The sequence below is a fragment of the Triturus cristatus genome, chromosome 1_2 (genome assembly GCF_964204655.1).
Source record: "Triturus cristatus chromosome 1_2, aTriCri1.1, whole genome shotgun sequence".
Lineage (NCBI taxonomy): Eukaryota > Metazoa > Chordata > Amphibia > Caudata > Salamandridae > Triturus > Triturus cristatus.
Window position 1 is genome coordinate 465,539,526 of NC_140580.1, and position 72,089 is coordinate 465,611,614.

Below are 72,089 nucleotides of genomic sequence, written 5' to 3' on the forward strand. Positions count from 1 at the left end.
AGTAACAATACAGTGTATCTATTTGTAAAACGGAACACCACACCAATATAAACTTTCACGGTGACTGACTGTACACTCAGGAAGGATAGGAGCGAGCAAAAATAACAACAACATACAGTGAAACTGTTTGCTTTATGTGCATCACGTGACATCACTCACTTGTGATGTGGCACTTAGGGAGGTGCAGCTGACAAATGACAATGACAGGAATAATCCCTAGACAATGAATGCTGTTGTGCACCTTTAGCATATAAGGAGAGGGGAGAGGAGGATATGGCTAGGTTTGTCCTCCTAGGTACTAATAACGCAAAAAAATATCCGACATCAGGGATCAGAGAATCTAGCTAGATGGGAAGGTAGGGGTCTACTTAGTGAGTAAGACGCACCTCAAATAGAGAAAAGAAAATACTTTTCTTGAGTCCCCTCACTCACCAAAGGTTTCCCCTAGGTGACATGCTTCATCATTGGGGCCATCCCAAGCATCTACTGCTTGGGACGTGCTGCGACTTGTGGCAGTTGCGTAGGAGCACTATTTAGTGAAGACTATGTGTAGTGCAATGAGAGGGGAGTGGTGTGGGTTTAAATTAAAAATGACCTAGCTAGTGAGCGTAAATGAGTTTATTCGTGCTCCTAGTTGGTAAACGGTTAAAAAGGGGGGTTAATAAAAGAGAGGAATTAGGTAATAATGTGCTAATAGTCCCTAATATTGAAAGCCAACATGTTTCGAGGTTATCCCCTAAACCTCTTCTTCAGGACCGCATGGGGACCAGCCCCATGTGTACCACTCCGTGCAAAGACCTATAATAAGGTGATAAAGTAAAAAGGAATAATAAACGTGCACATTAGTGTCAGCGTAAATCAATTACATACGGTCAGATTGAACGCGTAGCATTTAGTAGTTAATCAAAATTTGCCTCATGGTCTGACATGGACACTGACGTGAACAAATGAAAAGCAGCGGGTGGGCTGTATGCCCACAAAGTATATACAGTATGGTTCGGAAAGATAGCACAAGCCTAGGCTAGACCTAAAAATGAGGACCTGATACTGTAGTAGGAAAGGTTCATACATCTGAGGACTTACAGTAAGTGTAGCTGCACCCACCTCAGGCCAAGCTAATCAACAACACATTCAGGAGACTTGAATGTGCACTTGATCTGCACATTACCCTCCGTAGGGTTAAAATCACAAACATCAGAGTCTACTGCAACTAAAATCTAAAGAATGCCAAAGAGTAAACCGAGGTAGAATGCTTATATCAATGAAATAATATCAAAAGAATAAAGTACATCAGAGGCAATGGCACAAGTCTTGGTAGGAGAAGATGTGCTCCATCCACTGCTGTAATTTGGATTGTCGTTCCAATCCACTTAACATTGAGGAACGGCATTTTGTTTGAAAGGCAGAATTCACAAAAAACAATCTCTAATTATTATTCATTATTTTGACAGCAACATTAAACAAGAATGTTCACAACTGGACTTCTCCAGTTCTCAATTTAGTAGATTTCTTCAAATATGAAAGTTGTTATTACAGACAACAAAAGTGAGCTAGAGTCCGCAAATTCATAAAACATGAAAAAACGCAAAGTGCCGATAAAAAATTAGCCGCAGCAAGTTAGCAAATAATCAAATAATAATATTGCATGTAAGAGGGAGAAATAAAGCAAAATGTCTACTGCAAAAACAGAATCAAAATGAGCAATGCCTCTTTAAAATAACAAGCAAAGCTTTTAAATGTGCAATTCTGCAATACAAAAATGTTCAAAGTAAAATGTGTTTTCCAAATCAAAAATTATAAATTAAAAAGACTAAATGTCTGCATATTCTTTCCAGTGTTTTAGAGAACGAAAGCACACAATGTCATGGCATGAGATTATGTAAAACAGTGGCACTAAAGTGATACTTGCACAGCAAGCCAACCAGACTATTAGTTTCCAAACCACCAATGAGCAAACAATTTTAATTCGGCAAAAACATGAGAAGTGCAACTTAATACAATGAACTGTTCCGTTTATAAAATAAAATAAAGATGCGGCACATCCGGCACCACTCTGTTTCAAATACATCCCTTCGTTTGAGTAAGCTATTAAAATTATACTTTTGCACATACAGAAACAGAACTTGGTTGCAGTTGAATTTCAATGATTTTCTGAAAAGCAAATGAAAAGAAATGCTTGTGCACATCATTAAAACATACACTTTTAAAAATGTTGCCTAGTGAGGCTTGGCTATGCTCACTGAACCTAACCTATATTTATTTGCAAGTTCTGTTTATTGAATATATAACAGACGTCAAAAATCAAACAAACTGAGGACATATATCCCTGTAGGAAGTGTGTTGTGATGTAACTTACCTTCGTTATGTTGTTCTGTTCATACCTTACCTCGTGAGGGAGCGTTCATGCTTCAATGTTCTTAGAATGTGAGGCTGACGGCACTCGGTCTTTGCCAGTTGCTGCTGGATCGTCGAGGTGGTCGGATGCAAGGCTGCGTTCCTGAATAACTCTTCTAACATTGCAACTTGTCTGTGAAGATTCCTTGCACGAAGCAACTCAACAAAGGACAACAAATTAAGGCCTTTATCCACATTACATAGTATGGCATTGTGACAAGAGCATACATGGTAGAATCAATCCCATCTAATACATTCTCAGATCAGTCTCTTAGAGCTATGCTAGGGTAGAAAGGGACAGATTGTAGTATCAGCCCTATCACAAATTATCTTGAGAAGATTTACATTCCAGGGATAGACTAAAAACACTGAGAGGAAACTCACAATATCTCAAGCAATATATAGGGTCTACTGTTGGTAAGTCGATGGAAACTTTAGCATCTAGCCATGTGGGACATTTCAATATATACATTCTGTCCTCTGTTCATGGGGCCCTTTAAACTATTGAGGCAGCACGGAACTGTCATCGGTTTCATGCAAATAAAACATGGGAAAGAGAATAAAAAACCTCTCTTAAGAAAGAAGGAAGAAAGGAGAGGATGTGCTGAGGGGGTCTAATCTCCGTGAGGAGAATGTAGGAATCGTCAGGAGGGAAGAGAGTAAGTCCTCCGACCCAAGTGGACCTTTCCGGGGACTCCGGTTTCCGGCCCCTGGAGTATGGTTCGAGTGAGTCATCAAACAGTTGTAGAGCGTGTAGTCAGGGTGGAACTAGTCTGGAGTGTCTGGTCATGGTGAAATAGTGTATGAGTGGCTGCCAGGTCCGAATAAATCTGGCATCTGTGTGGTTAATGTGAGCAGTAAGTAATTCAAGGGCTAAAACGTTCCACAAATGGAGGAACCAAGTGGCTATGGGGGGGGGGGGGTGCGGTTTCTTCTAGAATAAGGCGATGGACAGCCTAGCCGCCCCCAACAAATTTAAAATCAAGACCAGTCCATCTGTGTCATCGCAGTTAGTGCCAAAGGGTAACTATCGGTGCAGAAGGAATAGGAAACCCCACTATCTACTTGATGTGACCGGGGACCTCCTTCCAGACCATTGTGAGGTTCGGGCATGACCACCATATATGAATAAAGTCTCTTCTATCTCCCTGGCACCTCCAGCACATCGGGGGGAAGTTTGGAAACATTTGATGCAAGCGGATTGGGGTATATAACCATCTCGTCACTTCCTTGTACGGTGATTCGCCTTGCAGCGTACTCTGGTATACTTTTGGGATATCCCGGCATAGTCGGTCCCAACCCTCTGGCGGTATATTCTCTTTCAAATCTGAAGCCCAATGTCTTTGATATCCATGGGGTATGGGTCTCTGGGAATGTTGTAGTACGGAATATGTGTAGGAAATCAGACCCTTTTAGCCCTCAAATTTGAGAACCAGGGATTCGAAAGCAGTAAGTTGTCTGGCAGCCCCTTGGGTGACGGTCTGGGAGTTGAGCCAATGACAAATCTGGTAATATTGCATTTGTGCCCCTCCCGTGAGGTGAAAAGCCTGTCTGCATTGATTAAATGTAAGGAACTTGTTGCCCTGAAAAAGGTTCTGAATAACTCGACATTCACCATCCGTCCATGCAAGAAATGCCTGTGGTTACATGGCAGGAGGAAACATAGGGTTACGATCTATAGGCGTATTGGGGGAGGGGAATGTAGTCAGACCACGGGGTATCGCTAGCTTCTCCCAGATCTTCAGGACTGTCTTTGTGAATGTAGCTATATATGTACTGTGGGGTCAAGCCCCACACAAGAGCCAAGCCAAGTCCCATAAAGGTCTAAAGGATACAGCACGCTCCAAGTGAAACCAGTATTTTTCCCTCTCGCGAACCATCCATTCCGATATGTACCGGAGATGAGAAGCCCAGTAGTATTCCACAAGATTAGGACAGGCTAGTCCCCCCCCCCCCCCCGGCCGCGCAGCAGCATCAACATCTTATTAGAGAAGCGTGGTCTGGAATTCCCACATATAAATTTGGTGAAATCCCGTTGTACAGCCAGGATCTCAGACTGTGGTATTGCAGTGGGGAGGGACTGAGAGAGGCATAATATTTTGGGGAGAAGAGACATTTTAATAGTGTTAATGCATCCAAGCCATGTAAGAGGAAAGCCCTTCCATCTATGCAGTTCCTCCCGGATAGCGCGTCTAAATCTAGGCCAGTTGCACGAAGTCCACGTCGAGAGCATGGGAGTTAGATCTAGGCCTGGGTACCGAATCAATTCACCAGTCCACTGTACCGGGGTCACTTCCCTCAGGCCCTGGACCTCTTCAGTCTGAAGAGTAAGGTTAAGGGCATGGGACTTGGCTAGGTTAATCCGGTATCCCAACACCTATTTCAAAGAAAGAAAGAGAGTAGCTACCGCTGGGAGGGAGGAAAAAGCGAGAGGAGACAAAACCTACATTAAGCATTATTTTCTAATAGAAAAGTCATACCTGCCAAGTTGTCATATTGCCTATGTTTGACATTTCTATGGTTTCAGTCCAGGTATGAGTGACATTCTACTGTTAAATGCGTGACACTTCAAATGACACTTTCTTGTGAGTAAATCAAGCAATGGCCAGTACTGAGTGTCTCTCTATGAGTTTTCAGTCACTGCATCCAGACATATCACTCAGTAATGGACATACTCCTAAAGCAAGCCAGACCTAATAGCGTCACTAAGGTTTATAAGCTAAATTATATCATCAACAATTTTGTTAACAATAAACATTTTAAACGTTTCAACTATGAAAATATTAGTGTGAATTGAACAGCCCTAGGTCTGTGGAAGGGGTTGTGCGATGTGAACTGTCTCAATCACCCCTGTTCCCCCTTAACACCATTTCTTTTGCAATTTCTCTTTTAACCTCTTAATGGTGTTCAGACAATGCTGATTGCAGGCAAGATTAGCTTGTGCTTGCCCATGAAGAAGCCTGCTATTGGACTTAACATCTGGTCTCACCACGACAGTATCACAAGACTGCTCCACCATAAGGCCAACTCTGCCTGACTGCCTAGCTGTTAGCTGCTGGTGGAGTCGTTACACTGATAGACTGGTAGGTAGGCTCTTCTCTCTTCATCTCTCTCAGCCTCAAGTCCATCAGAAGGGAAGAGGCTGGCTACTTTAATTGGTGTGCGCTGCTCAGCCGCTGCCGATAAGATTGGCCACACTGTGTCCCTGGGCTGCCCCACCAAACATGCATGACCAGAGGACAGGTGAGGAGTTACCTTCAAAAGTAGTCATTCATGTCACAAATGTATCTAGCCTCAGTGGCTGAAATTATGTCTAAAGGGGCTGTCGAGGCAGATGGCAGGACAAGACTCAAGACAGGACTCACTCAAGCCAGAACAAATCAACATCCTTCCAATATGACCTCCTTCATAGCAAAGAGCACTGTGAGGGCTGCGGGCAGGCGAGAAATTACACAGAAAAAAATAAAGCTACCCCGCCGCCCCAGGTCAGTTATCTACTGCATGGGGGTCTGGTTGCCTTGCTGGAAATCAAAAGAATACAAGGCACCACCGATTTTACCCACTTGAGGCAGCAGTTTCATCCCCCCCCCTCCTGATCCGGGCAGCTGTAGTTGCCTAATTATTCAGTACCAAGTGGCCCACTAAGAGAGACTGAGGCAGGCTGAGCTTTATTGTAAGTCTCAGTAGAAGACCAGTCTTTTGTCTATTACTGTATTAAAAAAGTAGGAGAGTGCTCACTACCCCTCCCTGCCCAGCTCATAGTGCCAAAGAGACACTTAATGTGCTCTTTGCAGGCTACAGCGGCAGCACAGGCACTGCCAGCCAGCCAATTTAAAGTGTGCTAGCTGCTTTTGCTATGCAGCCTAGTTTGTGCCTTGTAAAGGGTCCAGGAGCTATAATGAATGACAAATAGATTTTGGTGCAGTGATGTGAACATTAGCACTAAAATGCGTTAGTCTAACCCCCGATGCGTGGTAGATTGCAGAGCTGCATGTGGAGCTACCATGCTACTTCCAAGCAGTCGACATTCTCAGAAGATTATTAGTTTAGGACCAGAATAAACAACAGAAAATGCAACACATTTATCATGAAATGCTAAAGTATTATGGATAAAGTTTTGTATTTTTCGGTAACTGACATACCAAACTCCAGATAGACTTAAAGGTGCTTTACAATATACAGTTTATTCCAGCACTCACATGATTCTCTACAGTGCAGTAGTAAATCACTAGTCACGAGATGACATTCTCCAACACACGACGAGGCCAAGATGTAATTATTGTAAACATGAACAACTTCACTGCATCAAAGAATGAAAACATGAAAGTGAACAATTTATAGAATTTCTTTATCAATTCGTTTTTGACTTGATGGTGATTCATGTAGACTCATACATACAACTAATTTCTTCTCATTCTGCCTGGATTTTCAGGTAACAAAAGTGCCAGAGGCTTTCTTTAGGTGCATCTGAATTTATAATGTTCAAGCGTCCCCCTTTGAATCACCTTTGCAATACAGAAAAGAATTCCAATCCCGCTGCGCAAAACACATCCTGTACTGGAAAAAATAAAGAAAATGAAAAAATGAGTGAGATGAGTACTTTTTATGTTGTTGCTTTATGATGGGTGATGACTTTGGATATTTTTGTTAACTTGTTTAATGTGTGTGGGTTCTCCATTAGACTTCTGATTGCTGCTGTAGCACTACTCTGATATATATTGTATGCATGTCATCTCTATCAATGTGTGGGCACCCGCTTTATCTTTATTCAGAAGCTGTGCCATGCGTTCCTAAGCAAGATGTGTGTTCGAAGATTGTCATGTATGATTTTGGGCTTTGCAAATCATATGGGCAACTTAATGATTACATCTTTATTGTGTAGTAGGCAACTTGGAATGCAGAAATGGAAATGAAAGGTTTTCCAGGCGAGTGAGATGATGGTAGGCGGCATGTTGTCATTTGAACTTTTTAAACCCATATTCCATCACACATCATTACCAGAAAGAAACCTGTGTGAAATGAAGTGGTAATTAAAGTGAATGTGGTGGGAAACAAATGGGATTAAACTGTAGGAAAACATGGTGTCATTTGCGACATAGGATAAAGGAGAAGATACTACAAGCTAAAGAAACCTGCTTGGGGAAAAGGCAGTGTTTTCCAGTGGACCGTGACCTCGCACCTATTTAGGGGAGCGCATTGACTACCATGGACATCTGAAATAAAGACAGTTTGTTAGGCATGTAAACTTATAGGCACAATGCTGGTGGTGTGTCTTACTACTCTAATTGCTGTTTTGTCTATGACGTACATGCACAATATTTTTCCCATCAGTAACTCAAGTGCTGCACTGTTAGTTACCAATAAAAATCAATTGTGAATTAATTGAATTTTGTGATAACAATATGAAGTTTTAACTGATTATTTCACATCTGCTCCCATATAGGCAAAAACAACGAAGATGTGGAAGTACATAGCACAATCAACGCAGCTGCAGAAGACACCTTATGAGGAAGCACCTCTGCAGATTTACAAAGCGGCAGCCACAATCTGGGGTTCACATTCTGATGTTTTCTCAATGGTGCATGTCTGCGGATTGCTTTCCCTCTATTGTATCAGTTTTATTTTTGCATTTTTTGCAAGCTTTTTGAGACAATATTTTCCCATTTTTGGGGGATTATTATTTTTGACTACTTGGATGCAGAGGAAGATCTGCAGCTACAAAATAATATGTTTTATTTATTTCATTACTTTTGGGTGCGAAGTGTGATATTTTTGTTGTTTGTGTAAATATCATGTGATTGTTATTTAGAACTGTGTGGTTTCTGTGTTGCAATAAATTTATGTGATGGATTAAGATTGTTTTTTAGTTTCTTCGCTGGTGACAATTACAATTTTTGTTCAAATAATTGATATATAATTTTATGATTTCAGTCTTCATTAACATTGGACTTTTATTACATTTTTGGACTGATGTAATAAAATATGATTTTAGTATTTATAGAAAAAAATTATTTTTCATGGTGGTTTATAGTTTGTTATAGTTTTTTGGGGCTTCGGTAGGTTACTATTTCTTTTATGATATGCTTTTGGATATCATTTCTAAGTAATCTACTCCTTTGTTATTTATGAGTTTGACTTTATATTGTAGCATGTTATCCATTCTTTTGATTTGTTTTCTAAGTTTAGGGGCAATTTGGCTAGCCGATTGCTTCATTCATAGTTGTTGGTAGTCTTGTTCTTTTTGTAATGCTTCTATACATTTATAGAATGTAGGTTGGATTCTGCCTAGTGTGGATTGGAAGGCATTGTTCCATCCTTCTCCTGCGTTGTCAGCTTTGGCTTCCTGTACCAAGGTGCTGTCATAGACATTCCACTATGCCATTTGGAAATTGGGATGGTTCTTTGTCCAGAGTGATTTAGTCTGCCATCCAAAGTGTCTTTAAAATAATCCATTGGGGGGCTTAGTTTGTCTTCATTTTGTTAGTAGAAAGGACTTTCAAATAGTAAGTTGTAGTGGTTAGCTATCTCAGTTACAAGGACATAGGGTAGTACTTTCATTTTTTTAAATTTCTAAGGCTAATTATCTGTTTGTAGAATATTCTACACCTACGGGCTTATTATGATACAGGCCAGAAAGGCTACGACCATTGATTGGAGCCTTTCCAGGCCGCATCTTGGTTTAGTTTCTGACCGCGCATTACAATGCTGGCTGTCTGAAATTAAACCGGCCGATCATTACTGCTGGTTCCAACGGGCTCAAGGAGCCCGTCAGCCAGTCAGAGGCTGGCCCGTAACCCGAAGGGGATTACGATACACGGTTTCCAGCGGGCTTTCCTTGTCGGGCTTTTCGACATGGAAAGCTTGTCAAAGAGTAAGTATGGGATCCCTAGCAGGGCTTCCTTCCCTCTGTGACCTCCAGTTGGGGGCCAAGGGTGCCCCTATGGTGACCCTCGTTCATCCCTGTACCGTGTGGCAGGCACCCTGAGGTGCCTTCCCCACGGTGCAGGGATGAACACAGACTCCCATTCCTCTATGGGAGCTTGGGTTATGGCTGGTTTATGGCCGTAACACGAACTACCATAGGGGAATGGGAGTTTGCTGTCGAACAGTGTTTGGTCATATTGTGATTAGGCGGTCTGGACTGCTGACCTGAGGACAGTCGGTCCTGTTTCTGCATCAGAGTCAGGCGGACGTAAGTCATCGTAATCACCCCCTTAGTGTAGATTATTGGAGATGTCTCCATATGTTTTGGTTGAAATTATAGCAAAAGACTTATATGGCTGCGTGGGGTTACATTTTTAAAATGGTTTGAGTCATGGCTTGCTCAAAGTCTATGATTATTTTTTGGGGGTAGTAGTTATTTGATTTATGTTTAAAGTTGTTTAAGAGGTCATAGTAGGTGCTGCTTTGTTTATTTGTTAGTAGGACATATATAAAAGGGAGATTTTTGCTTTGATACTTACCATGTATTGTGTATATCTGAGTGAATGGTTTGGGACACATTTTGAAGGGTCCATCCATCATCCAGGTCTGACGATGGCTTAGTTTTAGTAAGTAATTTCCTGTAGAGAATATTAGGATTTGTTTCCCATTGTATGGGTTCTCATGCAAAAGGAAAGGGTTCCTATTATGTGTCAATGTTAGCTGTTAATATATTTGTATGAGATGGTAAATTCTAGGGGCAGAAGGAGTATCGCTGGTGGGTTTTCAGTTCATGTAACTAAACATTTTAAAGTGGGTATAAGTGGTAGTTTGCCTGTGATGTGTCCGGGACTTAGGAAGTATATCTTTAAGGATTTTATTTGTGGGTTCCTGGGAACAAGTGCTTGCCTCGCTGATATCCTGCAATACCTCCCTTGCTTAGTTTCTTGGCTGTAAGTGTAGTCCATGTGATTTAGTAACTGCTGTGCTTTCTGTGATGTTATGTATTTTGCTGCCTTCGTCATTGTATCTGAAAGTAGTGTAATAGTATAAACATATACAATATCTTAAAGCTTGTATGTTTCTCATTTACATGTAAAATTATGCAACTACTTCTATTTTGTATACTTACATGTATGTTCTGTGTAGATCTTTCAAACTGTTTTGCAGCTTTGCTGTTGGGGTTGTTTTAATGTGAAGCAGGTGCTTTCACTTCTGTTGGATTAAAAAAATACTATAGTTTCAATTTAAATTTGCTGGTGGTTTGTAGACGTTGAGGTTGGTAGTTTGATTTTTACTCGCTATTTGGGTGAGTTTACAGCTTTTTATTAATTTATGTACTTTCATATATCTTTTTGCTGGTTTGTGATAGTTGTTTTTTTCTTGTCTTTTCAAGTCATAGTTTTTTCTTTTAGGAAGTCAATGTAAAGAGATAGAAATTGGAGAGTTTTTTTTAAGGTATTTGCTATTTTAAATTTTTAAGTTTTTTAACAAATAGTTTAAATATATGTTTTACTTATTTGGTTAGGTAGTCGTTGAGAAATATATATGTATTATCTAATTGTCTGGTCCGACAATCCGGCTGAGTTTCCTCATCTAGCAGCGCTTGCAGTTGTTGGAATATTTAGTTGTTTGAATTAGTGTGCCTTTTATACTGTTGATTTATTCATTTGCCTGATTTTATTGGTTAAAGTTGTTTATACTTTTATGTTATTGTTTGGATTAGTTTTATTTGAATCTTTTTGTCACTTATGTTCTTCTATGGCAAAGGCCAATTTTGGTTTTAATTATAATGTATGATATAGTTTGATAGTTTTGAATATAAATTCATATATATATATATATATATATATATATATATATATATATATGATCAAGGCAGAAAGCTGTCGAAACGCGTCATGGCGAAGCTATTTTCTAAGCAATAAACAAAAAATAGCACTTACTTTGGGTCCACTCTCGTTTTGTTGAAGAGCGAGATTTCTTCATATATATATATATATATGTATATATATATATATATATATATATATATATATATATATATATATATATATATATATATATATATATATATATATATATATATATATATATATTATCTACTGGCGGTCGCCCGTAGATAGTTATAGTTAGGACTGTGTTTCCATAGGAAATCCGCAACATTCTATTTGGAATAACTTTGGCGCCGGTTGACGAATCCTCGCGAAATATTAAAAATAGGTGGGGCGCTCTGCTCCTACCCTGAAAGTCTCGGGGGGATTCGTCAAGCGGGGGCTGAGAAAAAAGGGGGGGGTCCCAAAATGCATTTTCCCCATGCAATTTTCCATAGGGACCTTTAGTCCAAGGTACAGCCCGAACGGCTGAACAGAATTACTTGAAATTTGGCAGAGAGGTAGTCCTCAGGTCAGGGATGTGCCTTTTGCAGGTCTGGTGTCAATCTGTTCAGTAGTTCCTGAGAAAATCAAAAGCAAAATCATATATATATGTGGGCGGAGCCTAACCACACATCTCATCCTGAGATCTGATCGGCTGTCAGCACTTCATCCAAGAAGTGTTGGCAGCCATCTTGGGACCAATATACATGACAGCACCTCATTAAAAAGCATTGCAGTTAATAGAAGGTTTTAAGACTTTAGTTACATTATAAATCATTTGTGAAAAAGCCTTCTGCTGGGATATCATGATTGAGAGAAAAATATTTTCTCATGCTTTTCCCTCAGAGGTTTGGAAGGGATCTATAAGCTAAACTGAGAGCTTATTTTCTGTAAATTCACATTATCTTTCTCAGTCATGTGAGAATGAAGTCTGACATTCTCAGTAAAACATGTATATCCAACAAGGGCAGAGACTGTCAGTTGATTCCTTTGTGTTCTACTGCAGCTTCCCAGAGTGTTCCAAAGAACAAATAGAGCGCTAACAGTCCTACTTATGATAAACGTATGGCACACCTGAAGCCATCTTGCTTGGATTAAAGTGGTGACTCTTAAAACATTTAATTTAAAAAGGAACAAAATGAGGGGGTTAATTTTTCCATAAAAAGTATGATGAGTGCTGCAGAAAGAAAAATTAGGGCACATTTTGAGTGACTTCTCAAATCCTCTTCTATTTCATTAAAAAATTCTGACATGCAGACTGAAACATGCACTTTCAATACCAGCAGCAGTTTTCCCTGGTGAGCAGTAGCTTTACTACAGTGATCTAATGAGCAAAAAGAGTGCTAACATTCTGAATTTATGGCAAATGTGTGACACATCTGAATGCCTTCTTGATGGAATCAAAGTAAAAAACTGAAAGTATTTCCTACTGAGGAGACTGCAGTAAATGAGGAAATTAGGAAACTTCATAACAAATAAGTCTCCCAAGAGGGCCACCAGAGACAAAAGAGCCCAAATGTAGCCCAAATATCACCCAGATGTAGCCCAAGTATAGCCCAATGACAGAATGTCCCAGAGTGTTCTTAAAAACAACTAGAGCGCTTACTGTCTTCATTATGACAAAAGTATGGCACACCTGAAGCCATCTTGATTGGAATAAACTGGTAACACTTAAAACATTTAATTTAAAAAGGAACACAATGAGGGGGTTCATTTTGCCATAGAAATTATGATTAATGCTGAAGAAAGAAAATGAGGGCACATTTTGAGTGACTTCTCAAATCCTCTTCTATTTCATTTAAAAATTCTGACATGCAGACTGAAACATGCACTTTTAATACCAGGAGCAGACTTCCATGGTGAACAGTAGTTTTACTACAGTGATCTAATGAGCAACTAGAGTGCTAACATTCAGAATTTATGGCAAATGTGTGACATATCTGAATACCTTCATGATGGAATCAAAGTAAAAAACTGAAAGCATTTCCTACTGAGGAGACTGCAGTACATGAGGAAATTAGGAAACTTCATAACAAATAAATCTCCCAAGATGGCCACCGGAGACAAAAGAGCCCAAATGTAGCCCAAAATCACCCAGATGTAACCCAAATATAGCCCAATGACAGAAATGTGCAAAACACTTATTATTTTGTGTTTTTGCAGTGTTATATAGTGCAGACTTGTCAGGTATTGGAGTGCTTTACATGAGCATTGGTTACATCACACAAGAACAAATTCATTTTGGTTGTAGACATGGGGAGACTAAGTGATTTGACAAGAATCACAGAATGTCGAGCTGAAGCAGAAACTCCAACCTAGTGGTTCCCCAGTTGCAAAGTCTGCAGTTCTGGAAGTAACACCACATCATCTCCCCTAAGTGCAACATTTAATCAAGTGGTCAACTGGATAAAAAAACATAAAGGTAACAAATAATTTAAAAGTGCTTTGTCGCTATTTGAAAACTCAAAAAATATGTCCTTATTTTAGTCTTTTAGAGCACTAACCATAATTTTGATGCCAATAAGACCCTCTCATATATGTAATTTCTAAAGGAAATGCTCTAGGTATTACAGTTTTGATTACATCAAGATGACGTCAGGCGTTCCACACTTTTGTAATAAATATAGAATGTTAGCAATCTAGTTGTTCATTAGGATACTGCTGAGAGGCAGAGGCCAGGGGCACGGACTCTGAAAATTGAAGGCAGGTAGGAGGGTGCAAAGGCAACAATTTAACCACACTGAGCAGGCAGGAAGGGCCGTGGCAGCACAACAGACTATGGAGGGCAGTGGAAAGGGGGGCAGGGGCAACAAACCAACAATACAGGACTTGCAAGAGAGGCTGTGGCAATGTAATAGACCATTGTGGGCAGAAGGAAGAGGCAATGGTAGTTTAACCATACATGCCAACAGACCCGATTCAGCCAGGAAACGTCCAATGTTTTTAAGCTCAAATGGGCTTTATTTGATCTGTCTCCTGTCTACAATCTCCTCTTTTTCAATGTAACTCAAAGGGGAAAATCAATACCCCAGTTTTTTTTCAAAATTTCCCTCTTACCAAGTTCAAAATGTTCGCAAGTATGGTACATTGGATCATGGAAGGAAATGGGGTAGGGACATGGACTTGGATAACAGAGGACAGGAGGGACATGGAGAGGTGCACCAAACTGACCCTGCAGGGCAGGCATCAGGGTTTGCAGCAGCACAATACACCACACAGGGCATGCGGGACGGGAGTGCAGCACAACAATCCATAGAAAGCAAGAGGGAGGGGACAGGACCATGCACATGGACAACAGAGAACAGAAGGGCAAGAGGCAATGGTAGCTAGCTGACCATAATGGACAGACAGGAGAGAAAGCTGCAGCACAACAGACCATAAAGGGCAGGAGGGACGGATCAGGGGCATTACAATGGAACAGACAAACCAGGAGGGAGGGAGTAGGGGTCTGCACATGTAAACAGAGGGCTGGGGCAAGGGGGCAGGGCAGGAGCAGCAAGATAGCCATGGAGGTCAGGCAGGATGGGCACTAGAAGCAAGACACACCATGAAGAGCAACAGTGAGACTGTGATGGCATACACACAGACCATGGAGGGAAGGTGGGAGGGGTTCAGGGGCAGCTAACTGACCGCACAGGGAAGGTGGGAGGGGCCATGGCAGCACAGAAGACCATGCATGGCAAGTGGGAGGGTTAGTGGCAGCACAATGGCTATGATGGGCAAGAAGGAGGGTGCAGGGGCATGCACAAAGGACGATGGAGGATAGAAGGGAGGGTCAGGACCTGTGCACAGACAAGAAAGTTCAGGGGAAGGGGCATCACAACAGACCGCACGGGGCAGGCAGGAGGAGCAGTTGCAGCACAACAGACCAGGGAGGGCAGAAGGGTGTGGCAGTACAATGGACCATGTAGGACAGGAGGAAGAGGATAGGGGCATGGCATGTGGACAGGCAGGGTGGAGGTGGCAGGGACAGGTTACAGTCATCTGACAATGCTAGGCAGGTGGGAGGGGAGTGGCAGCTCAACAGAACACTCAGAGTAGATAGGAGTGGCAGGTCCATGGAACATGGTGGGCAAAAAGGATGGAGCAGGGGCATGCACAAAGACATCGGAGGGCAGGGGGAAGGAGAATAGGGGCAGCAAGCTAAGCACAGAGTTTAAGCATGAGGTCAATGATGGGGCATAGAATTCGGCAATGGAGGGCAGGAGGAGTGGACTGGTACATCATACTAAATTGAGGGCAGTGGCAGCACATCAGACCTTGCATGGCAGGAGGAAGGAGGCTAGTCCATGGATTCACACAACAGAGGATAGGGAGGAGGGGGATGGGGCAGCAAGCTAACTGTTCAGAGATGGCGAGTATTAGGAACTTTATTGTTTTTAAAACATGTGTCTGTGCGAACTACTTAAAATATGAACAAGTATGCAGCATAATCTCACTTTTATTCAGGAAGAAGAGGACGTTTGTGACTGTGACTCCGGGCTCACTTGGCAGAAACACCCCCTGACCCTCCACCCCCTATCGCAAAATGTAATGCCCGTGAAAAGGGTAGGTGAACACAGTGTTATATAGAACATAGTCCTGAGAGCACGATTGAAAATGAAAACTAGATATAGTGTATGATATAAACTATGCACCAAAAAGTGTGATATGCGATGAACCGGGCGTGAAATATAATATGCAATACATTGTGCGCAATGACAGATTCATTGGAGAGCGCGAGATAGCACAGGCACTAGCGCGTGCTATGCGATATGCGCCTTGGAGTGTAATATGCACAGGGCAGCGTTGTGTAACCTAACTAGTCTCTAAAGTTGTAATATAAAATATGTGCTGTGGAGTGTAACGTTGCATATGCACTGTGACAAAGATATGGATCCCAGATTGTAATATGTATGGCATAGCACTGTGCGTTATAACATAGGCATCAAGGAAGGCACGTTAGATGGGGCAATATAACCCGTGCGAAGACAAGTGTGGCATGACATATTCACGGGGTGGTGTTACAGTGCACATGGGCTAGAGAGTGTCATAGCATATGCACTAGCTAGTGGAATACAACACAGAGGTGTGGGGCACTCAGCAGGCAATGGTGGGTGTAACACAGCATTGGGCTCTGCCAGGAGCGCGCTGTGACTCTCAAGTGATATTCGTCCCCTTTCCAGAGAGTAAAATAAAAAGTATTACACATCCGGCAGTGGATGTGTGTTTTATTAACCGTGAGGGGGGTTTCTTGCATAGTTTTGGTCGAATTTTTGTCGAATCCCCTTTGAATGGCTTGGTGTGCATGTGTATTAAATGTGCCCGTCAATAGCTACCCAAGTTTGTATAAATAAACGACAAGGGTGTCTATCGGGATTAGGCACGGTAGGGCATCAGACATGTCAGAGCTTCACTAGTGGTGCAAATACATTCCACGTGGATTCATTGTATGCATAGTCACCTTTTAATGAATATCACGCAAATCGTCATGGTGATAGGTACGTACGGTTTGTCCAGCATGTACTAGGTGTGTCTATAAATATATATTTTTTAAAAATAATAAAAAACAGTGGCCGGCCCTGGGGATTGGGGTCAAAAAAATATAATTAGGAGACAAGCCCTGGGGGATGGGGTCATCAGGGCCAATAAATTAGAATAAGAAGGGGAACCACACAGCCCCCCTTCTTAAAAAATAAAAATAAATAAAAGACTGGCATTGTGCCGGAGGCCACGCCCCCTCCTTGCAGCACTCTGCAAACGCACCCCTGGCGAGTTGTAAGTTGGGGAATTAATTCCTCTTCAATACTGAGGGTCCCTGAGGGCCAACTAGCCCAGCAGGCATCTCCAGTATGCGCCAGGGAGCTGCGCTGCAGACAGGTGTTCTGAGGCCAAGCCCCTTTTTACACCTCTCTGCAACGCAGCTCTGTGGCGCTTACTGGAGGTACCTAGTGGTCTAGTTTGACCCTAGGGACCCTTAGGATTCAAGGGGACTTATTCTCTCAACTCAGAACGCCCACAGGCCCTGTGGCGCGTTTTTAAGTTGGGGAAATAATTCCCTTTCAATCCTGAGGGACCCTGGGGTCCAACTAGCCCACCAATTGCTTCCAGTAAGCACCACTGCTCTGCGTTGCAGAGAGGTGGTGCAGGCCGTGCCACTTTTTACACCTCTCTGCAACGCAGCTCTGTGGCGCTTACTGGAGGTACCTAGTGGTCTAGTTGGACCCTAGGGACCCTCAGGATTCAAGGAGACTTAATCTCCCAACTTAAAACAGCTACATTGCGTGTTTACACAGTGGGGAAGGGAGGGGACGGGGCATGGGGTGACGTGTTCAAACACGCCCTGTGGTGCGTTTTAAGAGGTTGTTTTAATCCCCTGCCCTATTATGTACTAGGGGCTTACAGAGGAGGTCATGCTAATCACAGGGGGACCCCAACACATAGTGTGCCCTAGTGTATGTAGGTGTTTTCACTGTATTCTGAGTGTCTTTTAACATAGCACTGGCTCTAGGACTGGTTAGTCATACTCAGTTACCACCAGTATCCGTCTGAAAAAGTTGAGGGTACAGGATGATTTTGCAACAAGGCTTGTTTCTGCTCTTCTGTTTGTTCTTTCTGCACGTTATACTTCTTCCTGCACTTTTCTTCGTCTTTGAGGACTTCTGTTGCTTCTTTCTGCATTTCTTTTTTTTCTTTCTGTGCGTTTTTCCTTCTTTCTTCACATGTCCTATCTCTGTAGGCATAGCTAGAAATTAGCATTTAAAAAACCTTTGAAATTCACTGAAAAAAACATAGGTTTCAGGCACGTTATAGCTAGGAATTAGCATTTAAAAAACCTTAGAAATTCACTGAAAAAACCATAGGTTTCAGGGGCGTTATAGTTAGCTGGACTTTTCACTCATACGAAACCATAGAAATTCCCCCGTTATAGTTAGTTCAGCTAACTATAACTCGCGCGCCCGCAATGCACTGCTGATGACGTCACATATTACATCACTCATGACATGGTCAGTGACATCACTCGTGACATCACTGATGACATCACTGATGACATCATCCTTGTGATAGAGTGGCAGGCATCCTCTCCCCCTAATATAACCTTTGATACACACATTCAAAAATAGAAATTAAAATTTTCAAAACAATGGACATACCAATACCAGCAACCTATTCAGTAATTGGAAGATCCACATCCACATCCACTCATTCACCAACAGTCCTATACAGTCACTCATACATGTACTCACTCATCATATGTACTCATACACCTATACATCCTGTTACACAATGCGACTCATCCATAAAGTTACTCACACACATAGTCACTCATGCTAATAAAGAATCAAACATCCGTTTACCTGCATATACAGTTATACACACACCACCACACTTACTTCTACAGAAACTTACACATACTTAGTCTTTTTAACAATCACTTATAGAAACACATACTTATTCATACAGGAACTCTTTCAATCTCTCACTCTCACATATACTCACTTATATACACCAATAGTCACATATACTATTTTAAAACATATTTAGTTACTCATAGAGACACTATTGAGACAGTCATTCACTCACTAACACACCCATGCACACACTCATCCACCCATACAGTCCTGCACACATGCTGTCTTCAACACATACAAACAGTGAGTCACTCATTCATGCACCTATGCACTACGTAATACCCCCCACCAAACCATACAGACATCAGACACTTATACTGATACTCAAAAACCAACTAATAACCTATATAGACACTCATGTAGCTACTCACCAACCCATGCAGCCACTTATACACAAAGTGAGAGACTGATACAGATATTTACATATTTAAACATTACTCACTAAGCCATGTATTCACTAAGATACACTTAATCAGTCAGTTATACAATCAATTTTTAAAAAACAAATCATCCATTTAGACACTTATATAGCCATTTATTCTTCCATCGACCTTGAGATATACATATATAAAACATATGTAATTTTCAGAAAAACACTCATTCACTGGATAATGTCATCAGTGATGTCATCAGTGATGTCATTTGAGATGTCATCAGTGATGTCATGAGTGATGTCACTGACCATGTCATGAGTGATGTAATATGTGACGTCATCAGCAGTGCATTGCGGGCGCGCGATTTATAGTTAGCTGAACTAACTATAACGGGGGAATTGCTATGGTTTTGTATGAGTGAAAAGTCCAGCTAACTATACCGCCCCTGAAACCTATGGTTTTTTCAGTGAATTTCTAAGGTTTTTTAAATGCTAATTCCTAGCTATAACGTGCCTGAAACCTATGCTTTTTCAGTGAATATATATATATATATATATATATATATATATATATATAGATTATCTACTGGCGGTCGCCAGTAGATAGTTATAGTTAGGACCGTGTTTCCATAGGAAATCTGAAAATTCTATTTTGAATAACTTTGGCGCCGGTTGACGAACCCTCGCAAATTTTTTAAAATAGGTGGGGCGCTCCACTCCGCTCCTACCCTGAAAGTCTCGGGGTTATTAGTCAAGTGGGGGCTGAGAAAAAAGGAGGGTCCCAAAATGCATTTTCCCCATGCATTTTTCCATAGGGACCTTTAGTCCAAGGTACAGCCCGAACGGCTGAACACAATTATTTGAAATTTGGCAGAGAGGTAGTCCTCAGGTCAGGAATGTGCCTTTTGAATATCTGAAGTAAATCTGTTCTGTAGTTCCTGAGAATATTTCAGTTAAAAGTAAATATATATCTATAAGCGTGCACCGGGCGCGTACGGTAAGCATACCGTACGCGCACGCTGCCGTGCGCGAGCGTAATTCTGATTGGTGGTTACATGACAGTAAACATTCCAGTCGGTCGAAATCAGGAAGTGTTGGCCGCCATTTTGTGTGTCTCACACTAAAAAACAAAGGTGGAGAACGTGAAAAGGGGGCAAGGTAGAGAGTTGCAGACCCCGTAGCCTTTGTCAGGGGGTCCAAAAAGGCCCCAAAAGTGTGAAAAATACATTTTAATTTTTTATTTTTTTTAAATCGCGGGGTACGCGTACAGTGCGCGTACGGTAAGCATACGGTAGAAAAATAAAAAATAAAAAATAGAAGCACCCTAACGTGCGCGAGCGTAATTCTGATTGGTGGTTACATGTTAGTCAACGTTCGAATCGGTCAAAATCAGGAAGTGTCGGCCGCCATTTTGTTTGTTTTCAGTGCGAGAGTGAAAAAGGAAGGTGGCGAACGTGAAAAGGGGGCAGGGTAGAGAGTTCCTGACCCCCTAGCCTTTGTCAGGGGGTCCCTGAAGGACCCCGAAGGCAGAAAAAAAAATTGTAATTGTTTTTTTAAATAATCGCGGGGGTGCGGGCACCGTGCGCGCACGGTGAAAAAATTAAAAAAAAAAAAAAAAATTTAATACGTAGTTTATTGTAAAAAATTATATAAAAAACATAATAATACATACATAACTTAGCATTTAAAAAATCGTACAAATTCACTGAAAAAACCATAGGTTTCACACACGTTATAGTTAAGAATTAGCATTTAAAAAACCTTGCAAATTCACTTAAAAAACCATAGGTTTCACACATGTTATAGTTAGGTGGATATTTCACTCATAAAAAACCAATGAAATTCCCCCGTTATAGTTAGTTCAGATAACTATAACTCGCGCGCCCGCAATCCTGCTCATGACGTCACATATTACATCACTCATGACATGGTCAGTGGCATCACTCATGACATCACTGATGACATCATCCTTGTGATAGAGTGGCGGTCGCGCGAGTTATAGTTATCTGAACTAACTATAACGGGGTAATTTCATTGGTTTTTTATGAGTGAAATATCCACCTAACTATAACATGTGTGAAACCTATGGTTTTTTAAGTGAATATATATATATATATATATATTCCCAAAGAATTGCTTCAGCAATTAAGGCCGCACTCCGTTGAAGGTAAGATAACATCTTTCTTTATTCATAACAGACAGCTTCCCCTCCCGTATCTATGTCCTGCTGGCCTTACACGTTTCAATGAATTCCTTTCATCTTCTTCAGAGGCCACCGTGAGCACTTGCCAGATATAGTGCATAATCAGCAGCCCCTGCATGCTCATTAATTCTGTTCAATTGGCCTCCGGTGTGCCCATAATTTCATTTAACATTTCCAGTGCATGCTGGGCTAAGAAGTTTTTTGTGCACCAATTTAACCCTCCAGTAGGTTCAAATGTTCACGTTACATCAAGGACAAATTATTCAGCCCCCATTGAGCCCCGGAGGAGATTCTCTCTGTTAAAATCACGCCACCTATACATAATTTGTCCTTGATGTATCGTGAACATTTGAACCCACTGGAGGGTTAAATTGGTGCACAAAAAACTTCTTATTGATTGATATATATATATATATATATATATATATTATTTCGATTGTTGTCTAAATGTTTGTCTTAATGGTAATATTTTATTTGGGTTGTATTGTTATGATTTTAGTTATTCAATTTATTGGGGTGAATAGTAAATATTTTGGTGTTGTAATATATTCATATTTAATTTAAACATGCGTATATATTTTTCCGGTTCATTTGAAATAAAAGATTTATGTAAAAAGTGATTTTTTAAATGTAATCATGCCAATTTAATTATTTTGTCAATATTATTGGAGCTGATATTGTGTGAATCGATATTTGTACATATTATATGTTTATTTAAAGGGTATGATATTTTTGTTTCTGATATTTGGTTTTTTCTATGTAAGTAAACATATTTTTAACAGTTATATTTTTGTTCTCAATACTTTTGGCTTTACTAGTTAAGTATAGGAAGTCAATATTTTTGTTATCGATATTAATTTTTCGAAATGTTTGTGTTTTGATACTGTATGCATCGATATTATGACAGTGATACCAAGACTATAGAGACAATATGCACCTCTATTGAAACCCAAAAATGTCAGCATGATTTAATGCAGGGATTGATTGTGGAATGTTGGCAAAGAAACACTCATGATGTGTGTTCAATATCATTGTCTTTAAGATGTATGTTGACAGGGACTCAGTGCCTAGCACCTGTTCTGTGCCCTTCAACACGGTGCTCACATTGTCACCTGATTCCTATAACTGCGATACCAGTAAAAAACCGAAAGTAGTAACACTTAACAGAGTATTGTATCTGGTGTCCAAGTTGTGGGCGTTCTACTAAATTATTATGCACATTACAGAGATTTAATTGCACTTTATTACAATTGTTGCACTTTATTTGATGTTTGTTTTTTAATTTGTTTGTAAAAGAAAATGGTCTGCTCAAAAACAAACTTTTTATTAAAAACTTTTCTTAACTATATACGCTGCTAAGAATGCTAATTAAATGCCACAAATGCAAGGAGTCAATATAATGTATATTTCTGTAAAGGGAAAGTTACCTTTACGCAGGAAGGTTTGATCAGGCGAAGCTATATGTATAATTTTATAAATGAAAAGAGAATGACAGAATTTTTCTATCAGTCTGTTAAATTCCTCTGTACCTGCCATGGATTTTAATACTGAGTGCCAGTACCAACAATATCAAGATAGAAGAATACAGACGACAGAATATGAAGATATAAAATAATAGAAGGTTAATGCATATAGGGACATTTATAGTTACAATTCCTATCTCCACATCTACGTACCATGAACACATACGTCCTATGTAGGCACATATATGGATAGTTAGATATAGAAAAACTGGACCTACTCAACTATTGATAATTTTTTTAGATTTTGTCCTTGCTATTCTGTCCCCCCGATTTTGTGGTATTGATTTTCAGGGTGCCAACATCTCCCTTGTATCCTTTGTTTACTTGCAGTTTCACTCTATCATCACCTTCTTCAGTATCTTTGGCCTGTGGTGCTTCCATTAAGAGAGGCAAATTGCACCTCATTGCTACATTGTACAACATACAGAAAAATATGAAGATGCAACAGACCATTTCTGGTGCCTACTAAAGGCTCCCATCTGACAAATTCAAACTTCGAAGTTTATGTTTGAGAAGTCCTATCAATGGCATCCTTAGTTGTTTATGAACTTTGTTATAATTCTTACCTGCATTGTTGAATGGTGTATAGGGGTCAAATGCCATGTCTCCAATTGGTGGGCACTAGGCGCTACCTGCTCAATGAACATATCCACTCTGCTTCTAAAAATATGTTCCTTCCCCCTCTGTGGTAGTGCTGGTTCAGGCTTCTTTGACAAGTTGATTAGCCCTGTTTCTTCCCAAGTGGTAAAACATTGCTGCCATTGTTCCTACATCATCAATTTGAGAAATTGGGTGGTTAGTTGACTGGGGTGTGAGCCCTCATTAAGTAGCAACTATAATCCTTGTCACAGTGAGGCCCAACCCTAAATTAACCTGTTCTCATTCTTCTGGTAGGATGGCAATGAGCAGTCAGGCTTAATTCAGAGGCAATGTGTAAAGTATTTGTGCCACACTTCAATTACAGTAACACAGTGAAAACACCACAAAAAGAGCTAATACCAGTTTAGCAAAATAGAGAATATTTATCTGAGTAAAACAAGACCAAATTACAAAAATTTCAATCAGTAAAATTCAAGATATGCATTCGTAAATATTAAATCCCAAAACAGTGCTCAGAAGTCAATAGCGCTAAAACATTATTTGAGGTTGCGCAAGACTAGGGTAAATCCAAAGTTGAGGCTGACCGCGATGGAGGGCAGGCCGGCTACAGGACACACACAGGGCAAATAGAGCCAAAAAGTGCAAAGCACCAACTGTGAATATCTGGTCCCATTGGACCGAGACATAGTCACAAGTTCAGGCTGACCACGATGGAGCGCTGGCCAGCTACAGGGATCCAGTTAAGTCCAACGAACAAGAGTACCTTAAATCTTGTTTTGCGTAGCATTGTGAGGTCCTGCACCAAAAATGCATCAGCGTTGAGAATTCCGACGAGGAGGGGTTTTGGTTTGAAGTCTGGCATCAAGTTTGCATCATGCAGTCGAGGCAGTGCATCAGTTCCAAAGAGGTGTGAAGCTTTGATGCAAGAGCCTGTGTCTTTCTCAAGGCTGATGTCTATGAGGGATTTGAAATGCGAGGGCCTGCGTCCAGAAAACATTTTACGGTCGGTGGTTCCGATGCAGGCTCCGGGGTAGATGCAGGGTCCTTGCTTCAGGAGAACCCCCGCAGTAGAGGCGATGCGTCAGATCCAAAGGCAATGCATCAAACAGAAAAGGTGATGAACTTGTTCTGCTGGAGATGTGCCACGCTATGGAGGTGATGCATCTTCAGCAGGATCCATAGGTGGGCTGGCAGAGCACCTTAAGGCCCACTTCCAAGGGTCGTGGTTTGAGTTGGCACCACTTTGCAGGGTAGGAATCACAGATGGCAGAGTCCAGGAGATGGGTTTAAGATTGTTGGAGCCCTTTGTCATTGAGGTTGTAGTCAGAGGACCATCCAACTAACCCTTGGAGTCACATTTGGTTCATGGGTTTAACATATGAAGGTCCAGTCCTTCTGACTCAGGTGAGAGGGGCAGCAGACAGAAGCCAGCACAGCAGGGCAGCAGTCCTTCAGAGCAGTCCCGCAGAGGGACAGTTCTTTTAGCGGCAAAGCAGTCTATCTTCCAGGAAAAGTATCCACAGGTCCAGAAGAGTACTGAAGAGTTGGTGTCTAGGGTCCAATATTTATACATGGACCTTCCTTTGAAGTTTGAGAAACTTCTAAAGGTTTCCCTATAAAGTCCCCACACATCCATCTTTGACTCTCTTGGCTTTAGACTAACTACAGGGGGCGTGCAGTCCTTTGTGGTGAGGCAGGAAACAGCCTATTCAAGTGTAAGTAGGGCTGTACCCCGCTAAACCCTTCTATCCTGCCAGTAGCTGCTAATCCAGGCACACCTAAACTGTCGATTGCGTGTGGCTGTCTAGGAGGAATATACAAAGCCCAACTGCAAACTACACCCAATCATGTGACCCAGAGACAGGTTGCAGGCAGTAAATAGCTAAGCCAACTTTCTAAAAGTGGTATTTTCAGAATTGTCACCAAAAAATCCAACTTCACGATTAGACAAGATTTTTCATTACAATTTCAAAGACACCAACCTTAAACTGAATACCTTTTCCTATTTGGAAAATGCAGCCAATTAAAGTTACTAAGGTAACTCCAAACGTATCCTTTGGGAGAAGAAGGCCTTGCAATAGTGAAAAACGATTGCAAGAGCTTTTTACTGCCAGGAAAAGTGAAACTTAAAAGTGCATGTCCTCATTTTTAAATACATTGCACCATTCCCTGTGGGCCTATCATGGTGGTGATTTACATGTTGTAAAAAGGAAGGATTAGGCCTAGCAAAAGGTTTATTTTCCCATGTCAAAATAGCAGTTTAAAACTGCACACGCAGGCTGCAATGACAGGCTTGAGGCATGCTAAAAATGCTACTTAACTGGGTGTGACAACGAGTGCTGCAGTCCCATTTTTAGCATTTAATTTGCAGGCCGTAGGCACAGGCAATGCCACTTTACTAGAGACGTACCAGTAAATTAAATATGCCAATTGATATAAGCTAATGCTACCATGTTTTAAGGAGTGATCACAAGTGCTTTAGCACTGGAGAGCAGTATCAAATCCAGCAAAACAATGTCCGCATTCAGGAGGGTTGAAGGCAAAAAGGCAGGAGGATAGCCACACCAAGGATGCCTGGTTTAACAACAAGTAATTGTAGATCATACCTTGATTTGTTTTCAGCACTGAAATACAGTGGTGGAGGACTGTGTTCTGTCACTGCTCATCTTTAAAAAAAGTTGGTTTGTAAACAGTGTTTCCCCCAGAAAAGTTGTGGTCTAGCTATAAAAACTCTACCACGCGGACAATTTTGTGTGTTGCCTGGCAAGTTTGATCTGGTACCAGGAGGTTTAGAATCAGTGCTGAACCTACATTTGGACTGGGACAATATATTATTTTTGTACTGACTGTTGGTACAAATATCACTGAAAATTGCCTTGCGTGAGGGCAAAAATGCCCAGAACAAGTACAACAGCCATGATATGGCTCATTATCTTAATTCAGGTAAAATAAATTATGAGTACTGGAGTTGTCATCCCAGTTTTTTGACTTAGTCACCCCAACTTTTGATTCATCACGTATTTTCACTTTCCAGACCTTGTAGCCCTGCTAATTATAGCCTAAAATTGCCTAGCAATCAGACATTTTAATGCCTGGTGTAATGCACTAATTTACCAGCACCGAAAGCGAAACTCTCCAGGATGATCTCAAGTACACTCAAAGAGTGTTGTATCCCTTTGACACATCAAGCAGCCATATTACTAACATATTGTTCAGTCATAAATGAAATACTCATCATCAACATACTTTATTTTGCATTACTTCAATGCATAAAAGTACAACTATATATATAAGCAGATTAAAACCTTAAGTACAACCTATAAAACATACATCATATACAATATAAAATCATCCAATAGGTCCACAATTTCATCATTACCAGATAAAATGATTAGTTAAACAGCTGTAAGGATAAACGTCTTCATCCAGCCGCTGCCCATAAATAGGAGGCAAGGGAATAACACACATAGGAACCTGAAAGCTGTTGTATAAAGTGCAGAGCAGGCTTACATCGAACAAATTTATATTTCCGTAGCATTGGAACTAACAAAGCTTTCCTTTGGGGCCGTAAAATTTGCAGAAAAATAAAACATGTAACATTGTTTGCGATGATCTCCCATGACATGAGCATGGTGGTCAATCATTCATCAAGTTTATGTTAGCAGGAAACCAAACATTAAAGGAATATAATTCATCCTAAATCAAATCAAAATGTATCTGTACTGAAGATTCCATGCAAATGAAAGGTATGAATGTAGTATATCATTAACTGGGGGAAGAAGACTATGTGCAATTATTGTAGTTTTATGTTTATTCATTTCCCACCTATCATTAGCAGCTTTTTCCAAGAAAATCATTTTAATTTCCTTTTTGAGAATGAGACACACCATGATGGTGACTCAAATAGGTATTGGGTACCTATCTCAGACAGGGCGTTCTTAACATACTTTAATCATGGGATCCTATGGGTAAAACCCAGTTTTAGGCAATCCCTTAGGATCGCCTGATTTAGTTGTACACATTCTCTTTTCCATATGGAAAGCCATAACAACAGGGGAGCCATTCTAGTTACATCTTCAAGGTAGGGTGTCTCCAGTTCTGTGTGTGATAAATAGTTTGCACATGAATATGGGAGCAAATGCAATTTCTTGCAGAAGGCATCCTCCACAAGTTGGACAGGAGCCTGGTCTGTCGTCCCCCAGATAGCTGCCCCATATGTGGCACTCATCATCGTTTTATATGAATAAATGTGTATAATTTGTGGTAAAGGCTTCGAACCCACTTTTGTACACACATTTTCAAAGGCCCTAATCCCCTTTTCCAGAAGGGCCTTTGTATTTAGCACCATCTTTCTCCAGGATAGCTTGTTTTCATATAATACTCCCAAATAGGAATTAATCAACCACCTCAAATTTCCGCTCCCCTAAGTGGTAGTTAAAAGATTTCTTAGTATGTACTCCTGCAACTAAAATAAAAGATTTTAAAACATTCACGTGCAGATCTAATGTAGCCATGTAACTTGAATATACTTGTATGAGTTTTTGCAACGCCATCGGGGTTCTGGCCAAAAGAACTGCACATCTGTATAAAGGAGTATGGGCAAAGGGGAGGACTCAGCATAAGGAATGTTTTTCGTGGTATGACCCAGGATTGCCTCTAACCCATTTTTATACAGAGAGAATAGCACTGGGGCGAGTACACAACCCTGTCTTATCCCTCTTTCAATATTAAAAGCCCTTGTACGTTCTCCATTCCTACCGTACCGGACAGATGCAGTCGCCCCTGTGTACAACTGTCTAAAAAAAAAAATGATAGAAGTATCCAAACCCATTTGTTCCAATATTCCCCATAGCTTGCTGTGAGATACGCAATCAAGGGCATATGTTAAATGCATCAAGGCCATTTAAAGCTGGCCTTCCTTGGCTAGTGTATATTTGGAAATATTCATAGTCAGGTTTAGGCACCGGTCAACATTGCCCTTTCCTTTCCAAAATCCGTACTGGGTCTCTGCTTAAATATTATTCTCTTGGGCCCAATCCTCTATCCTATTTAGATGCGCTCTCCCCATTAATTCTGCCATGATATTAATTAGTGAGATAGGTCTATATTTTTTGGCTATGCCCTATCACCGCTTTTGTAAATCGGGACAATAACCGACTGCTTCCAAGAGCTAGGGAAAACCAATCTTTGTGGCGACATTAAAATCATTGGTCAACAGTGGTGCCCAAAGTGCTTTAGTTTCCAAGAATATATCCGCCAGGACCCTATCTGGTTCAGGGGCCTTTAATGTGGCGGTCAGTGCCAGTTCTAGGTCAATTTCTTCTACCTGAAATATTAAATCAATTTCTCGATGGGCGTCTGTACATGGGCCATTATATATATTTTCATTGAATTTATTATTTATATATATTTCAAAAGTGGGCTACCCACCCATATTCTTCTACATGTGGATCTAAGGTAGGAGCCCCCTCATACTTTAGATGTGGTAACTTCATCACTCTCACGGGAGTCCTTTTAAGCGAATGGCAATTTCAGGTTATCCCCCGCATTTGCGTTTAGCTCTCTTACTCTCGTCCCTCTTGCTTTTTTATAATTTACTCAGAGAGTGCGTATGCAACCCTCATCCTGTGGGTCTTCTCGTAAGGCATTGCGTAATCCAGATGCAGCTTTCATACAGTTTTGATCAAACCATGTGCCTTGGGTCTTAGGGTAGCTTGTTAATTGATTTTGAATCCCTCTCATAATTCCTTCAAAAGCCAATATAATCCTACCAGGTGAAACTCCTGTATCAAGGCAGGTGATAAACTCCGGGTATTTTTCTACGAGCAAGGTGTGATGGGGATCACATCCCACCACCTTATCCCATTTTAAAATATACCCATTGGGGCAGATTTATGAGCCCCTTGCGCCACTTTTGCGTCACTTTTAACATGGGAAAAGTGACGCAAAAGTGGCGTAAGGGGCTCATAAATCTGCCCCATTGTTTCTTGCCAAAATCGTCTTAGGTACTAAATCTAGCTTACGATTGGACTTAAATTCCCACCTCATATTACAGGCCTGGTAAGCATGATCACTAAAAACAGTAAACACCACTCTTTTGTTATTAAGCCTGCAACTTAGGGAATCAGATACAATATTAAAATCAATTGTGGAACCTGAATTGGGAGAACCAAAAGTCAGTTCAGTTCAAAAAAAAAAAGCTTTATTCGGTATGTAAAATACAACCATATAAGCAGAACAACATTTAAAAATACATATAAGACAAAATGTTTTATACACAAAAACAGAAAAAAAAGACCATATTTACACATTATTAAAGTGCATAGTTCTTTCCTTAAGCCTAATAATCTTTCATCAGAGAATCCACATTGTAGTTAAAATAAGATGTAAAATCCATGAAAGTTATCCAATAAGTGCAAATATATAAAAGTGCTAGATATGATAACAGTCCTACGATACATAATTCATCAAAAATATTGCTTCAAGTTACAATTTCATATCAAAATCTGGACAATGTCTCTATATACAAGGTACATGACTAGATAAAATTAATCGGTGCAGACTATAGACTTCCTAATATTCATGCATTTCAGCACATAGGATGCCACAAAAAAACAGGTATCAGGACTTTCTAGAGTTATTAGGAACTTCATTGCTGATTTGGTGGAACGTATATTATTTTTTAAAAGGATAGGTTTTAAGTAAAATTTCCTAAAATGGCAATAAAATTTACAAAACAATAAAAAGTGACAGCAGCTTTGTTTTGACATGTTATCACAGGGACACAGCATATTAGATTTAATCTTAATATCTGGGAAGGAGACTAGATGGTGTACAATTCCAAGCCTTAAACGGGTTAAGACAAATCTGTGTGAGTTATAAGTCACGGTAGCAAGATATGTCTGAAAACCTGACCTTAAATTCAAGTCAAAGTAAGAGGCAACTGTTGATAGATTTTTAGACTGATTTTCTCTAGCCAATTTCTTGAATGCTAGGAACTTAGACTTAATGTCTTTCTTTGGTATCAGTGCAGCAGCTTCGGGATTCAGACGGATGTTACATTCAAACAAAAGATTAAACCAGTGATAAATATAACTCAACCAGGGAATACGAAATAGATTATCAAGTTTCAAGCAATCCTTGATGATTGCTTGTGTGAATACAGTCTCAGGTTTGGACCAAATAGAGCGCCAAAGAAGTAATGGGCGTAATGCGGCTAAATCCGCAATAAAGTCAATACCAGCCTCCATATGAGTTAAGATGTTGGGAGCCGAGGACGGGGCGCATAACAGTTTCTTCAAAAACTTATTTTCATCAATCTGTAAGCCATTAACAGAATGATGCCCCCAGACTCCTGCCCCATATAAAGCAGATGAAATACACCTAGCTTTGTAAATTGCTAGCATGTCTCTCACACTCCTTTGTCCCAGCTTGGCTGCAAATCTGAAAATACTATTTGTGTTTCTATTCATCTTTAGCCTTACGTTCTCGTCTTCATTCGTCCATTTCCCGTTGCCTGCAAATGTTATCCCTAGATAACAAAAACTATTACCCGGTTGGATCTTTACTTTATCAATAAAGAAGGAGGAATTGGATTTCGCCCTCGTTCCGCAGGTCATAACAAAAGTCTTACTTTTATTAATGATCAATTTTCTCTCTTTGGTAAATAGCACAAATCTATCTATAAGGCGTTGCAAACCATTCTGTGTGCGTGAGATGAGAACTGCGTCATCTGCGTATAATAAAATAGGGGTAACGCTACCGTTGATCAAGGGGGCGTCTGAGGGTAATTTACTTAAAATCGAATCAATTTCATTTATAAATAAAGAGAATAAAAACGGGGCCAAAACGCACCCTTGACGAATCCCTCTTGCAACTTTAAAAAAAGGTGTACATTCTCCCATAGGACCAAAGCGTACTTTGCATGAAAGGCCAGAATATAACAGAGCCAGAAAGAAAACACACTCTTTGGGGGCTCCGAGATCTAACAATGTGTCCCAAAGGATGTTGTGGTCTACAAGATCAAAGGCGCTACTTAGGTCTGCGAAACAAAGGAAGAGATTCCCCTCCTTTGCAACAGTGTATTTGTGTATCAAGAGATCTAAATTAATACACTGTTCCTGCGTCCCCAGACCTTTCCTAAATCCGTATTGCGCCTTTGAAATTATCGTGTTATCTTCGGCCCATGTCTCAAGTCTCTTTAAGATAATTCTACTCAGTATTTTTATCGAAGCGTCTAATAGAGAAATGGGACGATAATTACTTGCCTCGGACCTTGATCCCTTTTTAAAAAGGGGAATAATTATTGACTGGCCCCAAGAAGTTGGCATCTGGCCCTCTGTTATTGCGTTAAAAAACCTGGTCAGGATCGGTGCCCACAGATCTAATTCGGTTTTATACAAATCCAGCGGGACTCCATCCGGGCCAGGTGCCTTTCCGCCCTTGCTATTGCGTAGGCCTTCATAAACCTCATCAAGACCAATATCTAAAGGCAAACTAGGCCAAGTATACTCATTGTCCATATGGGAATCTAAAATTAGCCTATCCGGATTAAAAATATTTAAAAAGTGGTGCATCCATGATTGACAGTCAACATGGGAGGTAATTTCCGGCACTGAGTCATCTTTTAAGAATGGACTGTTTATGGTCTGCCAGTATAACTTGCTATCATTTGTTTCAGCCGCACAGCTGAGTTTATACCAGGCCTCCTCTTGGAGAGCTTTTTTCCTTTTAGTAAGCGATGTTTTATAGGCAAAACGACAAGATTTAATTGCTGTACAATCGCGTGGTTTAATGCTCATCGCCTGCTTTAGGGCATGAAGAGCATGTGTACAACTTTTATCGAACCAACCAGTGTTAATTACTCTTTTCCCCTTATGCGGCTTTGTGAGTAAATTATCAATTGTTGCACTAATAGTACGTAGGTGGTTCAATATAACTTGCGAATGTACCTCATCGCTAATACAATAGGTTATCTCCAAGGTACACTTTCTTAAAACCTCCTCCAACAACTCATGTGGGACGACCTTGGACCATTTAATCCTAAACCCATTGGGTCTTACAGCCTCGATAGAATTAATCCTATTGTTCGCATCCAGGTTTTTAGGACCCCAACAGTGCAGTGATACAGAGATGCTGTTATGATCACTTACAATTTGCTCATTAATACACAAGTTGGAGTATGCACAATCGTTGGACAATAAAATGTGGTCAATGTATGAGTTAGCTCCTCTTCCGGTAAATGTTGGACAGTTAACATTGTTACTATTCTTCGTGCAACTTAACATATCCAAATCAAATTTTGCTAACATCATATTAAGGATAGTGCCATACGTACAATGTGGGAAGTGTAGGCCATCATTTCCCTCCATGTTACCACTTTCCCTTGTGAATCCACATGAATTGCTCGAGGCATGAGGACAGGGACTTATATTAAAGTCACCCAACCAAAGAACTATAGATTGGTGGCCTGTAGCTGCCTGAGTCCTCTCAATTTCTTTTTCAAGCTCAATCAGGATATTACCTCTATCAGCAGTAAAAACATTATTATAAAAATTTATCAACACCAAGTCTTTCCCTATGTCAAACTCTAGACATAATACCTGGGAATGGGCATCCACTGAAACACAACTTTTAACTTTACAGGTTTTTAGTTTAGTGGATATTAAAAGCAAGAGACCACCTTTAGCTCTTCCTGCAATTGAACTCACTGCATTCAAGCTGTATGCTAAATATCCCTCAATAAAGATAGGTTCCTCACACCACGTCTCCTGAAGACAGATTATATCGTACCCAATATTAATAAAATCCTTCCACCAGGGGGAGTCTAACTTCCTCTTCAGACCGGCAATATTCCACGTAACAACGCGGTAACCTGTATCAAGATCACGCTTAGCCCTTGCGTGATCATTTGCTGTGTCTACCAGGGGAAGGTCAAAATTTAAAGAAGGATCTGCAATGGTACGACTATTCTGTGTCTTATTAATTCCTATATTCTCCACTGCAACTTCTACCTTATTGGGTTCAGGCAAAGGTGGGGGGGGAATAGTCACTACAGTATCAGAGCAGATACCACTAACTGATTTCTCCTTCGTGTTCATAGAAATATTAGACAGTCAGTCGTTTTCCTCCAATGAGGACAGGGCAGAGTAACGGTTAAAAAGGGGAATGGTGTAGTCCCATTGCCTACCGAATTCCTCATTAAACTGTATATTCCCTCTATTATGATGCTGCGGGGCTCTTGGTGGCAAAAAGGGGAAATAACTACCCCCACCCCTGATTAAACCAGGTTCATACTGCTCAATCTGTTGGGACCTTAACGATTGTGGGCCATCTAAATAACTGTAAAAGTATCCTAAAGGTCTGGCAGAAACCAAGTTAACTTGGTTGGGTAGGGAGGCGGCTCTTAAGAGGACAGTTGCCACGTGTTGTGGGTATTTAAAGTTAACAAGGATACAATCCCCTGTAGTAGTTTTCCTGCCTTCTCCTATCCAGCTGACTCTGCGGGTAGATAAGATGTCTTGTGAAAAAGCCAGCGGAAATCCACAATTTTTGTTAAGCCAGGCAAGTGATTTATTTTTTAAAGAATCATGAGATTCCTGGCTAGAGTTAGGCATACTAGAGTCTGCCTCCGGGACATTAATCAATACAACTGTATAAGGGGCACACTGTGGTGGAAGGTTAACAATATGATTTCTCTTATGTTTAATATGATCAACATCTCCCCTGACTACATGCTTCTGATTATTACTTGAGCATGTATGTGCAGAAGTTACTTTTCCTGCTGAGGTGGCTATTATGGGTGGGGCCAAAACTGATATTGCAGTGGATGATGCATCTATTGGTCGACACGACTGAATGCCATCTCCCTGTCCCTGTGGAGCTCCCGTATTGTGTGTACCAAGCAAATGCAAAGTAGGTTCCATGGCACCCTCTGTGGGCTTATAGTGGGTGTGGGCTGAACCGGCAGAAACGGGGGTAAACACGGGGTGAGAGTGTCTTTTTTCATAAGAGGTCAGGAGGCCCTTTAAATTGTCTACTTCTGCCGAAATTATATCTAATTTTGCCATCAAAGGACTAATTATAGACTCTAATTTGGTCTCAAAAATTGAGACCAAATGTCCTATGGTGGCTGCATGCAGAGAAACCCCCTCTGTATTATCGTTAGTCCCGGATATTTCTTTGGACAACTCCGGTAAAGCCCCCCTTCCTTGTTGAAAGGAGCCCTGTTTTTTTGGCTTGTGGATCGCCACTCTCTTAGCTGGTGCTTTCCTACATGCCCGTGTTTTCCTCTGCATCGGGGAGGGGGATAAAATGGTTTTAAAACCAGATGCTGTAGTCGATGTGATTGAGGAGTTCAGTTGGGAAGTGAGTTCATCATTACTTCCAACTGTATCTGAAACAGGAGGTGCAACCGCAGCAATCCCATCAGCATTGTCTGTAGTAACCGTACTACTTTCGACGGGTATTTCAGTATTGGGAGCTAAGGTATCCGTTGGGGAAGTTTCTAAATTAGATCTGCCCAATGAAAGTCTCCGATCGTTATTAATCTTATTTACTACTTTTACCAGATAGTTGTCCATTGTCCTCTTATCCCCAGCACCCAGATGGTTGGATACTTTGGTTTTCGGCATGAGTATGGACATATACATTAACTTTAAAGCAGGATTTTTTAGGACTGTTCACTTACAAGTTAAACGATGATCTTGGATCCGTGGCCCTGCCCTGCCTTCTCCTGCCTCTGACGGCCTCAGACGGCCCGCCCTTTGCCCGGGCTTAGCCCGGCGCCGCCCGCGCGCGTCCCGCGACGCGGAGGGAGGACCAGATATTTAAGCGCCTCCGGGCGCGTTCCTCGGCGTCACGCGCCGCTGGGGCACCTGGGAGCGGTAGTTCCCCGCTCCGTGGCAGCGCGATGGGTTGGCGGCAAATGGACCCCCGGGAAACAGCAGTGGTGCTTACAGGAACGTTGGAGGAGACACGGGCAGCGCCTCGCGGTTTCCTCTGTGCTTTTCCTTCGTCCCCGCTCCACCGAGGGAGGACCAGATATTTAAGCGCCTCCGGGCGCGTTCCTCGGCGTCACGCGCCGCTGGGGCACCTGGGAGCGGTAGTTCCCCGCTCCGTGGCAGCGCGATGGGTTGGCGGCAAATGGACCCCCGGGAAACAGCAGTGGTGCTTACAGGAACGTTGGAGGAGACACGGGCAGCGCCTCGCGGTTTCCTCTGTGCTTTTCCTTCGTCCCCAGAACCAAAAGTCATATACATAGTTCCTGTTGTGTCATTTACATGATCTTCAACCCCCATATCTCATATCACTAACATCCTATTAGGGGGCATAGTATCTAGAAACGGCGTTAAAATTATTGCCGCTTTGGCAGCAGAAAACTACCGCTAAAGCGGCGATAATGGGCTCGATTATATGCCCTTGAGAATTCCCATAGAAGCCCATGTTCTGGTGTCAACATGGGCTTCTATTGGAATTCTCTGCGGCAAATTATCAAACCCATTATCGCCGCTTTAGCGGCAGTTTTCTGTCGCTAAAGGGGCGATAATTTTAGCGCAGTGCTTGATAATATGCCCCTTAGTACCTACCCATAAATGGAGTGATTAAAGTGTATAATTTGGTCTCCAAAACCATCTGTAACCCCACAGGCTGCATTATCCATCAAGTATCACACCCTAGTATTAAAATCACCCGTCCAATAAATCCTTTATATTTATCGGATGGACAGTAAGGGCTGCCTCAATGTCTTTTTCTAATTCTTCCACTACAGTTTCCATCCCCTCTGAAATTTGTTATTAAAAAAATGAATCATCAACAAATCCCAGTTTTCCTGTCCTTCTATTATTAAATAATGAAAATATACAGACTCATAGAAAAAAATTAAAACTCTTATACAGAGAGTTTTTTTGACAATGGTAACTAAACTATCCTTTGCCCTGCCTGCTTTAGCTGCAACTGCAGGAGCCTGAAAAGTTCTAACACCATCCATCGAGATGGCTCCTCTCTACCCAGTTTCTTGCAGGCAGGCTATGTGATGTTTATTTATTTTATTTTGCCCCTCTATAACATCCCGGTTTTTGCTAAAACCTGCTATTTTCCAAGAGATCATTTTAATTTCATTTGGTCCTTTATTCCTACTTGCATGTATAATAGATTTGCTCCCAATGCTCATTACATTAGTCATCTCCTGGAGTCAATCTCACTCTTCTAAACTTCCTAGTGGGGCAAATCTATTACTTGTACTTAACATATTAGAGTCTCTCCCAGATATTAACTCATTGTGGGTAGATATTAAGTTACTTTCAATGGAGGCCCTAATCCTGCAGTCCTCCTGTTGTTTGTAGAAGTAGCCTAATGGTAGAATGTATATCTGTGTACTTCTTGTAGGGGGCCATAGGTAAGCATCCCTGCAGGTCCCTCACCAGCTCCTGATCATTAAAGTTTACAACAGTACAATCCCCGTGATTGATTTATGTGAAGGAACCACCCAGGAGATTCTCCTTGCCATAATCATATGCCTATGTATAAACGTGCCAGTTCTACCATTATTTGTCAGCCAGTGTGGAGATTTCCCCATAAGCTGTTCTGTGGTTTCATATTGGGACTTTCTTAACTCCAGCATGTTTACCAAGGTAAGCACTAATGGACTCGCCTCAGGTGGGAGAGCGAAGATTGTGGCACAATACGATTCCCCCCAGCTCTTTGCTAGTTGCTCCCCCACACTGCATCCCCATCTGGTATTTTTGTTCCTTGGCTAACACTTTAACTCCAGCTGGTTGGATTTCTAGAGGGTGCAGGTGCGGGCCGGTAGCTTTAGTAATAGTGTCCACCCCTGTTTGCTTCTGGCCTGTTAGTGCCATATCTAATGCCATATCTGTGCCATGAATCACTTGTTGGATAGGTGCATATATTGGGTGGTGCTGGGGATCACGTGTGCCCCCCTGTGAGTTCTATTCCATCCCTTACTCCTGGACTAGGTCTTGTGGCAATGTGGTACGATTTGGGACCCCTGCTACCTCACCACGGGGAATAGTGGGCCCTGAGTTCCACACTGTTTCACCCTTCTCAATCAAAGTGACTAAATGCTGTTCTAATCCTCTTAGGCGAGCTAGCAGAGGCTCTATTACCTTTAGTACAGCCTGTTCTATACTTTTGCATAAATCATGAGTGTTAGATCTGGGGGTCTCTAGTTGGCAGGGTAGGTACCTCTGTCCAAGTAGGGACCCTTGCTTCTAGTCCGGGAAAGGGGGATACACTGTTAAGATAACCCCTGCTCACCCTCTAGGTAGCTTGGCCTGAGCAGTCTAGGCTATCAAAGGCAATGTGTAAAGTATTTGTACCGACACTCACAGTAACACAGTGAAAACATCACAGATTTACTCCACACCAGTTTTAGAAAAATAAGGTATCTTTACTAAAAACTTCACAAGACCAAATACTACAGACAAACCAACATATACTTCAAAAGGTTACTTTAAAGATAGTTCAAGAGTTTGCAGAAAGTACTCCAGGATGTCAAAATCAGTGTCCTGCACAATGCGACTCTCAATGCACAAAATGCGACACTCTCGTGCCCAACAGTACCTGTAGTTGCGATAAGGTTCCCAAAAGCTATAACAAGGAAGCTGGCAAAGGCGATGCGATACTCCTGAGATCCTGGGGAGGCTTTGCAGCAGCCCTGCTTCACGCAGCAGAGGTGGATGCGCCGGCTCCGATCTGTAAGGGGAGGATGCGATGACTTTGGCCTTCGTTGCGTAGGTTTCTTGGGGGGAAGCTTCACGCACAGGTTCGATGCGACACTCTTCGATGTGGTGCGATGCGTGGCGCAGCGTTGCCTTCCGGCGCCGCAACTCTCGATGCGCCACGGAACGGGACTCTGCGTCGACGCACACGATGACTGGAGACTTTCACGCACCGGCAGTGGTGCGGCTCGCAAACTGGTTCTGCGACGACCCTCGCAATGTCAGGAATCTTCACGCTTTCGGGACGATGCTCGACGCACTCGGCGATGCGGAGACCCTGCGTGTTGCGATGGTGCTGCGATGACATTTTACACGCACTCTCGTTCTTGCGACACGCAATCGGATGATGCGTTGGGTACCAGTTACTCTTTTCACATTTCTGCTTCCCAGCTCCCAAACACAGCAAAACGACCTCCTGAGGCCCCAAGACTGGGCAAGCACTCCAAGGCAGGTCAGAACTCTCTCAGCAGAGTTCCAGGGGAGCTGGTGGTGAAGTCCTTTTGTTCCTGGGACTTCTTAACAGGGAGCCAGCTCTTCTCAGGCCCTTGGAGATCAGAATCAAAAGAAGGGGACACAGCAAAGTCCTTCCCCTCTCCTTGGCAGCAAAGCAAAACAGCAAGCAGGCAGTCTTCTCCTCTTCAGTCCTTTTCAGCTTTCTCCTTGGCAGAGGTTTCTTCTTAGTTCCAAAGTGATCTAAAGTTTTAGGTGTCTGGGGTCCTCTTCTTATACCCCTCCAAGTCTTTGTCTCTCTTTGTTCCAGTGGGGGGATTCCCCTGCTCAAACCGGTTCCTGGGTGTGCTCTCCTCTGGAGCACCTGGTTCCTTTCAGAGTGAGGGGCAGGGTCGTTAGACGCTCAGCAGGAGGTGGAGCCTTCTTTGTGCCAGCAGAGGCAGAGTCCTCAGCCTGGCCAGCAGGGGGTGGAGCCAGCATTGTGTTTGTCAGGGGCAGCCCTATTCAAACCCAGGGACTACTCCTCCCACCCATCTAAAGCAGATCTCCCTATTCACCCTGCTGCTGACTCATCCAGGCTCCTGGAGCCACCTAGCCCATCACATGACACCAGTTAGCCAACCAGCACACAGGCACACAGGAAGGTTAAACAGGAGAATAGCTACTTTCTAGAAAGTGCTATTCTCACACAGTGAATTTAAAAACCATCTTGCTAAAAAGATGTATAATTAAATTCTGAACACAGAGATACCAAACTTGGATTTTCTATCTTGCCCTTATGGGAAGATAGGCATGTAAACAGCCTTCCCCATTCTATCCTATGGGCAAGATAGCCTCTCAGCAGTGAAAAACGAAAATGGCTGTAATTCACTACCAGGGCATGTTACACACCTCAGTACATGCCCTACCTTTCAGATACACTGCACCCAGCCCAGGGGGGTACCGAGGGCCACCATAGGGATGCCTGACATGTACAGAAAGGGAAGGATAAGGCCTGGTCAGTGGGTGCACTGGCCAGGTCGACATGGTAGTCCTGGACTGCACATAGGCACTGCAAGCAGGCCTAAGACATCATTTTAGCGCTACTCCTGTGGGTGGCACAATCAGTGCTGCAGCCCACTAGTAGCATTTGAATCACCAGCCCTGGCACACTCAGTGCACTTTACTAGGGGCTAACAGGTGAAACAAATATACCAATCATGGATAACCAATCAATATAAGAATTCACCAAGGGAGCACTTGCACTTTGACACTGATCAGCAGTGGCAAAGTGCCCAAAGCATCTAAACCAGCAAAAACGAAATCCAGCATAGCATCAAAAAATACAGGAGGTAGAGGCAAAAAGTCAGGGGCAACCACGCCAAAGATGCCAGGTCTAACAATGAGTTTTTCCATTAGGGGAACTGAGGGCACTGGTGAAATGTGTTAGAGTACACCCAGTTTTCTTGAGTCTGGGTACGGTCTGCTGTCTCATCCCACCCCTCTTTCGTTTCACTTGTGGTTCTTTTGGTGAAATGAGACTGTTGTTTAGGGTCCTCAGGGAGTCCTGGACAGTTTCTGGTGACCTAGGTTTTAAAGATTCAATAATTAGGTTGGTGGGAAGGCAGGTTCTACTTGTAGCACACCCACTAGGCTCTCCAAGGGACAATCTTCATTAGAATAATTCCATGTCTTTTGTAAGAACATTTGCAGCCCTTACCAGAAAGGAGTCCAGCATTGCAATAATTCCTCCTCCCCGATCTGCTTGCTTGGTCTTTTTTTTCCCCATTTCGATCCAGATGTTAAACTCCGTTGGACGATGTTAGAGGGGTGACCCAGCCCAGCCTCTTCTAGCCTCTGACGAGCATGGACGGGCCCGCCCTTGGCTCTGGCATGTCCCGCACGGTGTGAACATGCCACGCTAAAGAGTGCAAGGGGGGCATGTCGTTTCTCTAGGGGGTTATGGTCTTTTGAGTCCTCTCCTCTCTCTGGAGAACAGCAGGGTCCTGTGTAGAACCCCCGCCGTGTGAACATGCCATGCTAAAGAGTGCAAGGGGAGCGTGTCGTCTCTTCGGGGCTTATGGTCTTTGGAGTCCTCTCCTCTTCCTGGATCTGGAAAACAGCAGGGTCCAGTGCTGAGCAGCTACACCTGCCGCATGAACACGCTGCGCTAAAGAGTGCAAGGGGGGCATGTCGTCTCTCTGGGGTTGTGGTCTTTGGAGTTCTCTCCTCTCCCTGGACCTGGAAAACAGCTGGGTCCTGTGTAGAGCAGCTACACTCGCCGGGTGAAGACGCAGGCTAAAGAGCGGGAGGGAGGCAGGTCGTCTCTCCGTTGGTTATGGTCTTTGGAGTCCTCGCCTCTCCAAGGACCTGGAAAACAGCAGGGTCCTGTGTAGAGTGGCTACTCTATTCATTGAGATGCCACTTCCCATAGGACTATATGATCATAATCTATACTATTTACAGTACCTATAGATTTATAAAATTAGTATAACTTCCAGTGCATTATGCAGCTGGGCACCCCTTAAACTGGACACTGTTTCTCTGTGTCATAGGTTCTTGGAATGGGAAGTAATGTATGCCTGATCAAAGCTCTCAAGCGTTCACTACCACATGTACGCTGATGATACACAATTGTATCTGAAAATGTCCTCACCCAAAGACATCAAACTGCTCAACTGCACCCTACTGAAAACACTGCAATGGCTGACCCACAATCACCTCATGCTTAACACTCTAAAAACTGAATTCCTCCCGATTGCCCCTTCCAATCAGTCTGCCCCCATACTTGATCAGTTCCACTAGATCTCTAGCTATAACGCTGGACAAATACCTAAATATGCAATATCATTTTAGTGCTACCATCAGGGGAGCCTGTTACCAACTACATATACTGAGAGAAATCACGCCTTTTTTTGCCCCCTGATGATTTTCAATTAGCTGTCCAATCCCTAGTCATCTCCTGTTTAGACTACGGGAGAACTACTCTGGCAGGCCTATCCAAAGTAAGGCTAGCCCCACAATGGGCCTCATTGTACTCAGCTTCTAGGCTCATGGCTGGATCCAGAAGATTCAACCACATTGTCCCTGACCTCAGCCATCTTTGATAGGTCCTGTTTGAAGCTGAAATCCTGTTTAAGATAGCTTGCATGACTCATAAGGCCATTCACCATAACACACCTGGCCAAAAGACTTTAACCATCAGGAGGTAGTCACTACTCAAGAGGCTCTAACTCTCTGGATCCACCAAGCCGTTGTGGTATACTGTATCTGTTTCTGTATTTTGCATTGCTCCCTAGATTTCTTTCCTTGCATTTTCCCTGGTATGTATGACCTGACTGCTATACGTACAGCACTCTGATACCCGGAATGGTCATGTTCACATTTTATGAAACTCTGCATATAAATACATTAATATACATGTTCACACAGTACAACAAAAGGCATCCGTCTTAGATTGGCCTGAATGCAAAGTAAGACTTTCTTAAATGTAAATTACAGTCATGAGTATGACCGCACCAAAGAATTCTTCAACTAGCTCACTATTATATGCCCTTTAAACAACCTGCATATCTTCTTCAGCTGCATTTTCTATCCCCATAGTGTAGTGTGGCCAGGGTAACACCAACCCTCAACAAACAAAGGCTTTATGGAAAGAGCTTACATAACATTGCTAGCAAGCTAAGACAACCCTCTTCAGCTAAATGTCAAAGTTAGCAGTTCATTTGTTTAGAGCCGCAACTCTATAGAATCAAAAGAATGACCTCTTTACCTTGTACGAGACGGAATGGAGAATACATAGGTCAGTATTTGCAACCCGTTCTGTGATACTGTGGTGATGATTGAGCACCAAAATGAGGTGCACATGACTCCAATAATCCCTGGGCACATCAGTAATCCAGACAAGTTTGTCACAAGAAAGTCTTGAATCTAAATGGATTCACGCCCAAGCATCATGTGTTTAGCCTAATGAAATCCACAGCCTGAGGATTTTGTTTGCTGAACGGTACTGGGCCCTTTGAAACATTCAGCTGCCAGCACAGGTCACATGGAGTAGTCTTGCCTTGAGACAGTTAGCACAAAGATCAGCGCAATTTGGAGTGGTGCGGCAAATAAGGGGAGATGTTAAAATATCCTTGATAACATTGGATTGAAAGTCAGTTTGAACTACATTTTGTAGTTTATTGCTTGAAGGACGTCAGTCAGTTGAATAGAAGGCTAATGGGGTTTAGGAGCAGTATTTTAGGACCCATTCCACGGAGCATGTTTTATTTTATCCTCTCTTGTACCCATGCCAGGCAAGTCCCAACATGCTGGTGGTCCACAGATCCTTCCAACAGCTTAACATGTGGCGTGTCATGATCGTGAATATGGTAACATATACTATGAGAATCAGTAATATGATGTGGAACAGAGACACTCTGTAACATTGAACCACCAGGCATAATGTACACCCTCGTATCACAGCCCAGGAAGTGGTGGATGTTTTCCAGAGGAAGGTATGTGAGTTTGACCGAGTTAATGTCCTCCAGGAAAGACCTAAACAAATTGATAGTTGTATCCCCACTCCGATCGTATGTAGCAAGCCAGGTAAGCCAGAGTTAACTTCCACAAAAATATCAACCATAACTTGTATGCAACATTCTTGGCCTTTATATAGAACCATACATTTAATATGTACCTGATGCTATTATTATCACTAGAGTGCTCTCTGTCACTCATTGTAGCGGACTAGATGTTACATGGGATTTTAGGTTGGGAGAGATTTGCCTTGTGGTCATCATCTAAAGAATGTTGGCTATGCAAGATAAGCTTGATTTCGGTCTGAAGTTGGATATGGATTCTTGATCAGAGGAAGTTTTGAAAAGTTGGTTCCAGACAATAGGTGTGCTCTCCAGTTGGCATCAAATTTCACAGTAAAAAAGTTATTGTAATGTCATTGAAGCTTTAGGAATGGGACAAAATGAGGTGAGTTAGAGTTTGAATGCCGATTCCCAATGTATACCGAACTGCTCCTTAGAAACAGTCACCCACTTCTAAAATTTGTACGTGCTGACACTCTTATTTGGCCCTTGTCAGGGCCCATCTGCGGTGTATATGGCATGCTGCAATACTAAATTCTTTTCAACAAATTGCTCCATGTTTTAATTGTGCATGTTGTCGGTGATCAAATGAGTAATGGTTGTTATGGGTATATGTGCCTTCCAGGAGTTGAGGTATGCCATCATTTTGAAGGCAGTAGCAATCCAATTTTTAATATATTTCAGATTGGCTATCATAGAGTTCTTTGTCTCCCTTGTCCTTACCCACTTTTTTTTGTAGACAATGTTATTTGGACATTTATTTCCATACTGCTCTAGTAACTTTGAATCATGCAGATGGCAGATTTATAGGGGTGGGCGGAATTTGCGAAATTAACTTTCGCAAATTATCGCGAAAATGTTTAAAATTATCGCAAACAAACGGAAATATCGAGAAGAGGCGGAAGTTTTTTTCCCGCATGTTCGCGAGATTTTCTGCATGGTTGCGGGTCGCCAACTTACCCATGTGGTTGCTTGCGGGCGCGTCCATCTTGTTTTGAGTTGTCTCGCGGTTCATGATCGCGAGAAGAAAGACGTGATCGTGCGACGCATGACGTCACTGCGGGCGCGAACTGTCGCGAGACAGCGCAAATGGCTAAAAACAATACAACATCTCATGGAGAACGCGACCGGATCAAGAAAACTTGTCGGCGAACGCAGGGATTCAGGTAAGGCGATCGCGCGCGCGCGAGAATGTATTATTTTACAGCGCGAGCAAGAAACAAATTATCGCCAAGCTGCGGAAACCGGAAATTTTGACATTTTCCGCGGAACGCGAAAATGTCAAATTATCGCAATTTCCGCAAACGGAATGAAATTTTCGCCCAGGCCTACAGATTTATACACTGATCTCTAACCCATAGATCTTATAGCACATGAAGGTTACACTTGCTGCAGTGCCTGTACTAGAGCACTCAAATGATAGACATTAATTTAATATTTGTGGAGTGGTAGAGGTAGGAGAGGTGTGGAGCAGCAGCCAGAGCAGCTGACTCCTGAGCGCTGCAGTCACGGTTCAATTGCCGGCGGCAGCTCAGCATCATGGGACTCTAGACAATAGCACACTTAATCTCCCCAACAGCCCCCAGCGCCTTGAAACCCTTAAGGAGTGATATGTTTGCACTTTGCAAATAAGAATTAATATTATATTTTTACCTGCATATGGATGTACATAGCAAGTTAAAGCAAGCAGCTTCAGAAATGTTAAATACTGGTTGCAGCGAAAAGCGATACAAGTAAGCCTGGGCGTAGTTTGTGGAGTTCCGCTACGCAGAACTCCGCGAAGTGCGAAAAAAAACTCTGCTGCGCTCTGCGAGCAGCAGAGTGCGTTAGATAAATGCCATTTGGGGTGATTTTCACGACACCATGCACAGCACAAGTGGTCGCTGCTTCCTTTCTGCCGCTCGAGTAGATTTTAACTCCAGGGCAGTTTTCTCAATGCGAACAGACAGTGTCTCAACATGATTGGTCGCGAGCATACACGACCACTCGCAATGAGAAATCTGACCGCCCGCATTGAGAAATCTCACCGAGAGATTGATTTTCCACGCTCACGTTCGCCAAATTGATGTTGACAATTGCGAACAAGGGAAAAATCTCATGGGAGGTGGATTTTGACAAACGTGAGTGAGAAAAAAAACTCCGCAACGCGATGCGCAGTTTTTTCGAAATCCTCGAGCTCCGCTCTGCAAACTTCATGAGCAGAGCAGAGTTGGCGAACACCCATCGCAACGATGTGATCACTTCGGGGGGACATCACAATGCAATTAGAACATCGCAATAACGTTTACATCGTAAGGCACAGCAACGCGTACACGTTTACATCGTAAGGCATACCATAGTAAGCCAGAACAACGCAACTTTACGATGTAAACGTTAATGCGATGTTAAAATTGTAAGCATTGTAAGCATTGTTATAATAAAATTGTTAAAAATGGAAACACGTTAATGCGATGTGTAAGCATTGTGCATTGTTATAATAAAATTGTTAAAAATGGAAAAACGTTAATGCGATGTGTAAGCATTGATGCGATGTTAAAACTGGAAAACCGGCACAAAAGTCAATTAATACATTGACGGGAAAACAGATGGCACAGACAGCACAGACGGGAAAACAGACAGCACAGACGGGAAAAAAGATAGAAAAGACAACAAGATTTGATTATTTAAAGCAACTGGAACGCTCTGTACGCAAACTTTTACACAAAAAATGTTATCCGTGCACACTGCAATACCTTGTCAGCTTTTGTATGCACACCTCAATATGTACTTGGTAGGGCTGGATGGTGAACAGTTAGGCACAGCGACTGGGAAAGGGGTGACTATTTGCCATTTAAACTATTGACTAGGGGTGGGCGGAATTTGCGAAAGCGACTTTCGCAAATTATCGCGAAAATGTTAAAAATCTCCGCAAACAAGCGGAAATATCGCGAAGATGCGGAAGTTTTTTTCCCGCCCGTTCGCGATATTTTCTGCATGGTTGCGGGTTGCTAACTTACCCCTGCGGTTGCTCGCGGGCGCGGCCATCTTGTTTTCAGTTGTCTCGCGGTGCATGATCGCGAGAAGAAAGACTAGATCGCGCGACGCATGACGTCACTGCGGACGCGAACTGTCGCGAGACAGCGCAAATGGCTAAAACAATACAACATCTCATGGAGAACGCGACCGGATCGGGAAAACTTGTCGGCGAACGCGGGGATTCAGGTAAGGCGATCGCGCGCGCGCGAGAATGTATTATTTTACAGCGCGAGCAAGAACCAAATTATCGCAAAGCTGCGGAATGCGGAAATTTTGACATTTCCGCACTCTCCGCGGAACGCGGAAATGCCAAATTATCGCAAATTCCGCGAACGGAACGGAAATTTTGCCCAGGCCTACTATTGACCTCACAGTGTAACTCGAAAACATTCTGTTTACTGTGGCAGCTCGCTGTGTGAAGTGCTTGACTGAGCTTGTCTAACCTTCCACCTTCCCGTGCAGAGTGAAGGAAGGCCGTTTCTCTGTACACTATGACAGATATTAGTAGTAAGGCCACATTCACTTACTACAGATTCTCAGACACGGACTGATGTATAGCAAAAAATTTGCAGAATTTGAATATCAACTATCGCAACTGATGGTTACATATGAAAATGTCATTGCAAAGGAAGAAAGTCAGCTGATCAGAAAATTAAACGAATCAATTTTACACAAACTCACTGAACTCACGCAAGCATATCTGACTCGATGTAAAACTAAGTGACATTCCTGTGAATATTTGGAGACTGTAAATATTTAGCAGAATGTGACTTATCTCGCCTTTGTTACTCTGAATTCATGTTTGTCGATTTTCGGAAACAAGTGCCGGGGGGGAAAGATTTGCACCCGGACCAGTTCTTACTGCGGCTCCTTGCTGCTAAATGCCCGTGGCGCGCGCATCCTTGAGAGCCAGCTGTGTTTGTGGCGCTCACCCTGCCACCTCTTCCAGCCAGGTGATAGATTTACCCCGGAAAAACAGAAGGATGCAGTGGAACAGATCACTTGATTTGTTATCGATAACTAACACTTCTCACTGTGGTAGGACACAAAGAACACGTTGTAATGACGTGCGATTTGGCAAGCTGCGATGTTATGTACTTGCCAATAGGAAACAACGCATTGGCGTTGCACCAACGTGTGATGTGAAAATTGCCGATGTTGTGGTCTTTGCGATGTATTATATGCGTGGTAAAAGCACGCGATGGAATGGTGCGCGATGTATGAACATGCCCAGGGTTAGATACAAGCAGTAAATGAGAATTCACAAATAGAGTGGAACAAAGTAGAGTTTTCCAGTGCCGTTATACTAGAAAACTCATTTACACATTGCTTTTCACTCACATACTGTATCATTGAAACACTAACATGTTCTCTCACTCAAACTGTCTCACTCACACACTGATTCACTCGCACTGTCTCACTCAGAGTCTCAATTACAGTCTGGGCTCATTCACAGACTCACATACTGTATCATTCAAATGCACACACACTATCTTACTCATAGTCTCACTTACACTGTCTCCCTCCCAGGTTCATTGTTGCTCTGTGCTCAGTCACACTCATATATTGTCTTACACACATGCTCCCTCTCTCTCAGCAGCAGGAGTCTTAAAGCTGAGGTCTGTGCAGTACATAGCCATGCATTGGTAAGCCTTCCGCTTTCTGTTTTTTGGTTTTTCACCTCACCCTCTCCCCTTACATCACAGAGTTGGCTGGGATCAGTTAGGGCCCTCCCCTCCACCATGTGATGAGATGGGAGTGAGGCAAACAGACTGACTGCCCTGTGCTCTGAAGGGGTTACTTTTTTGGGTTTGTCAGTGTGGGTGATAATGAAGTTCTCCACTAATGAGGTAGCACCTATGCTTGTGGGACTCAGAAGGCCAGAGCTGTGAATGTGCCCACCCTGGACAGTCTGTCTGATGGTGGGTACTGAGGAGAAGCAGCGTTGCTGCTGTGAGAAGATGCTAGTCGATGTGGTTTATGGACCTTAACAAACCACAATATAGCCTTGGAACAGTTTTGGCACAGATCTTCTCACTATCTTTCATTATTTATATTATAAAAATGGAGTTAGAAAATAATTAGGGCAGAACCCTGACACCGATAAGGGTAAAACCCTGCTCATACCCACCTAGTTAGTGCACATCAATAGAATATTTAGGAGTCATGGAATTATAAGCAGCATTTTGTTTACAAAACAAGCTATGCCCCACAATGTTCACCAGGCTAGGAACTCTTGCATCTCCGAATACCACAATGAATACCACAAGTTCAGACAATCAATTTGAGTGCCTGTAATGCCTAACACATTTTTTTACAGCCTCATGCATCAACCCAAAATCCAGTCGGTAAAATACCGATTCGGTAATAGCTCCCGGTATTAAGTAAAAAATACCCAATCCCAATGCATCAACCCAAAAGCAGAAATCGCTATTTAAGGAATCCTTAAATAGCGATTCTTTAAATAGGGATTCCTTAAATACCGATTCCTTAAATAGCGATTGCATTTAAGGAATCCCAAAGTGAGATTCCTTAAATGCAATGCATCAAAGTTAAAAAATTAGCGATTTCGCTAATAGGGGGAGCAAATTACCATGAAGATGAACTGCATGGTAATTTGCAAAAACTTTGAAAAATGCACTTTTGTGCATTTTTCAAAGTTTCATGTTGCGCACACACATGCCCTTAGAGCATGTGTGTGTGCAACATATGTGCACATATCATTTTCAGGGGTGCAACAGGGTGTCCTTTTGATACCCTGGCACCCTTGAAAGTGCTCCCGCTATTAGCGATTCGGTAATACCGAATCGCTAATACAGACTGGCTTTACATTCATTCCTATGGGCCTCCAAGCCCATAGGAATGAATGGGTAGGTATTCCTTATTACCGATTCGGTATTACCGATTCGGTAATAAGGAATATTAAGGAATCGCTATTTGAATAGCGATTCCTACATGCATAGCCTTTTGCTATTCCTTATTAGCGATTCCTTATTTTTCGCTAATAAGGAATCGCAAATGGCATTGTTGATGCATAGGCCCCTTAGTATCTTATATCACATGATGAAGGGACTTAGCTTTAATTAATTGAATAATAGTAACGGGAACAAAAGAAAGAGTTACATTTTTGAATTAATGCTATTCCTTATTAGCGATTCCTTATTTTTCGCTAATAAGGAATCGCAAATGGCATTGTTGATGCATAGGCCCCTTAGTATCTTATATCACATGATGAAGGGACATAGCTTTAATTAATTGAATAATAGTAACGGGAACAAAAGAAAGAGTTACATTTTTGAATTAACGTTAGCAACTATTTTTACAATGCAAGTCTTGGAGCCGGCAAATCAAGTTCTTGAGCCCATGATCTTTCTTCTAAGAACAAGCCTAACATAAAAATAACAGTACTAATTTTGCTGTTTCCATAAATTCACTTTAAAGTTACATTTGTTCTTTTTCTTTACAGATCTAAGTAATCAGAGAAATGTGTCATGTTACAGTAAGGCTCCTACATCAAAACTTAGGGAGACTACACAAGTGGTGTCGAACAGCCCCCTTACTGCTCAAGATTATGCACTGCCTTAATGGGTTTAAACCTGGATATGAAAAGTTATTAGCTTGTAATAATCACATGTTTCAATCAGTAACCACACACAACTGTTGGTTTACCAACAGCGACAACACATACGACTCGTCTATGATTGACCTATGATTGACCGATCTGTTTGCTTATAACAGCATTGACAAATCTCTGAGCTGGAGCAAAATGTGCTGGCCCTTGGAAAATGGAAGACTCAACTAATAGGGCTGCTATTCCTGAGAAAGGTGATTCTCAACCTGGGAGACCAATCGTCTCAGGTATAGGATCAGTCCTTGAACCACTGAGTCAGTTATGTGATTCCTTTCTTCAACCCTTGGTCCAGACAATTCCGTCATACTTCGAAGACACCAACGAAGTTTTAAATCTCATTTCCAACATCGGAAACCCAGAAGAGATCACATTCCTGATGGCACTTGATGTGGAGGCTCTGTACACTAATATCCCCCAAAACACCACCATTGAAGTAATGGAAGCCCTCTTGAGAATTACCAACCTGACGACGGCTACACTGGTGGGATTCTTCATTGAATGTACAACCATTGCCCTAAAAACCAACTATTTCATGTACAAAACCAAGATCTTCCATCAGATACAGGGGACTTCAATGGGTAGTACATTTGGCCCCAGTCTAGCCTGCCTCTACATGGCCGATTTTGAATCCAAACATATCCACTGCCCCACTCACCCATTTAAGACCAACATTTTAATATGGAAGAAATACGTTGATGACATGTTTATTTTCTGGAAAGGCAGTAAGGACAGATGTGAATCCTTCACAGAGTGGGTCAACACACTGAACCCCTATCTCAAGTTCACAAGCTCCATATCAGACTCAGAAATTCCATTCCTCGACCTGATGATCAGTCTCACACAAGGCAAACTAAAAACGTAAACATACAAAAAAAGTACGGACTGCAATAGTCGTCTCTCCTTAGAGAGCAAGTATCCAAAAACCCTCGGGGAAAACCTCCTGTATGGGCAGTTTTTACGCCTTCAGCACAACTGTAGTAACCTGTCTGACTAATACACAAAAGCCACAGAACTGAGTGAAAATCTGATTCAGAGGAACCACCTTTCAAAAATAATAAGATTGGCTAAAAAGAGGGCACGCAACAACAATAGGAATGCCCTCCTGGAAGACAACCCACGCAGAGAGGAGGAAGTATTGACATGTGTCACCTCCTTTACACCCCTCTCTAATAAGGTGAAATCTGCCACACTAAAACATTAGAGGATACTAACTACAGGCAATCTGAATTTTTAATGCCCCATTTTACGTTCAGAAGAACATCTAATCTGAGGGATCAATTGGTACACACCTGACTAAGGGTGGGCGTAGTTCGCGAAGTAGCACTTCGCGAAGCTACGCAAAGTGAAGTTCGCACTACGCGAGCTACGCGTAGCACTTCGCGAACTGCGTAGTAACATGTTCGCACTGTGCAAGATGTTGTTTTCAATGATTGCACAGTGCGGACAAGCAACCGGCACTGTGCAATCATTGAAAATGACATCTTGCACAGTGCGAGCTGTAGTTTTCTGCTGCTCGAGTAGATTTTTACTCGAGCTTCAGCTTTCTCAACGCGAACTGGTAGTTTCTCATCGCGAGCGGTCGCGAGCATACGCGACCACTCGCAATGAGAAACCTGACCTCCTCGCGTTGGGAATCTCGCCGGGAGGTTTATTTTCCATGCTCGCGATCGCCAACTTGCAGTTGCTGATCGCGAACAAGGAAAAAGTCTCGCCGGGATGTCATTTTGCTTGCTCGCGGTCGCCAACTTGACGTTGAGGACCGCGAGCAAGCAAAAAATGACCGCAGCACTACGCAACACTACGCTACGCGTGTTCGCACTGTGCTACGTGCAGTTCGCGTAGCGCGAAGTAGCGCGAACTTCGCAAACTACGCGAGCGTAGCGTAGTGCTTCGCCCAGGCCTACACCAGACCTCGCATGATCAAATCATGCTCACAGACCACCCTTTGGAATCTTTCCCCGGTTACTGGACACTACCCTTGTGGTAGTTGCACCGTGTGTCATTTTACCACACATTCGACTTCCTTACAGTTATGGTCATTCTCCTGGACACAAAGGAAACACAGTAACTGCAATACAAAAAACTGCATTTGCCTGATCACCTGTCCATGTACAATGTACAATGTAGGCATGACCACTAGATGAGTAAAAACCAAGATAGGTGAACACAGGAGTACCATCAGATGTGGACGGAGTGCGACCAAAATGAGCAATCACTTCAAAGAAAAAAACACTCCACTGATGATCTAAAATGGACAGTACTCAAGATGAATCCCTCTTGGAGAGTTGCTAAGCTCTTTAGATGAGAACAGCGATGAGTCTTCCCCCTCCAGACCAACAAGAGCAGACTTAATGATGAAATTCCTTGGGTGGAGTTATAGACAGCCCCACCACTCCTCATGACATCCGTTGTTGCCTGATCTAAGTGATGTAACATAAACAACACATGTTGTACATGCGTATAGACCACTTTTACTCTTATTACTCTCCCCTTTGGGGTTAGTAACCACTCCAACCAGGGTGCCTCTCTCAGTGAGGACTATTACGACTATTCCCTCACCTTCCATTTCCACATCACGTGGTGGAGTCAACATACTTCACGGTCTAAACATTTCAACATTGGAGACATACACTCCTACATGACCACCTCACAACGGAGTGGTTGGAACACATTTCAACACATTTCATTCGCCATATATCTAAATATGGGAGAGACACTAGCCAAGTGGAGATGTATATCGATATTAATACACAGACTTCCCATCGGCACAAGCCATTCTTCGACTTTGTCCTCTTACGGAGTTATGGTACCTTCTACTACACTATACACTACATGGTACCTACTACTACACAGTATATTCTTCAGCCATGTCTGGCCACATAACCTTGCCATTCAAACATGGCTGCCAGACATGCACGGTTTGAGCAGACGGCAACACACGTTTCAGCTGCCCGCCCCTTTTCTCCATTATAAACAAGCACCATGGGCTCGTCCGGTCCCAGTTACAGGGATGCGGAGATGATCAGGTATGTGTAGAGGCACGGTCTGCATCCACTAAATTTGAGTACCCATGCTGCGCTCCACGCCAGCCAACCCATCTCTTTCAAGGATTAGGATATGTCTACTGCCTAACTGACTGTCCTCCTTTTACAGTGGGGCACGCGTTAATGCAGCATCCCTGCACCACCTGATGAGGCACCAAACCTAATAACTTTATTTTACTGAAACAACCTCTCAACCCAAACCCCCCATTTCTTTATGCCAAGCAATAAAGTTGACACCGATGGTTACTATAGTCTTATATAACCACCAGCACAATACTAACCGCCATTATACTACAACACCCAACAGCATAAAAGGCACTGATATTTGCGAGCATGTACACCTCTGTAATATTGAACGTTCGCGTCACCTAATTCCTTAGATTCTGGTCAACTGACCCTTTGTTTTACCACCGGATTAGGGCCCAGACGTGGATGCCAGGCTCCCATACTCACTACTGAGACTGGCACCGATGTTCACAGCCTAATTGTTGAACAACACTCTACACGTTTTTCGCATTGTGTTGTAGGAACACCCGTACATTGGATTAGATGCTGTATACTTATGGGTTTTGCATTAGATACATCACTACCATGCATTATAGGTTTGCGTCGCACTGACAAAGTTCTCTTTGGATCACTGCCACAGCATAAAATGTATAGTACACTTATGTGTTTTGTTTGTGTCTACCTTGGTTCCTGGTGATCTGCTGGCAGTCAGCTCCTTACGCCCTCCGCCTTGGCTATCGGGGCAGCAGATTGATACTCTATCACACCAGAGACTCACTATCCCTTTTTCCTGTTCTTTGGAATACCTCCTGTTTTTAATATGTTTCATTTAAACACCCCCTCTCTCTTTGTTATATATCTACAGGTTAGACCTCTTTCCTCACACAAAGTAGGTAGCGCGGTAAGAGGCACCATACCTGTATGTGGGGGAGTTTATCACTATATGTTTTGCTGTCCTGACGAAGCGCCCTGGATCCTTATGACCACCTGATAGGCACGAAACATGTTGACAAATTACTGAACACACAACCAAATTTAGGTCTTTTGCTCTCAACTAGAGGGACCCTTCCCCTCCTAGTCTTCACATACTGACTACCCCGGTTCCATAGCACTTGCCCGTTGTAGACCCCTTTAACTCTGACAGAGTGGTCCATTTATTAAAGGATAGCCCATGACCTCCCTGATCAGTTTTAATCCCCTACCGTGGTCTGACTATTTCTGGATAGAACTCATCGTTCCCCTTTCTCAGGAACAGCAGCCCCATTAGTTGAGTCTTCCACTTACCCCTAGGAGCACGGGTTCTGGACCTTCCAATCCTGCTCCAAGTCCCCTTTCCCTTCTGGTTCCCAGAGAGGAAATCAATTGAAACGGCCCTTGGAAAACAGCAAATGTATAGCATAATACATCTAAGCCAAAACCAATGTAAATTAAAACCAGACATCTTTTTTGATAACCTAAGAAAAAGTAAAAAAATTGGATACCTAACAAACAGTATTTTAATTTAAACAAATAAGTTCTGGAAATAAGTATGTGCATAAATACTAGAAGAGAAAATAACGGTGGAGATTGACTGTGAGGGTAATGGTATCACACCTGAATGATGGAAAAACAGTACACAATATAAGCATTAGCAGGAATATTAAATATTTATTTGATTTTCTAACTTCATTCCCTTGTGAAGAGAGCTAAGATAAGAGTAGACCATATTGAACATTTTTTGGCAGTGAATTATATCTAAGGAGTCCAGCGTTCCTTCTAGACACAGAATGGTACAGAACATAGGTGTGTGCATATTTCCCAATAGATTAGGTGACAGAAAGACAAGACCAACACAATTTCTGAACTGGCTGAATAGTTTTTTCGTAGGTTAATGTTGCATGTGGTTTATGGTCTGACCATACTGAAGGTAGAAGTCTTCAGAGAGAAGTTTTTTATAAATGTGCACTATGTTTTAGGTCAGGTTGTGATTAATGTTATTGTCTCCGGAGAAAGATCTGTATTCATGTTTTGAACTTTCTTTTGGTATCCTTAGAAGCTTCTTGGTCTCTCTAGATAGAGAACTCAGGGTATGGTAAATCCAGTACAAAGTTTGTAGGGATTCCTCGTGAATTGTAAAATGTGCTAAACTTGTATTATTATCGAATACCAAAAGTGTTATTAAAGCTTTAGATAGGGGTATTGTTAGTTTATGGATTTGAGCCTCTGAGTGCAGCCAGTAGTGACATTGTTACCCTGAGAGGCAAGTGCTGAAAGGGCACTCAGTTGCATTTTCATGGCCTGTCCAAAAGAGGCCCTAAAACACTAGGAAAAAGGCTGCCAATAATATAATTATGGCCAAGGGACTTCTGACTGCCCGGGGACCTTGCAAATCAAATTTCCCACAAGTGTTTTTTTACTTTGGGATTCACCATTTCAAGAGACACTTGTGAGAAATTTGATTTATCATCCCACTCTCTGTACTCTACTTAGAATTTTCCTGTAGATTATATTGGCTCAGTACTCATCTCATACTCATTGCTCTTTGATATCTGTTATCAATACGTAAAAATAGATACATCTCTTTCTTTCCCCACTGCACTACAAGATTCTGCTCTAATTCTCTCTCCCATGTTCCTCAATAGTTATATGGAACCTCTGGCCTCCATTTGAACACATTCACACATTTTGTGCATCACTTCTATACTGCTTATGATCAACTCTATCTGAAAAATATACTTTTCCGAGCCTTGGATAATATTCAAACTAGATGACCCTTTACCATCTAATTATACCTAGCCAAAACAGATTTTATATTAATCGCTCCCAACCTAGATGTACCCTCATGGCCTAATTTTGGCTCAACATATTTTCATTGCGGAAAAGCAGTTGTTCTATTGTAGAGCACCCCAAACCCTTGTCTTCAACCTAGACCAGAACCATAACCTGCAAACAGACATTTGGTCAAAGGCTAGAGGAGCCAAAAAGGTGGAACCTTGACTCAAGCTCCTTCAAGCAATCAACCATTTCATCCTGTCATTTTCACATTTTACCATTGTTTTGATTTATTTTCTTTTACAGTTTGTTGATTCAGCGTTTTTCAATTACATTGAAATGCCTTGCTTATCCTGAATTGGATCTTTTTTTTGCACTACATACAATTTCTAATAAATGGCAGGAGAGCCGGTCCTGTCAGATTTCAGAATGGAGGACTTGCTTCCAGCACAACTTCTATCACAGCACTAGATTCAAGACTATCCGGGCCACACTCATATTTGAGATGGGTCCGAGGCTCCTGGAGTCATGCCCAACCAAGTAAAGTCTCCCCCTGAAGTGATAAATCACTGTTGTTGAAATGTGGGCCCTAGAGGCAAAGTCTAGTATGTTTGCTGCCAAGATCATCCTACTGAATACTGCTTCTAATGGCTCTTTGTTAGTAACTTGTGGCTCTTGATAGATTAGATAGTTGAATTATGTCTGAAGAGAGAGTGAATTCTCCTTGAGAAATCAGTGCATGCTAGTAGCATTATATAATAAGAAAGGAATTAGACTGGTCTAGTGTATTAATGCCCTGCAAAACAAGTTTCCCACCTGGTAATGAGATTAATCCCTTCTTGAAAAATACCTTGAGCAAAGAGTTTCTGTTCCCATAGTGAATTGTTGACTGAGAAAGGGTAGCAAGAGAATATCTGATGACAACTGTAATAGGGACCAACAGCATCACTCATGGAAGAATCCTCTTTGAGTCTGTTCAGACTCCTAAGATCAAGGTGTGTTTAAAGTTGTTTGGACCACCTCAAGGTTAACATTATCCTCTGTATTGAGCCTTTCTGTCTTCTGTGTTCAGAACAGCACATGTGCCATATGCCATTATGGCCAGTCATTTTCTTTAGAATATACGCATTTCTTGGAGGCAGAATATGTACTATTCTAAACAACCTTCTGATTACAAATTCATTTTTTATTTCATTTTAGATCATCATCTTCACATAGATAACAGTCTCCTTCTTCAGTTGCATTGAAAACTTCCAAATCATTGGATTTTCAGCATGTTTCGAGTTTTTCACCATTTTCTGTTGGTGCTGATTCCAACCATCATTTGAGAGCAGTGATTTTAGATCAACCTCAGCCATTTTCTCTTTTTCTGCTTTTTACACCCGTTCCACCTATTAGAACAAATATCACAGAGTCTATTTTAGAGCCAAATGCCCCTGTAGGGGTGATTTGAGATAGCTACTGGTACCATTATATTTTATGCAATGTAAAGACGAGAAGCAAAGAGCAAAATGGTATTTAAGTTATAAACAGATCACAATGAATTGCCATGATCCAAAAGTAAATAGGAGCAAACAATGTGTTCAAACTTTCAGAAAATGTGAACAGTGTGCTTCCACTTTTGCATGATTGCTTTCTTTAACTATCTGTATAGAGAGATTTTAATTCCTGAACCCATCTCTGCAGCTGCATGTCTGCCCCAAAGCACTTTACTTGGTGTTTGGATGAAATATTGAGTTGTAAATATAGGGAAACCAACATTTCGGAAATAAAATATTGTGATGCATAAATATAATGATGCAAGAATATCGTTAACAAGAGTATTGTTTTGTTAAAGTAATATCGTTTTAAATAATATTGATATTTTAAATATATTTTTCAGTAATATTGTGGTTAAAAATATTGTTTTTAATTACTTTAATGTGTTTTACTTTATACATACATTTTGGTGCCGATTACGATCCGGTAAAAACCGGGTACGAACCGTCGGTCGGAGCGTTTTCCCCGTCCGACTCGTACCCGGTCGTAAAACTTCACAAACATGGAATTACGATTCGCACGGAAACACCATTTCCGTACGAATCGTAAAAAACACCGACCGACGAAAATATACATACGAATGTGATCCGGGAATGCTGCGACGTGACGTCGGTACGCTTTCAGGCAGCGTTTCACGACCCAGGAATTACGATTCGAACCAACAGCAGTCCGGACGGCAATATTTTCACGGCACCCAAAAAGTGCCTGAAAAGCGAAGTACGGCGCGAATCGACCAGAGTAGGTGGCCCGGTACGCACCGTACCCCCCCCAGCCCCCGTACGTATGCGCCGACCCCCCCCAGCCCCCGTACGTACGCGCCGACCCCCCCCAGCCCCCGTACGTACGCGCCGACCCCCCCAGCCCCCGTACGTACGCGCCGACCCCCCCCCAGCCCCCGTACATACGCGCCGACCCCCCCCAGCCCCCGTACGTACGCGCCGAACCCCCCCCAGCCCCCGTACGTACGCGCCGACCCCCCCCAGCCCCCGTATGTACACGCCGACCCCCCCCAGCCCCCGTACGTACGCGCCGAACCCCCCCCAGCCCCCGTACGTACGCGCCGAACCCCCCTGTATGTACACCCGTGTACGTGTCGAACCCCCCGTGTACGTTCGAGTCGTACCCCCACCCGTGTATGTACGGTGCGTACCGCCCGTGTACGTTCGAGTCGTACCCCCACCCGTGTATGTACGGTGCGTACCCCCCGTGTACGTTCGGGTCGAACCCCCACCCGTGTATGTACGGTGCGTACCCCCGTGTACGTTCGAGTCGAACCCCCCGTGTACGTTCGAGTCAAACCCCCCCGTGTACGTTCGAGTCGTACCCCCACCCGTGTATGTACGGTGCGTACCTCCCGTGTACGTTCGAGTCGAACCCCCCGTGTACGTTCGAGTCGAACCCCCCCGTGTACGTTCGAGTCGTACCCCCACCCGTGTATGTACGGTGCGTACCCCCGTGTACGTTCGAGTCGAACCCCCCCGTGTACGTTCAAGTCGTACCCCCACCCGTGTATGTACGGTGCGTACCCCCAGCGCTACGCGCTGGGTGTACGCACCGTACATACACGGGTGGGGGTACGACTCGAACGTACACGGGGGGTTCGACTCGAACGTACACGGGGGGGTTCGACTCGAACGTACACGGGGGTTCGACTCGAACGTACACGGGGGGTACGCACCGTACATACACGGGTGGGGGTTCGACATGAACGTACACGGGGGGGTTCGACACGTACACGGGTGTACATACAGGGGGGTTCGATGCGTACGTACGGGGGCTGGGGGGGGTCGGCGCGTACGTACGGGGGCTGGGGGGGGGCGGCACGTACGTACGGGGGCTGGGGGGGGTCGGCACGTACGTACGGGGGCTGGGGGGGGGGTCGGCGCGTATGCGGGCACGTCTCCATGGTTGCTATGGGAGTTCGGTGCGGACGGTGTTTTTTCCATCCGGTTGTAACCTCGGACGCACGGGATGGATCGTGATTCCTCGGTCGGACTTCACCTTTCACATTTGTACGGTAAATCGTACGAGGATGTGTCGGACACATTTTCCGACCCGAGGACGTGTGGGGAATGATTCCCAATGCGGTTCGTATGGACTTTTTACCATGCGAATCGTGATTGCCAGTTCGTACGGCACTTGTACGATTCGTACGGTAAAAAGACCGGATACGAGTCGCACGGGGAAATTTTTTACCGGATCGTAATCGGCACCTTCATGTGTTACTATTGTTTGTATAAATGTAATTTTTTTTTTAAAATATATCAGGTAATTTAGACTTTTTAAATACATTTTCAATAAGTACGTGTTGTAGCAGGTTATTGGGTTTGTGGGGGGATAGGGTGGGAAATTAATTGGGTAATAATGTATTATGAATTATTTAATACATTTTGTTTAATTATATGATTGATTGATATTTAAATTATGTAACAATGATTTATTTTTGTTAAATGTTATTTGTGGGCTGTCAGGTTTGTAGAGGTATAGAGTGCAAAGTTATATAGGTAATAATTAACTAAAAGTTATACGTTAATTCCTAATTATTATTTCATTGCTTTTGATGATATAGTTAATGTAATACTTATTATTTTAATAATATTTTCGTAGTCAGCTGCTATGTTTGCAGAGGTCTAGGGTGGAATTTAATTAAGAAATAATTAATTAACAATTTATTAATCATTTTTGATTACGAATGTATGTTTATTTAAACATAAAACATGGATTACTGACTTCTTTTACTTATATTTAAGTTGTATGAGGCTAGGTATGTAGGGGTGGAAGGTGAGAAGTGAAGTAATAATGAATTAGTTATTAATTATTGTTTGTAAGTGTATTGTTTATTTGATGTTTAAATATATAAATTATGTAATATTTATTTTAATTATGTTTCAGTTGCGGGCTGCTAGGTGTGTAAGGGTAGAAGGTTAAATAAGTAATCATAATTAATAATTAATGGTTAATTAATTATTGAATTGAGATCAAATATCTAATTTATAGGAAACTTTTTTTGCACTATTTTAGGTGTGGTCTTCTAGGTTTGTGGGGATATAGAGAGGGAAGGTAATTAAGTAATAATTGAATAACAATTATTTATCAATTGATAATCATTGAATAGCAATTATAATTACTTTTAATGTTATATGTGTGAATATATCTATATATATTAACAGAAAAAAACAAAGCTTACAGGAACGTTGTCGTTAGGAAATAGAGTTCAAAAACCTTAGAAATTCGCTAAACTAACACACACACAAAGCAATAGAAATGCAGCGGTTAAAGTTATCTCAAGTAACTATAACTTGCAGCCCAACATGCCCAGTTTTCTCATCAATAATTTCACTGCAAATGTTGCAGTGATTTTATCAATGATGTTATAGAAGTAATGAGTGGTGGAATATGTGGGGTAATTAGCAGTGCATGGTGAGGCCGTGAGTTATAGTTACCTTAATGCATGAGATATAGTTACTTGAGATAACTATAATTGCTGAATTTCTATGATTTTTTGTGTGTAAAATCTGTACATAATGATAACGTCCTCGTAACCTTTTGTTTTTTAGTGAATATATTCATATATCCATTTCCGATACTTATGCAGTTACCTATATATGTAATGTGTTTGAAGTGAAGTACTATCCCAACTCTAGACTGGAGCGGCAATAGGGAATCTAAATCCTCAGAAGTTCAACACTTTTACTTCTGTCGTGTTGACTGGAATAGAAATAGCAACTCTAAACCCTCTCTACTGTTGCATAAACTAGAGTGACAATATTATATTTCATGTTTCCTGACTCCAATAGTTTTCATACTATTGGTAAATAGAGTTTATAGCATTAATTATTATTTTATATTTTATATTTTATACTATTAATTTTTATTTTTAAATGTATTTGAATGTTTATAGCATTTTTAGCAAATGCTTTTTGGGGGTTTTAAATTTGTAATATTTTATTTATTGCCTAAATTAGTTAATATATTTTTTGTTCTTGAGCTGGTTATATTTTTATGGATTTATTGAGTCTGTGTTTTATGTAGATATATATATATATATATATATATATATATATATATATATATATATATATATATATATATATATATATATATATATATATATATATATATATATATATATATGTGATATATCTCAAGAAAGTCATCAGTGATACCATGTCATGAGTGATATAATATGTGAGGTCGTAAGCAGTGCATTGCAGGAACGTAAGTATAGTTAGCGCAGCTAACTATAACTTCCAAACTGGAGGTAACACAAGAGCTTCTGGGCCACCAAGAACCCTCAGCATCCAAAAGGACTTCATCCTCCAACCAGCAGTGCCCCAGGAAGCTAGTTTGCAGAGTGGTGGAGAAAGGGGGCATGGCCTTCAAACACCTCTCAGAAATTTTGCTGTGTGGGACTTACTGCAGATAACAGGAGGGCTTGTTAGCACCCAAGGACACTCTAGAGCCAAGCAGACTTCATCCCCCAACCATCAGTGCACCAGGAGGCGCGTTTGCAGAGTGGTGGTGAAAGGGGGTGTGGGCTCCGAAGTCCTCCCAGCAATCGCACTCAGTGGGACTTACTGGAGGTAACAGGAGGGCTTGTTGGCAGCCCAAGGACCCTCTGAAGCCCAGGGGCCTTCATCCCCCAACCAGTAGTGCACCATGAGGCACCTTTGCAGAGTGGTGGAGAAAGGGGGCATGGCCTCCAAAGTCCTATCAGCAATCGCATTCTGTGGGACTTACTGGTGGTAACAGGAGGACTTGTTGAGATGTCATTCTCTAACCAGAAGTGCACCAGGAGGCGTGTTTGCAGAGTGGTGGAGAAAGGGGGCGTGACCTCCAAAGTCTTCACAGCAATCGTGCTGTATGGGACTTACTGGAGGTCACAGGAAGGCTTGTTGGCCCCCAAGGACACTCTGGAACCAAGGGGATTTTATCCCCCAACCAGAAGTGTGCCAGGAGGCGCGTTTTCAGAGTGGTGGTATAAGGGAGTGGGGCCTCCCCAACTTGCCGATTACATTTTTTATATTTTTTTTTAATTTGTGGTGGGGGCCTCATGGCCCACATTCCCAGGGTCCCCTTTGGCCCCAAGGACCACATCCCCCAGAGCCAGGCTTTTTTTTACAGTTTTTTTCCATTAGAGAGGGGGGCCGAGTGGCCACTTTCCTGGTAAAATTCAGCTCTGGTGACCCCATGCCTTGGGGCCTGGCCTTTCTCTTTTTTTATTTTAAAAAAAAAACAGGGGAAGGGGTGCTGCGCCACCCCCTCCCAGGCCAATTTCTGCACCAGAGACCCCATCCCCTAGGAACCAGCCTCTAGTGTGTGTGCCCTGGACCCACACAGGGCACCCACATTGTAGACCTAAGGACCATGGGGGCCTCAAGGCCCCTGCATTCCCTGCCAGTTCTATGACTCCTGCAGGAGCTGGCTTTGCTTTGACAGAGAGGGAGCTGCTAACATGTAGCTCCCACTCCATCAACGTTATAGTGCTCACTTTTGGCAAGCAAGAGCATTCCAAGACTCTTGCTTGCTGAAAGAGAGCACAGTTTGATATGGCTTGGCAGGAGCTTACCGCACCCACCAAGCAATAGCAAACATCTCCCTCCTGAGGGTGGGCACCTCAGGCGGTAGCAAGAGTTGTCCCCGGGGGTGGTGGCCCCCAGGGCCATCTATGACTTCAGTAGGGGGGCCACACAGCCCCCCTCCATTATGGAACACAGCCCGAGGAGGTGATTGTTTCTGGGGCTGTGGGGGCCATGCACCCCCCACTTTAATTATAGCCATTTGCCCTGGGTAGGTTGCAGTTCAGTGGGCTGCCGGGGGGCTGGACCCCCCACATTAATATTTAATTTAGCCCAGGGGAGGTGGTGAGCCCTGGGGCTACAGAGGGGCTGCATGCCCCCCCACATTTGTCATATTAATCCCTGGGGAGGTGGTGGTTCCTGGGGCTGCGTTGGGGCTGTGCAGGCCCCCTATATTCATACATTTGCCCTGGGGAGGAGGCTATCCCCAGGGCAACCCCGCGTTATTCAATCACTAAGCTCCAGGGAGGTGACAGTCCCTGGGGCTTTAAGGCTCCTAGGAGGGGAGCCCCATTCACCCCCACCTACATGTTATAGACATGCCCCCAGGACCAGGCCCACCTGGGGGGCAATTTGAAGCAAAGTGTGAGAGCCCACAATTCATTTTTTATTTTTGGTGGGATTCACGGATCAGGTACGATTCCCAGAAAATATATTTTTTATGCTTTGTTGGCCCTATGGGCCCTCTGTGAGACCCCCCAAGAGGCCTTGCGGTGTCAAGGTGTTTCTACCCTGCCCCCTATCTTTTTTTTATATTTTCTTCTGTAACATGATTAACTGAGTCACAAGATGACTGCCAACACTTCCTGGTTTGAAGTGTTGGCAGCCAATCAGATCTCAGCAGAAGATCTTGGGTGGGGCAGCAGATCTTGGGTGGGGCGTGGATCTTCTGCGTCCCCAATTGTATATCTTAAAAAATCTTTCTCCACAACTACTGAACAGATTTATACCATTTAACAAAAAGAGTGCTTTCTGAAACAGTAGCTACCTTTCTGCCAAATTCTGTGCAATTCTGTTCAGCAGTTCGGGCTGTAGCCATGTCTAAAGTTTACAATGGAAATTAGCATGGGGGAAAAGCATTTTGGGATCCCCTCCCCCTTTATCTCAGCCCCTGCGTTGCGGATCACTTTGAAATGTTCAAGACAGCAGCTGAAGTGAGCATCAAATTAGTTTTGGAAATGTCATGAGGATTCATCAAATGATGCCAAAAATGCTCTTTCTATGGAAGCTAGGTCCTAACTATAATTATATCTTTTGCCAGTAGGTACTTATAGTTAGGACCTAGTTTCCATAGGAAAAGCGTTTTTTGACTTGCTTATCACTTTGGCACCATTCGACAGATATTCATGAAATTTGCCAGAAAAAGTGCTGTACTCTGTTTAGTTGTGCATGGAAAGTTTCAGGGTGATCCGTCAAGCGGGGTCTAAGAAAAAGAGGTGGTCAAAAAAAGTGAATTTCCAATGTTAATCCCCATAGAGATTTTAGACACGCCTAAAGTCAGCACCACTGGACGAAATACCACCACATTTGGCAGAATGGTAGCTCATGGTACTGAAAAAGCCCTTTTGGTCATTTGGTGTAAATCTGTTCTGTAGTTTTGGAAATATTAATGAAATAACAAATCCATGGATCTCGTGGACAGCATGATTGGCTGCCAAACACTTCAACCAGGAAGTGTTGACAGCCGCTTAGGGACTTGGTCCTAGCCAAGTCCTAAACAGACAGCTATAAAAAAAGATAATGGGCAGAGTAGGAATACCCTGACCCCCTAGCATTATTGCTGGGGTCCCCTAGGGACCCCTCCAGGGTATAAATAGTATTTTTGTCCCAATTTTGTCAAAATTTTACCACAGATTCGTACATTGATGGCAAAATTGAAAAAGAAAACAAGCACGGTCTTCTGCGCTTGTTTCTAGCTGATCCCCCTGGTGGGCCAGGTCCCTTGTGCTCATTGATATAAATAATGAATAATATAGGGAGGGGTTGAGGTCCCCTCCCCCTGACTGGCAATCTTGGCTCCTGGGCGGCCACCTCACTGAGGCAGGCTGTTTCTTATTTTAATTAGAGGGGTCATGCGGCCCCTCTCCTGAGGTCCTAAAGGGCCATGGGACTACTACCTCCTCAGGGCTTTATAAATGTAATGGGGGGGCCTTATGGTCCCCCATCCTTAGCCACAACTGAGCATCAGGGACCACCACCTCCACAGGGCTTTATTACTTATTTGAAGGGGCGCAGTGCAGACCCCCCTCCTTGGTCCTGTAGGGCCCCGGGGACCACCACCTCCTCAGTGCCAGAAGTAATGAAAACAGTGGGAGGGGCCTACACAGCCTCTCTCCCAGGCTAACTTTGGCCCCAGGGACCACCACCTCCCCAAGGCAGCACCTAAAAGAACAAAGGAGAGGGGTTGTGCGGCCCCCCTCCTGGAGCCATTAATAGCCCTGGGGACCCCCACCCCCGGGGATTGCTCCCTATATTCTGCATTGCCAACTCCTGGGACATAGATGTTTGCTCTCATTTAGCAGGAGCTTAGACAGCTTTCACCAAGCTAGAGCAAACAGTACCTCCACTCTGAGCAGGTGGGAGCTGTTGAAATGCTCCTGCTTGCAGGGAGCAGAGTTTTCATCTGTTTCTCTGCCCGCTGTCATACCTGCGGGGAAACACTTTAAATATTGCTCTTGCATGCAGGGAGCTGCATATTCAGCACAGGAGGCAGGGATCTGGCTCAGACCGCAGGGACATTAAGTCTCCCTCGCGAACCTCAACGCTTGTGACTGGGTGCCCTGGTTGAGCTCTAGGGCACCAAGCATGAAAAGACCAGGGTCTGGAGGATGGCATACCTGGGGTCAAAATCAGCTTGAGGAGGTGGGCCATGTGCCCCAATTGATTTTTGGCCGGGTGCGGGAATGGGGTGCCCAGGGCAAAATCAGCACACGGAGGGGGACCACACAGCCCACCTCCCCTTGAAAAAATATAATAAACAGAGACCATGGGTCTCCCTTTTAATTACCCTGAGTATGCAAATGCCTGAAATCATCTTCAAGCTCCACACGTTTGGTTGCCCCCGTTTGCCTTACTAGTATGCAGGTCTTCCCGCCTTTTTCCAAATTGATGGCCAGTTCCCCAAAAGGCCCCTGAGCCTGTTTCCCACCGATTTTGATAACATGTTCTTGATACAGAGGAATATGAGGCCATCTCAACCAAACAAACAAGCACCTATTTCATATAGTTAGGAGGAAGTACCCTTGTTTGGTGGAGATTCACATCTTTGTAGTCTTGTTGTCTTCTCTTGACAAGGATTCATGTTATCTCAGATTTGTGGATCTAGACACTGCAGCAACAATCACATTGCCAAAATTACATGTATACAAGGTCTTTGGAGACATTGCCTTGTGGGCCTTTACGCAGCTGTAGAGTAGAATATACAAGACATTTACCAAATAAGGTAGCACTTTCTAATTAACCAGCAGAAAATACTCCAGTTGGGCAGACATTTTCGGCAAAACTGTCGACTCTTCTTGGAAAATTCCATTATGGCCCTTATGCTCATTTCACAGAAATCAAATCTCAACAGGAAGTACTTACAAATATAAATGTAGGAGGTGCCCCAGTTAAAGCTCCACTTCTGTAAAGCACAAATTATCCTAACTTCCTGAGCTTCATAAAAGCAAAGCAAATGTGTTTTCTCTTGTATTCCACGTTAAAACGATATGAGATCCTTAATGGAGATGAATTTATTAGGGGTGGGCGGAATTTGCGTAGTCGCGCTACGCAAAACTCTGCGAAACGGTAAAAAATCTCCGTGAACACGCAGAAATTCCACGAACATGCAGAATTGCTTGTTCGCGATGCTTTTTTACTGTTCGTGAATGCTGTTTGCGTGCTCGGGGAGAAATATCTCGTGAACACGCATTTTGAGAACGTGAATAAGGAAAAAATTCCGCGAAGCCGCGGAACGCAGAAATTTGGGCAAATTCTGCGTTCCCCACGGAACGCAAAATTACATAAATTCTGCAAATTCCGCAAGCGGAACGGAATTTACCGCCCAGGCCTAGAATTTATTTTTGGTCTATTGGAGAGCAATCTGATCTATATATAGTGACTGTGATGAGTGATTTCTTTCTTGTCGTCTCCTGGTGAAGGCAGAGACCAATATACTCCCTTTATATTTTTCAAGTATGCAAATGCCCAGATTCCATAGCATTGTTTAGACACCCACTCAGTCACACACAGGTACTCACACAGCCACTCACAGACGAACACAGGCACTCACAGACCCACACAGGCACTCACACACTCACACAGACACCCACAGACCCAATTACAGATCCACTCAGGGACTCACAAACTTACTCACAGACCTATACAGGCACTCACACACCCCCTCGCAGACTTGCACAGGCACTCACAGACCCACAGACACACTCACACACCCACTCACACACCCACTCACTGACCTACACAGCCACTTGTTAAGGTGACAGTTTACAGTTAAGAAATTAAATTTAAAACAACATGGAAACTCACCGAAAAAAACCAAAAGTTGCAGGAATGTTTTAGTTGGGAAATAACAATAAAAAAAATGTAGAAATTCATAGAAAAAAATGAAGGTTACAGGGACATTATAGTGAGGGGATTAAATGAAAAACCTTAGAAATATCATGAAAAACACAAATGCTGCAGGGATGTTATAGTTAGGCTAAAATTTCGCTCATACAAAACCAATGAAATTCACAAGTTATAGTTACCTGAGCTACGTATAACTTACACCACCGCAATGCACTGCTTATGACCACACACATTACATCACTCATGCCATGGTTGTGACATCACTGATGACATTACTGATAATGGAGTCGTGAATCTGCAGCAAATATTTAACAAACAAGTGCAGTCTCCTATGCTTGTTTTTAATGAACCCCAGGTTGGACCATGTCCCAGGGGCTTGAATACTTTATAAAAATAATGGAGGGGGCACACCACTCCATTATTTTTATAAAGTATTCAAGCCCCTGGGGCCTGGTCAACCCGGGGGCTTCATTAAAAACAAGCACAGGAGACGGCACTTGTTTGTTAAAATAAGCTAGAGGAGGAGGGCCATATGTTCCTCCTCCCCGATATACGTAGTAGTATGCAAAGGTCTACCTGCCTTCCCCATGTTGATGGGCAGCTTATTAAATGGACCGAGGGCTTTTCCAGCTGATTTTGGTGATGCATTATTGTTGCAGAGGATTACGAGGGCATCTCCAACAAAGAAACACTTACTATTTTTAGTCAAAAGGAAGTACCCCTGTTGGGTGGAGATCCTCTTTGTAGTCTTGTCATTTTCTCTTGACGAGGATTCACATTTCCACAGATTTATGGATGAAGACGTTTGAAACAATCACATTTTTTAAATTACCTGCACACCAGGTCACTGGAGACCTCTGACCTTCATTATGCTGCACCTGCGGGCCTGATGGCAGGTGGGGATCAGGGGATACAGAGTCTGCTGGTGCATACAGAAGGTCCATGCGACCTCCTCGTTCAGAATGTAACGTGACATGCATGCTCCTGCATCAATAAAGATATGGGCACCAGTGAGTTAGGTATTGAAACATAGGCAGTTAAGACCAACCATAGTCTTGAAGCTCATGGGGGATGGGAAACCTCCTGTATGGGCATCTTAAGTGCTGCTGTCCTAGCGGGCTCGCATCACTACAGAAATCATAAACCTGGTCACTAGAAATATGCTGTTGGTATTTCTCACGATGAAGGTAATTCACGGACCCTTTCACAGCCATTCATGTGGTCAATTTCACATTTCAAGTCATATGCAAATTTCTCTTGAACCCAGGGTGGTGAAGGAAAGCAGTTTGAAAAAGGCAATTGTGTGCTTTTAAAAGATGGTAAAATGGAAGCACTATGTCATACCTTATTCTGAACTGGGAAACTTGGGCCCTGTTAGTAAAATCAGCTGTGGGGTTTCCACAGCCATGTGGCGATTGTTTTTCCCCCTGTAAGCCTCACTGACTGACTCTCTAGCAAGACTTGGCATAAGCATGATATTGTCATAAAGATAATTTATGTTCTAATCTGAACTCTGTGGAGCGTAGCCAATGTGGGACATACGTGATTGCTTTCCTGCAGACGCCTAAACAGGCTTGCTGCCACATTCTGCAGTCTCTGTGGTCTTTTCACAAGGAATTTATGTAAGGCGATATAGATGCTGGTAGCAATGTCCAAGATGGGTGTAACCAGTGTCATGACTGGCTGAACGTTATGCAGGAAATAAGGGGCTCATTATGATGGCGGGCGGACATCAGTCTGCCCGCCATCATAACGGTGATAGGACCGCCCGCCAGACGTGCGGCTGTCCCACCAGCCCAATTAGGATGCGCCCACCATACTGGCGGGGGCATTCTGGCCTTTTACCTTTGCGAACGGTGCTGCTGAAAGCAGCACTGTCCGCAATGGTAAAAGAGCATGCACAGCATTTCCATGCACCACGTGGCAGGCACCATGCGGTGCCTGCCACTTGGTGTAGGGAACTCCATGGTAACCCCCAGTGGACCCCCCCACACCCAGGGGACCTCAACAGGCCTCCAAAGCCAATCCCCACCAGCTATTCCATGCCCAACAGGCAATCGGGATGATTGCCACTGGCGGAAAAGCGGCAGACAGACATTGCGTCCGCCGCGATACCCAACTCCATCCTAATGTGGCGGTGGGTAATTCTCCTTATGATGGCCCAGCGGTGGCGATAATTACGCCATCGTAATGAGCCCCTAAATTTTGTTTTTAAATTAGGCAATAGTTCTGGTTGTGAGAGAAATTCACTTGGACTACTTTTAACATGCTTTTTATCATTGGGTAGTGGTTTTCTCTCCAGAACCCAATATTTGTTCACGCCATTCAATGGTCGCCTAACACTGTCAGTTAATGTGCTTTGCCTGCCCATGGCCACAAACCCTATAATCACAGTGATCTTTGGATTTATTTTCCACTGGTTCTTGCACATTGTACTTTATATTGCACCAGAATCAAGGAAATGCCCCCTCCACTCCAGTCTATATAATTATAAAACGTCACTACATAAAATTGTATCAGCCTGGTGTGTGGCATAATATGACTATTAAATAACAATTGCTGATCCTTGTGGTAGTCCTTTTTTCAAATTCACCAACAGGAAGAAATGATAATATGGACTACAGGGCAGGTTTGAGCAACATACTGGGTAGGCAAAATATGGGGCTCTATTACCATGGGTATGTTACATTAAACAGACTCTCTATTCACTTGGGATGCTCTGGGTAAATACTTCTGCCATCACAACTTCCTCTGTTAAAAGGTTGAACACTCTATTGGGAACATGAGGAGATGAAACAGATTAACCAGCCAAACGTGCGCTACCATATTGATTGTTTCATAGTGTTTGAGCCCTCTCCGGCATTTGAAGCCTCTATGGATCAGATTGACCCACCCTCCACTAAAGCTCTTTATATAAGGCTTAGATTGGGCACTCTTCCCTTAGCCTCATTCACTTCCAAACGAAAATGTATCCTGGGGAAGTAACCTTTGTCCAGCATGCAATGGGTGTGAGGAAACTGATGACCATGTGCTGTTTTTTTACCTTTCTACTTTAAGAATTGTAAACGCTGGATCGTCCCCCTTAAACGCTTGCTAGATTTGCACCAGTACAGGGTCACACTTAGAATTTGCAGGGCCAACACTTTGCCCACCATTGTGTTTTCTTTTGCTAAGGTTCTAGAGAGTGTTTGGCCGATTCGGTGCAAAACTACCTCACACTAGCCCTTTACTGGCTGCAAGAAACTTTTTGTCGCAAAACCCTGTCAATTTGAGTAATACTCCTTGGATGTTGAGTGCTTTATTTTTAGCATACATGTAAAACATATATGTGATCTTAATGTTGAGAATATTTTTTATGTAATATATTTTTTTAATCACTATTTTAACTTACAGTTTTATGATTTTATAGCATTTGTCTTGTTGTCACCCAAGTGAGCCCACATTGTATTCTAATAGTCAAGCTTCATTATTAAGTGTGTTTTTAACTGGGCTTATGCATTGTATTTTTTGGGGGGCATTTGTGACTTTTATGTCCTATGGCCAAAATAAAGCATAATAAAGTTTGACTGACTTATTATATGGATTGACCAGTACATGTTAGATCTGTCATCCTTAGGGTTGTCTTGCCCCAAACCTTTTGTTTGCATTCTCTCATTTTTGCTGATCTCAAACATCTCAAACATGGTAAAATTGGCTTACACCTATTGGCACATTTAATTTAATTAAAATTCCCTAGTAAAATGGTACTCCATGTGCAAAGGGCCTGTAAATTAAATGCTACCAGTGAACCTCCATTACCCCTACTGCCACCCACATAAGCAGCCCTTTAAGCATGTCTTGCAATAGATGCATGCTATTGCAGCCTGTGTGTTCAACTTTAAACTGCCATGTTGACCTAGCAAAATAATGATTTTGCCAGGCCTAATCCTTCCTTTTCTATAAGTCAACCCTAGGCTAGGTCCTAAACAACCGATAGGGTATGGTGCTGTGTATTTAAAAAAGGTGACATACTTTTTTTACTTTGACATGTCCCGGCAGTACATTTGTTTTTCCCTACAGTAAGGCCTGCCCCTTCCATGGGAAATCATTGGGTTACCTTATTACATTTAATAAATGATTACTTTCAAATGGGAGCAGGTGGTAATATTGAGTTTAATGTCTACAAAATTGTAATTTAAAACACGATTTAGTGGTAAAGTCAGATTTGTAGTCACAATTCTGAAAAATGGCTGCACCTTGAACCCAAGACCACCAGTGTGACTCCAAAGACTAGTTGGCTGGCCTGCTGATCAGAGTCTCAGGGACAGAAAAGGCTTCACAAAAAAAGAAGAGAGCAACCCATCAAGCAAAAGGGACAGGGTTCAAACCAATAATCACAAGAAAGAGTTCCTCTTGTCTCAGTTATATCTATTATTGTCTATTATCAACTCAACACACACCCCATGATCACCACTATTCTTTCATTCTATCAATCATACAATGAAGCCTGTTAATTGCAAAAGTATCTATCCTTTAATTAAAAACGTTAATTTCATAAGCCAATAAAATCTAATAAAAACAATATCAATTATTCATAACATACATCTGTAATCACAAAGGAGGGTTAAGCAACCCCTCTTGTATATGAATAAATCTCTAATCTTTTCTAACTATATACCTTCGTTGATCTCCTTTATGACAGAATCACTGTGTTTTTTCAATACAACATCATTACTTTATAAACAGAATCAATATTTTCCTGAAAAAGACTACAAATGCATGAACAAAACAACAAAAGGATTTTTTTATAAAAAATCAAGAAGTCGACGCGACGTTTCGGTGGATCACTGTTGGTCTACTCCACCTTCTTCAGGACCAAACTTCAAAAGCATTGATGTTTTCTATAAAGATAAAAACAAAATATAGACATATTGCAACCATAAA